This window comes from Cricetulus griseus, assembly GCF_003668045.3.
Source record: "Cricetulus griseus strain 17A/GY chromosome 1 unlocalized genomic scaffold, alternate assembly CriGri-PICRH-1.0 chr1_0, whole genome shotgun sequence".
NCBI lineage: Eukaryota > Metazoa > Chordata > Mammalia > Rodentia > Cricetidae > Cricetulus > Cricetulus griseus.
The window spans coordinates 167626367-167698455 of record NW_023276806.1 but is presented as its reverse complement, the minus strand read 5'-3'; the positions used below and the strand labels follow the sequence as shown (position 1 = coordinate 167698455).

General features: G+C 33.7%; 1 protein-coding gene across 1 annotated transcript; it reads right to left on the bottom strand.

Moving 5' to 3' along the window:
• Nucleotides 1–33680: 33680 nt before the first annotated feature.
• Nucleotides 33681–71066, bottom strand: Mgat4c (MGAT4 family member C). The gene is made up of 4 exons (XM_027394165.2): nt 70929–71066; nt 43646–43798; nt 36934–37081; nt 33681–34822 (listed from the first exon to the last, which is right to left on the bottom strand). The coding sequence occupies exons 1-4, from the start codon at nt 71064–71066 to the stop codon at nt 33681–33683; spliced, it is 1581 nt and encodes a 526-aa protein (XP_027249966.1).
• Between the last annotated feature and the right edge of the window lie 1023 nt (nt 71067–72089).

The window sequence follows — 72089 nt, the reverse complement described above, 5'->3', positions numbered from 1 at the left end:
AATAAACTTGCGACTTTATGAATTCTAAACAAATACACCAATCCAGTCTTCTGAATTTTTTAAAACATAATGACAACAATAAATCAACTAGGGAAATGTTACAAGGATTGATATGAGAAGCACAGACAACAAAAAGCAGCCCTCAGCAGACTCTGATAATGCAGCTGTTATAGCAACTTTAAAATAAATGTGTTGTACGCATTGGGGAAAATAACAGCATAGCCTGAGAATTTCAGCTCAGGTCAGTAAAATTAAAATGGAAACATAAAAGGTTTGCACTTAACAAAACCCAGAATACAAATAAATGAAATACTGCAATGGTAATTTTAAAAGTAGGCTAGCAGCAACTCTAGGCAATATTATCACATTGTGATAGGTCTAGAAAGACATTTAAGTGGAAGTAGTGAGAAACACAGGAATGGAAATTGATAAAAAGAACAAAAACACATTGGTAAAATGCCTCAACTGGCAAAGTCACTTTCAGCCAAACCCAACAACCTGGGTTTTATCTGTTTGGACAAACCTGGTGGAACAGCATACCAGGCTTCAGCATGTTTTGGTTTATCTCCATACATGTGCCTTGGTATGTGTGACAAAAATTAAAACAAAAATACATGTAGTATCTTAAAATATTTCTGCTTTTATGAGATTAAGCGGTTTAATAAAATCTTAAATTTGGGCTATGACTATGACTTGTAGGTAAGAGTTCTCTGTGCTAGCCTTAACTGGGTGTTAGGATGAGGATAAGCAAAGATGTGACCTCTCTACTTCCTTTGCAGGACTTTCTTTTTGGAATTAGAAACAGGATTGTTTTACATGTCATTCACAGTTCCCACTCCCTTCCCTCCTCCCCTACCACCCTCCCCCAACTAAAACACTTCCTATCACATATCCTTTTCTTTGCAGGACTTTAATGTATGATGTTTAAATGTCTCTCTTATAATTCTTGGCTTAGTTTGCATATAACCTATGGTTCTCATCCCAACACTTTGCTTTTCTCTACTCAATTTGATTTTCTAAATTTAATTACTAATCTTCATTGATTAATCTAGATGGCTATTTATTTGGTTACTTGCTAAGTCAAATTCTGTAGGCGCATGTGTTGAAATTATAAAACAGAATTATGAATTTTATTTATTCACAATTATACTTCACTAATTAATTTTAATAAATATAGCTTGATGAGTTTCAGTTTTTAAATTTAATGAGTAGGTCTTATGGAAATTATCACTTACTAGAAAAATACTAAGAATCTTATTACTATAATAAAGGATTAGTTATTTAACATGATGATAATGAAAGTGAATTTAATAAGTTTTCTTTGTAGGACAAGAAAAGAACATTTGAATATGCTCTTTACTTGATGCAAAAATAATGGAATATGAGTGTATAATTTACATGTCATATCCTCTTGTAATGAATTTTTCTTTTGTTTAAAACTGCAAAGGAGGTTTTCAGAGAGGGTAGAATAGAAACAGTGGTAATCATTCAAATAAAAATGTATTTCATATTCAATTATCTAAATTTTCATGGAAAATATAAAGGGATGGGCTCTTTAATTTCACGTGAAACGGAATGTTATATTCTCACAAAGGTTTATGGAGTGTTGCACAAAGGTAAGCTATGATGTTCACACTCAAATATTTACCAGGGTAGAATTCTTTTCCTGTATCAGAATCACACCCCAAAATTCCATTTGATGATTGTTTGTCTCATTGGAATTTTGCCAATTAATACTAAATATAGCAGTAATAATTATAAAGGGGACATATAGTTTCTAGGGTGGCTCTGCTTTGGTCAGGGAAAAATTACGTTTTGTCTTATTGTCAGCCTACTGATAATTAAGTGAGTGTCCTACTACTTTAAAAAGGCTTGTTTTGTTTTTGTTACTAGGAATTTGTACGTTGAAATACATTTTTTATTTGATTGTGTTTGTTTGTGTGTATATTTATCACACGTGTGCTGCGAGCACATGCAGGTCAGAAGAAGTCAGATCCCCTGTATCTGAAGTTGCACTTCTGAGCCACCATGTGACTGCTGGCAGCCAAATGCCGGTCCTCTGCTAAAGGAACTTATTCTTAGCCATTGAGCTATCTCCCAAGGCCTGTTATTAATAACTTCATTAATATAATTCTAAGTCAACAATGACAATGTTCCAGTAAGTTTCCTGTCACTGATTAAAATGCACAAATACAACATCATGTGTCATTCTACAAGAAGCAACCGTCTGGTTCACATCTGTATACAGCATTACTAGATTTATTAGATTATTCAGACAAGGATTTAATGGATGGGAAAGAAATTTTAATCTGTATTTTGATGTATTTTTCACATCAATAAGGGACTTACACTTAAATACTTGAAATATTTTTTTTTCACTCAATTAAGGGAATACACTTAAATACTTAAATATTTTTCTAAATTTTCCATCAAAATGTTTGAAAACAGCTTTAGATTTGATAGGAATCCATCTAATTAAGTCTTGATATTTACGTCATCACACACACACACACACACACACACACACACACACACACACACACACACACGGCACATATATTTTAGTATATACACTAAATGCTTTTATACAGCAAAGGACACCGTCATTTGGATGAAGTGGCAGGCTACATAAAGGGGAAATACACAACCAGTAGACAAAGCAGTATGTATATATGTATGTATATATACAATAATGAAAATAGAGTGTAAACTGTGGAGAAGATACATGTGAGAGGTTGGAGGAACCAGAAAGCGTGGGAGGGTGATGTAGATAGTAGGGATCATATACAAATTTCTCAATTTTTTATTGAGATTATGATATGTTTACACCATTTCACCCTTTCCTTTCCCCCATCTGAACCCCTCTGTGTATATATATGTTATATATCATAACTATATCACACACACACACACACTCCACAGAAACTTGAATGTGTTGAAAATTTAGGTTATGTTCATTACAATTACCACTTTATTCCTCTATTTAGGTTGTCTAAAGTCATTATGTTCAATAAAATGATTATGATATGGGGCATTGAATTGTTTGGAGTGACTGGTTATTCAAATTGAAGAAGAACCTCCTTCTTCATTGTTGTATAGTAGTCTCCTCTGAGATTGAAACATTCCATTCTGCAGGAATGTAAATAACTCAAAATATGCTTAAGGAAGTCCCTGAAACTGACCAGATTCAATAGGCCCCTTTCTGCCATCTAATCAATAGGAACAGAGCAGCCAAGAAGACTCAGGTGAACCTAAGCTTCAAAGAAGACTCTGAGAAAAGTTTCAAAGGAGACTCTGATACCAAACCAGCTGCCTGGAAGAGACAGAAACTGACTGTGCTACCCAGAAAGAGGTATAGACCAGAGGCATCTGGCTTGGACACTCTCCAACCTGTTGAGGTGCCTGCAGGCTGTGTAGAAAGGTCCAGATTCCCAGCTTTTGTGAGTTGTCACCTTTTCTGGGATGGGCTTCACTGATGAGCTGCCGGTGCATCATTTCTTCTTCTTTAGGTAACTATTCATCCATATTCCTATAAGTAACTCCAATAAAACTAATTGATTCTACCTACAAGGATACCTTCCAGAGCTGCATCACCTCCACCAGGGAAGCATTTTCCCTGAGTTACAACACCTGCATTGGGGAAGCCTTTTCCCTCAGAGCCATGAAACTCACAGGAGGTCCACTAATTCTGGAGCCTTGGAGATTTTCTGTTAATTAACTCAGCTTGAATCATTGTCTGTCCTGAGCTCCAAACCTGATCTTGCAGTGCTTGTATTCTTGCAAGTGTCTTTGGAGTCAGCAAATTGTAGTCACATTAAGTAGAATTTATGGAAATATTATACTTTTGGTCTGTGATGATATATTATTTATGATTTAATAAAGCTCACCTGAAGATCAGAATGCATAGTCAGCCACACTAGTTAGCCATAGAAGCTGTGCATTGGTGGCACACATTTTTAACCCTAGGACTCAGGAGACAGAGACAGAAGGATCTCTGTGAGTTCAAGACCATCCATGGATGCATGAGAGTGAATCAGTCAGTGAGTAACAGAGCCCACACCTTTAATCCCAACACTAGAGTGTTATATAAGGAAGAAGCAAAGGGTCTCACGTGAGATTCAGTTTCCTGTCACAGGGAAGAACAGGATCTCTATTTCAGCCTTGTTAGAGGTAAGAGCTACTGACTAGATGCTTTGCTTTTCTAATCTTCAGTAGCTTTATTAGATCATAAAAATATATCATCACAATGGTCCATTTACTACTTCTCAAAAGTATTTCACATGTTTGGAGAAATAATTCAGTTGTTAAGACCATGTATTGCTATTGTAGAGGACCTGAGTTTGGTTCCTAGCACCTGTGTTACATCATTCACAAAGGCATATAACTCCAGTCTCAAGGCATCTAGTGCACTCTTCTAGACTCCACTGGTACCTGCACATACATAGCATACACCCCCTCCATACATATATCATTAACAATGTTTCTAAAAATCTAAAAAATGAGTTTTCTTACTCTAAGAAATAGTATAATCCTGAAAATTATCTAATATCTACAATTTTAACAAAATATACATTTTATGCTATCAGGATAATAATTACAACACTGAATTTTAAATTGCAAAATGCATATTCTTGTTTTGATCAAATGTCTAGAAAACAATAACCGGTATGCAAGCAAGGAACATTTTCAAGCATTTTCTTAAACTAATACTCATAAAGACTTAATGATAAGAGGCTGATAATCAAATAACAAGGTCAAGTGTGCTAAAATATGAAAAATAAAACAAAACTGAGACTGGAACAAAGAAGAAATCCTTACATATAAAACAAGAGAGCTCCAAGCAGTGAGTGACCTGTCCGTCCAGTCAGTCTATAGGGTGTTGATTCTTTCTAAGCCCTGGCAGTTACTATTTATTCACAACCTTGTTCTCCTTGCTTGAAAATGTGACAGAGGAATTTTGGATATTTCGTCTACATTTAAAATACAATTTTAATCAAACTAATTATTCAATTTTCGTGAGTGTTACACATTTGAATATTATAGTTCTACAATAGCCATGAACAACATAAAATATATTGGGGTAATGCTAACCAATGAAGTGAAAGACCTGTATTACAAGAACTTTGAGTCTTTGAAGAAAGAAATTAAAGATGATACCAGAAAATTGAAAGATATCCAATGCTCTTGGATAGGTATGATCAACATAGTAAAAATGGCAATCTTGCCAAAAGCAATCTACAGATTCAATGCAGTCCCTATCAAAATATCAGCAAAATTCTTCATAGACCTTGAAAGAACAATACTCAACTTTATATGGAGAAACAAAAGACTCAGGATAACCTTAACAACCCTGTACAATAAAGGAACGTCTGGAGGCACCACCATCCCTGACTTCAAGCTCTATTATAGAGCTATAGTCCTGAAAACATCCTGGTATCAACACAAAACTGTTCCTGCCTGCAGGATGTCAACCTGGGGCAAGAGAGTCAGGGATAGGGAATGAGGACAAGAGCCGCAGAAGAATGACCACAAGACAGGATTCTGATCAAGTGGCAAACTTTACTTTTCTCAGGCTAGCTTATATAGTCAGGATATGGGGAGGTGCAAAATGAGTTGTTTGTTCACCAGGTGTTGGTATAGGCAGGATATTAGGAAGCCACAAAGAGGATGTTTGGCAAGGTAATGAGTTCATGAGTAAGATGTCCAGGAAGGGGTTGCCTAGGTGACTGAGACTATGGGTGGAGGACTGGGTCAAGTTGTTTCTTTTCTTGAGCTTAGGTTCTAAGGAGCTGCTATGTAAAGTTTAACTATGTGGCCTGCCAAGCATGACCTAGGATCTTATGCCAAGCCCTGAAATTTGGCTCCCAACACAAAAATAGACAGGTAGACCATTGCAAACAAATTGAAAACACTGATATTGACCCACACACCTATGAATTCCTGATTTTTGACAAAGAAAGTGAAATTATACAATGGAAGAAAGAAAGCATCTTCAACAAAGTGTGCTGCATAATTGGATGATGGCATGTAGAAGATTGCAGATAGATCCATGTCTATCACCATGCACAAAACTTAATCCAAATGGATCAAAGACCTCAACATAAATACAGCTACAGTGAACTTCTTGGAAGAGAAAGTGGGAGGTACTCTTGAACAAATTGGCACAGCAGGCAGCTTCCTGAACATAACACCAGTAGCACAGATACTGAGATCAACAATTAATAAATAGAACCTACTGAAACTGAGAAGCTTCTCTAAGGCCAAGGGCACAGTCAGCAAGAGAAAAGGGCAGCTCACAGAATGGGAAAAGATCTTCACCAACTCCAAATCCCACATGGCTGATTTCCAAAATATACAATGATCTCAACAAACTAGCCACTAAAATACTAAACAATCCTATTAAAAAGTGGGATGCAGAACTAATTAGAGAATTCTCAATAGATGAATCAAAATTGCTGAAATACACTTAAGAAAATGCTCAACATCCTTAGCTACTAGGGAAAAACAAATAAAAAACCTCTGAGATACCATCTTGCACTGTCAGAATGGCTAAAATCAAAAACACCAATGAGAATTTATGTTGGAAAAGATGTGGAGAAAGAGGTACACTCCATTGCTAGTGGGAGTGCAAACTTGCACAGCTGCTTTGGAAATCAGTATGGTGGTTCCTCAGGAAAATGGGAATCAGTCTACTTCAAGATTCAACAATTCCACTCTTAGGCATATATCCAAAGGATACACATTCATACAACAAGGACATCTGTCCAACTATGTTCATAGCAGCATTATTTGTAATAGCCAAAACCTGGAAGCAACCTAGATCCCCCTCAACTGAAGAATGGATAAAGAAAATGTGGTACATTTACACAATGGACTACTATTCAGTAGGAAGGTGGGTTTGGGGGGGGAAGACAACAATTGAATCTTGAAATTTGAAGGCAAGTGGATGGAACTAGAAGAAACCATCCTGAGTGAGGTAACTCAGCCGCAAAAGTATAAACATGGTATGTACTCACTCTTATGATTTTAGACATAGTGCAAAGGATTACCAGCCTACAATCCACACCACCAGGGACTCTGTTAAACAAGGAGGACCCTAAGTGAGACATACATGGTCCACTGGAAAATTACAAAGGGACAAGACTCTTGAGCAATTTGGGAGCACAAGGCAAGGAGAGAGGGAATTAGGAAAAAGTGAAGGGGAGAAGAGGATGGGGGAGGAAGACATGAGCTACCAGGAAGGTTGAGTCAGTAGAAGAATAGAGGAGAGCAAGGAAAGAGATATCATAATAGGGGGAGCCATAATACGTTTAAAGAGAAACATGGTCCAAGGGAAATTTCAAGAGATATACTAGGATGACCCCAACTAAGGATATAAGCAATAGGGGATAGGCTATCTTAAATGCCTTTCCCCTATAATGAGAATGATGGCTACTTTAAATGCCATCATAGAGTGTTCATTCAGTAGCTGATGGAAACAGAAGCAGAGACCCCCAGCTAAGCACTGAGCCAATTCTGGAATCCAGTTGTAGAAAAGGAAGAGTGATGAGCAAAGATGTCAACACCATGCTGGGGAAACACAGAGATACAGCTGACCTGAACAATGCAGAGCTCATGGACTGGAGACTGACAGCTTGGATACCAGCCTAGGACAGAATAGGCTCCCTGCATATGTGTGTCAGATAGGAGGCCTGGGCAGTCTATAGGACCCATCACATTAGAACAGCATTTATCCCTAGTGTATGAATGGACATTGGGAACCCAACCCCAAATTATTTGACAGATTTACATAATCCCCATAGAAGTCCTCACCCTTTCTATGGAGCAGAAGAGGGATGGAATGGGCGCTGGTGAGGGGCATGGGAGAATGGGAGGGAGAGGCAACTGGGATAGATATATAAAATAAGATTGTTTCTAATTTAAATAAAAATGAATATTATAGTTCATAAAAAATTGTTTGCATGACTCGAGAGTATTTGCATTAAAGGTATTAAATATATTTTGTAACAATATTTGAATATCAGATAAGTGAGAACTCAATTTTATATTTACTTTTAGTCATTTATAAGAAAGAGTATTAAATATAAAAATACTAGCCATTCATGTTTTGTCAAATATTTTTATTATTTACTTAAATGCTTTCTCCTTTTTAAGAATATATTTTTTCCCCAAACCATATTTGTTGCTGGTTTTTATTATGGCAAAAAGGTGATTTTTGACATTTCATTAATGGCATTTCTACCAGTAAATGTATGTTTCCTTGTAGTTCTTTGATGTTACCTAATTATTTATTCACAGTTATAATAAAGATTTTATTCTTTTTATTGGAAAGATATAATCAAAGAAAATAACTTTGTGAACTGTATGAACATCATTTTCTTTACTCTGTTGTAGAAATTGTATGCCATAAAATAAAACAACTTTTTGTTTGTATTTCTTATTGAATTCTTTTTCACAGTTCTTTATTTCCTTCTTAACGAGCCATGATAACACATGCTCCTCTAGTTTCTCATCTCAATCCAAATTCTCCCAAATTGATGTCATGAGAAACTTCTGGGTTTTGTTAAACTTCTGAGTGAATGGAAGTCAGTCAGCATTGGCTTGCAGGTAACTTAAGTGTGTTCTGACCTTGCCTCCACTGTCTCACACCTACTTGGTATGTCAGTTTGGATTGCTTAATATTAGTTTACATGTGCAGGAGAGAATTCTTCATTCAAAGTAGGTGTTATAATTAATAATCCTTAAAATGACAAGCGCTTTTATTTCTATTTTGTGGATTGTTAACTGTAAAGGGTTTGCAAATCTCCACATAAGCTATGTATAACAATTAATATTTTTCTTTTAATGAAAATAATAACAGGGGAGACAGAAGACCAATTGGATGTCGCTCATCGAAAGATAATGGTTCAGTACTGGGAATAACATGGATATATGTTTTGTATTTTACTTGCAATTTAGTATAAATATTGTCTGTCATATTTGCTGTACTTCTGAGTTATTTTTCTTTACTGATACTGTTGTCCAGCAAAATGATAAAATGGAAATAAAAATGTTATGCAAGGTTAGTTATTGGCTTCCTTACATTTGCTTTTTATTTGTAAGCAAATATTTTCCCAAATATGTAATATTGTTCATATAAAATGATAAAAAAAAGTTGAGTTGATTAACTGAAAATAAAGTGTATTGGACATTCAGGCTGGTGATTGTTGAGTTTGAACACTAGATGGTGCACCAAGTCTAGAAATCTGCAACCCAATAATCCTTAGGAAGATTTCAGTTTCTGAGAAGTCTAGTCTTACTGTTTTGAAACAACTTTTAATTTATTATAACATTTTTATTTTTGACAAGGTAGACATTTCTCACTGTGCACTTCCATTACTTTTACTCTGATACAGGAATGGTTTGATTTATAGAACATTACACATTTAAAAACACACAAAGTATCAGAAGTTCTTACAAGTTTTACACATGAACACCTTAATAACAAACCTAGTCATCTGACCAGAAAGGTTACACTCTTCATACACAGTAAACATTCCTGTTTGTTATGAAATCACATCTACAAGCAGATCCAATAAAAGTCTCTATTTTTCAACTAGCATATCAGAAGTCATCTATTTAGGAAACTAAATTAAAGATTCATTTAAATTACCATTCAAATTACTCCTCTAAATGACAAATGATAAATATAAATGGGAGGCAGTTGTTATTAATTGGCTCTGTTTTTCTTCCATAAATTTGAATACAAAGTCTGTTTTGTCGGGAAACAATAAGAGTTACAATATTTTCTCAGGAAAACTATTGATTACCCTTTGCTATGTAACCATGTAAGCAACAAATTTTATATCAATTCAAATGTCTGCCATTAGAAACATTGCAGAAAGTGTTTGCAAAAAAAATAGATGAACCATTAATCCTAACAGAATCTTTTCTCTGCCACTTTGATGTTTACTTTTCTTTCAAATAACACAGATTGTATATGGATGTTCTCATTTTAGCTACTTTAAAGTAATAACATATATTGTTAAAGCAATAGATAAATCCGCTAACACAGGGCTTGAGCAAACCATTTCAGTGTTTGAGAAGATTGACAGAACATACTTGGATATTTTTATTTCTTTGAAAAGACTGGATATAACAGGGTCATATATAATACAAACTTGTTTTGATAACCTTCAATTCCTAACTTTTTGTGAGTCTGGTACAATGAAGACAGGAAATAGGTGAAAGCCTTTGCAAGGCAAAACCTTAAAATTTTTCTGTCTGAGACAGATCTCACAGTAACTCAATTCAAACTCCTGGTGATCCTCCTGCTTCATTATCATTATTTAGTCACTAACCAATATGCTTGGCCTCTTAAATTGTTATTTGTTTTTCCTTGTATTTCCTCAATGCACCTCCTCATAAATAACTCAACCAGAACTCAATTTCCCCAGAAAACTATTTACTATTGGAATAACCTATAGGATGGAGGGTCAGTAGCAGATCTATATTCCTATTTTAGTAATTGTCTATAAATAAAGGCTGTTCATTTGTAAAAGAACTGAAAAGTGGAAGTAGAAGCAGGCACCCACACCTAATCACTGAACTGAACTGGAACCCAGATGCAGAGAAGGAAGAGTGAAGAGCACAGGGATCCAGACCAGGCTGGTGAAACCCACAGAAACAGCTGACCTTTACATCTGGGAACTCTTGCTCCCCAGACTGATAGCTGGAACACCACCATGGGACTGATCCAGACCCCAGGAACATGGGTTTCAGTGAGGAAACCTCAGAAATCTACTGGATCTCCTGTAGAAGTTCAATACTTATCCCTAGCATAGGTGTAGACTTTGGGAGACCATTCCATATAGAGGAATAATCCATGAGCCAAGACACACGGGGATGGGCCCTATCCCAAAGGATACAATAGACACTGATGACACCCTATGGAAGGCCTCACTATCCAGGGGGAGCAGAAAGGATATGTGATAGATAGGGTTTTAGTTGGGGTTTTAGGGGAGGACGGGTGGGAGAAGGGAACAGGGATTGTCATGTAAAAAATACTGTTTCTAATTCAAATAAAAAAGTTGAAAAACAAAACAAAACAAAATAACATGGTAGGTACTCACTCATATATGATTTCTAGACATAGAGCAAAGGATTACCAATCTACAATCCACACAGCCAGAGGAAATATATGTATCTTGGAAGAAAAACAATGTTCAAGTAGGTGAGGATGAAAGATCTTGTGTCTTCTTGTGTAAGGAGGCCATGCCACTTCGGTCATTATAAGAATCACCATATACTTCTACTTAGATCTGCTTGAGATCTTAGGAATGGGATATGTTGAGCCTTCATCTCAACATTTCCATGATCTCTCTTGGCACATAGAAAATAACGTTTTGGGGGTTTGTACAGCAGCTTTAGTATATTTTTCTTTTTTCTTTAAATTAGAAACAATCGTGTTTTACATGTCAATCCCAGTTCCCTCTCGCTGTCCTCCACCCCTGACCTCCAATGACCCCCTATCCAATCCCCTTTCTGCTCTAGTGTCAACTAGATATCAGTTGGCTTTGAAGCGAGTGACTAATAGACATTGATTCTAGTATACTAATTATAAAACTAGCTGTTTTATCTTAGGAGACCATGAATTTTGCTTTCACTGTGGAGTGGAAGAAGAAAGCAAAACTTACACCAGTGTGAAATGAATGAATGATTCTAGACAAACATGGCATAGATACCAACTGATATTCTACATGGTTTGTTGCCTCAGTCAGTGGCATCAGTCTAGACTATGATGAGCTTGTTATATGATTAGAGAATGAAGTGTGGTAGGTGCTGTTTCACCCTGAAAACTGGAAACATTTTTATCTGAATCAAATTGTTTCCCCTGGGTTATGTGATTCTCAAAGAAGTGGTTGCCATTAACCTATAACAAAATGTGTAACTTACTATTCTTCTAAAACAATGATGAATTCCTTAACTTCTAAAATATCTTTTATTCAATACAAGTTCAAATAGTCATATCTCAAATTCATATATATTCATCTCTGAAATTCATTTAATTATCTGTGGATCAATATTATCTCCTCAGAAGTAGAATTTATAATATTGCTTTTTATTTTGATTGTACAATTGATCATATATCATGGAGAACATAAGTATATGAAAGAGAAGCACTGGAAGTTTTATGAAAAACAAACATTAGAATAATGATAATCTTTTCTATTTATTCTATGATTGTTGGAAAGTATAAATTGATCATTGGAAAATGCACTTAGAGCAGGAAATTTCAAAGATTCACAATATTAAATTGAGCCTTCAAAGCTACTGATTATTTTATTCAATTATTATGTATGACTATAGGTTATGGTGATACAGTAAAATAGATTTTAAAGTCAGATAAGGTCCATCAATGAATCAAAGAAACCATCAGATTGTTACATAGTATTATATCTGTTTTAATATATATTAATATATATAGTGCTTTATATATATTATATTTCTTGTTTATTTTTTTCTTGTATGTTTTCTGTTTGAAACAAGAAAAACAGATATTGAGGCACAATATTTATGACTTTCATCAAGGTCTTCAGTATCTGCCACCCATTTTGCAACACAACAGAAAACAACACAATCAAAATCACCTTCCTACCTCCAAATTCCACCTAAGTTCATGATGAATTAAAGAGGAAATTCTCTTTAACTTTGTTTATTTACAATTACATATTTCAAGCCCAAGCAATGAGACAGTGTTAAGTAGTAGAAATTTCAAAGTAGAGGACAGGAAATCCAAAAAATATTAGGAGGACCAGGTTTCCATCTTAACAAATCATTTAAATTCCCTAGTTATTCTAAAACTGGGAATATGAATTTAAAGTTTGGTGAATCATTTCTCATTATTTATTTATTTATTTATTTATTTATAGCTTCCTCTCAGTTTTGTCATTTTTTAAAGAACTACTGAAATTTCAAATAATCAGATTGCTTTAAATTTGAGGAAGATAACTTTTTCTCTATAGTTTATTATTTTACATAAAGGGAGAAAGTTATTTATAAGAGTATTGAAATCATCTCTAAGTCTGATACTGGAACTTGTACATGTACTGCACCTTGCATCATAGAGTCTTAGAGTAGCCTATGTCTCTTTCTCATTCACTAAGTTTAAGCATTTCTCATGGATTTCCACTCTCCTCCCTATTTTCTTCTTGGAAATTTTAGATCACTACTTATCATTTTCTGCTAGGTTAACTTTTCTTAGAGTTAAAGGATTCAATTTGTGTTTAGTTGTTTCATATACAACTTTTAAAGAGAGTACTGATACCCTCTATTATTTAACCAGATTTTTTTCTTATCTAGATGTCAAAAATTCCCATTACAATCCCTTTAAATCATGCCAACATTTCTACCACTAGTTTCTATTCTTCCATCTTATATAATGGGTCTTGGTGCACAAATGTTTTACAAAATGCAACTAATATCAAAGAAAATTATTGTATTGATTCTACTGTTCTGTGTCCTGTGTTAGTGTTTTCCACTTGCTGTACTTTGCCCATTCTGGTGGCTACAGTATGACTTTTCACTTTTAGGGAACACTCCATTAGAGAAAACAAATTGGCTTCAGGAATAAATTTTGTAAATCATCCTTATCCTATGTTTTTATACCTCATCAAGAATACTAGGGTGGTGAGTACAAGAAAAAAGAAATGAAGTCTTCATTGAGCAACAAAATGAGGATAACAATCCAGATTTGTTAAGAAAGTAGAATCATAAGTTGGACTCTTATTCCAGTGTTAAATATTTTTCTCTTATTGGTAAAATAAAATAAATAATACATGACACATATGTTAATGGCTTGAAATATGTTAGCCACCACAATAAAGCCAATGTAAGTTTGAAATAAATGATTATAATAAGATGACATGCAACTGTTGTATTGAGGGAATACCCATCTCATTGTCAAAAATCCTTATCCTACATTGAATCAGAGCAGGAAGATGTGAGCTGCATCTTGCTTTATTAACAATTTTGTATTCTTGAAATGTTTAGAAAACCATCATACCGACTGTTACCGAACATTTAAATATTAATTTATGGCATGTGTGCAACTTTGTTTTATTAAACTATACTTAAAACATTTTACCCCATTCTTTCTGGACATTATGAATTGTTGAATAAGATAATATTCACTATTTATTTAAATAATAGAAGCATAGCCCCTTCAATGATTTTCTGATGCAAACATACAAACAATATTCTGGCTGTATTGTATGGACCATCTATACAATACAGGATTGTCTATGGGCCCTGTCTCATTGATCATAGCATTATGATACTGCCAGGATTGCCCAATGAGGGCAGGTAAGGAAATGGTTGTTGACTGTCATTAGCATTCTACTTCTTCTTCAGCCAGATTTACTAAGTGTGACCTATAGCATTCAACTCCATCACTTAGTAATCATTGAGATTGTCAACTGTGTGGGTATTGTTTAGCAGCCACACTTTTTGTAGCATGATTACACAGAAGAACAAATTAAATGTTAAAATAAGATTTTATGTGCTCAACTGAAAATGCCCAGCATTAACATTAAGACATTTCCCCCTTTCCCTATAATATTCATTTCAGGGAGTGCACAGAATTAGTAAGTGGAACAGAATGTTTTGAGATGAAACTTACGGACAATCAGACCACAGGATTTCAATTATAATCCTGAGAATTAAATCTATAGGTAGGTTATTTATGAAAGTTTTCTCATCAATGGGATTTATACACTGTGGCCAGTACTTACAAGAGAATGCATTCAATATATCCCGGTCTGTAAACTCTTAGCTCAAGACCAGTGCTGAAATCTTGTTAAACATAGCATTATCATATATTTTCTCTTCTATTGCACCATATTATTAATTGTGAGAACTGTAGAATAAATCCACTATCAACCATATGACTTAAATATGTAATTACTAAACCAGTGATAACTAAGGTGGTATAAATCATAAAACCTGATTGCAACAAATGTGGTAAAACTTCACCAGATAATTATATAATTATCATATTGATAACTGAACAAAATGACTTTAATGTTTGATCCTCAAAAATATCAACATATTCAGTTAGCAAATCATCCTCATCAGGAAGTTATGGCTAAAGTAAATGATGGCATGTATGAAAATAGAAGACAATAAACTGTACAAATACTATATTCACTATAGTATAAATTCTAAATAGTTGACATAGTTACTCATACCAAGTAAAACTTGTAAAACATTTAATTCTCTTATTTTTATTACATGTTTTACTTGGCATTAGTAGATAAGAGAATAATAAATGTATTTACCTCAAGACATTATATTTAGATAATTCAACAATATCCATCATAGATTCATTTGCTTATATCAGATAGTGAAAAATGTGGTTACACTATTGTGCAACTAACTGATCAATAAATTATGTTAATGTTATAGCATTTGTTAACAAAATTGATGTTCTCTAATTTAAAGGAGCATGATATACTAAGTTAAAATATCGATCCTTTTCAATACAAGTGTGGATAAGAATTTTATTAATACAGATTTGATACACCCATTAAAGCTGATGTTCATAAGTTAAACTGATGTTATTTTATATTTAATATTGAGAAAATGATTTGCTTTCTTTAAACAATGATTATTTTGTTATTTCTAGATTTTGGAGATTGTTACATAATATTAACCTTAAATTTCAAATTGTAAGATTAGTAAATTATAAGAATAAATTTATGATTCTTGGCAATTATTTTAAAAGTATCATTAGACTATTTCATTACTTTTATCTGTATCATAGATGCAATTTTGTGGATATAATTTTGTAACATGAATGGCATATATCTGTTCAGAGGCCTAAAATGTGTTGAAGGCATGATGAAATACAGATGTAGGTTATCCAGAAATCCTGCATACCAAGATACCTCATCAGCTTAAAAGATATAAAGTTCTACTAAAGTAGAACTTTCAGTGTATCATGAAAACTATTCTTTGATTCCCTGCATATTTTTTGTTGTGCCTGAGAAGATAGTTACTATCACTCCTGGCAGTATCATAATGCTATGATCAATGAGACAGGGCCCATAGATAAAAATCTGATAAAACTGGGGTGGAAGGCTCTTTGATGATATGTCAGATGGTAATGGAAGAGCCAGATTTCACGTGTAGATAGGGTGACTGATAGAAAGAAAATACAAAGGAAATGAGTGTTAAATCTTCATACTACATGAACAGCAAACAGTAGAATAAATAAAATATTACAAAATGTAATAGTGGGGAGAGAATCTATTTCAAGGTATGCAAAGACAAGTTCACTGGGTGAACCAAGAAGGAATTGCAAAGAATGTGCATTAAAGTATGTACATTTTGTTGTCAGTCAAACAAGAAAAGAAGAAACAAAAATTGTAGGGAAAAGTGAATGTACTGTACAAAAATTGCTGCTGTTGCTATACAAGAAAATTATCACTCATATTCTATGATTATATACTTAAGAAATATTTCTTGTGGAATCCCTTTCATCTCTTGTTCTATGGGTACAATTTCTTCAAGATAATTATTATGATTCAATATTCTTCTAATTAAAGTTGTGGTTTGATATGGATGCAGTTGTCATTTTGGTTAGAGATCACATAGAGTGGAGGTTAGCAGGTAAGGTGGAGATTTTTAAAACCGTTTGAACTAGTAAATCAGAACCATAACCAGCACCATTAGGAGAGATGTCTTGAATGCTCTTTAAGCAGAATGTAATTGGCATGAAGATAATTGGGAGTTTTATAGCAAACATACTCTGCTTGCGACAAACACAACATAAAATATGAAGCTCATCCAATTTGATTAATACAATTTGATACAAGTTCTCTATTCTCAAATAAATATCTAATCTTTAGCTGGATGATTCAAATACCTGCTTCTAGAACCCACTGCCCACCCTTTTTGAAGGTCTAAAAATTATTGAAGAAATGTAGATAAGTTTTCCTTTTTTATTATGATACCTTGGAATTATTCCTCTTGATCAACCAAGGGAGCAAAGAAACCTGTATTTTACAGTGTTAAAGTTCATGCAGATATTTATGCTTTTAAATGAAAGTGAGGTATAGAATATTAAGAATTATTTAGGAGATAATTGTCTCCAAGGTTTCTCATTATTTCTTAAATTTTATGAAAACTTTTCCTCTACCTATGTTATTACTTAATTAAAAAGTAGACAAGATTTTATGACATAACTCTTCTCTAAAAATAAAGAGACCCACTTGTAAGGCAATGGCTAGGAGGAGTTATACCTAGGAAATGGAAGACACTAAATAGCTTGCAAATAATTGGCTGACAAAATCAAGAAAGTGTTGTGAAAAGGTTTCACGTAAAAAAAAGTTCAATTTATTGTTACAATGAAGGGCGTATATTTGTTATGATGTGATTGTAGCCTAATTAATAAAATGTATACTTTTGTAAAAAACAGACAAAAAAAGCCTAAACATCAATAATGATAGGTAGAAAAGAACTGCCTGTCATTTCATCATTAATTAAAAGACTTGTCTGTAGCTAATTGACCATATTATCTTCTACTTATTTTGATTACTTTTACTTATTTTCTCCTATTTTCCAATGTTATGGATGACATTGTACATAATGGATGACATTGTACATAATCCCAAGAGTATTTGAGTAGAATTAGTGAAGCACCCTATTGGAGTTGTGTGTGAATATAGATCATGTATGGACATGTGGATTCGATCCAGACATATGGATTATAAGTGAACATGAAAAAGATTTGCTTTCACTTCTTGTTATTATTATTTTTGTTGAAGTACTCTTGCTATGGCTTCTGGCATTTTGTAGGTTTTTATATGTAAATATAATTATTTTATTTCTAGGAGTAAAGCAAGCAACTTCTAACCCTCTAAACTACTGGAAAATACCAGAATGTTTGTTCTGTGTCTCAAGAATCTGAAATTTGAAAACGTGACAAATACACTGTAAAGGCTGCGGTTCCTAAACAAAAATACATACTAACAAGTTGGGAATTTTGGAGGTCATTCTCATGAAGAATAAAGACATAAATCCTGACATTTTCTTTCATGTGTTATGTGTTTTATATACCAAATAATCCCCTCTCGAAAAATGGTTGTTTTCTCGGTTGTTAATGAATATAATTAAATTTATAGTGAAATGAGTAAGGCAGTTTATAAAATACTGGGCTGAATATATTGTTATTTATATTCTTGGGTTTTTAACTAACATCTGCAACTACAAATGATGCAATGTTAGATTGAATCTGATAAAATATATATTTATAGCTTACTTAATATATTTGTGTGTAAAACTCATATGTATGCATGAGAATATCACAATAAAATCCACTTTCCTAAGTCATTAAAATTCATTAATTTTTAAAGCTGGGAAAGTAAATGAAGAACCATATATATGTGAAGGGATTGTTGAAGATCAGAGAGAAGGGACTTGGGAGAGGCTGGAGGAAGATAATGGAAGGTGTAAAAATAATTTTAATTAAAGGACAATGGCATCACTAAATTTGTTGAAATGGTTGTCTCCTGGTAACCCATAACTTTTCAAATTGGAAAAAGGAAAACAACTCAATTTTGTCTTGGTATGATCTTTCTGAAACACTCTTTGGTCCACAATTCTTGATAAAAATCATCGATTCTTAACAGGGATTAAATACTTTCATGGCTGGAAACTTCAGATTTACTATGACATAGTCCCAGAATGTGAGGATCAGAAATGGGTAGAGTACTTCCATGGAGCATGCCCACTAGAGCACTAGAAGAGTGAAAAGGGGTCAGAACAAGATAAAGTTAAAAAGAACCAGGCCTAAGATTTCCTTAGTCAGAACTGGGTTTGGATTCATCCTAACTGCAATTTTTAAAATGAATCCTGATATTCCTAATCTATTATTTGTGATGACAGGAATTCCTCCTCAATGGGCTGCTGTAGAGACTTTGTATAGCAGTTCTCAAAGGACTCCAGACACCACTAAAACATGAAGTATATTGAAAATACTAAAATAAATTAAAATACCATGTCTTGGACACAGCTCTACAGGAATCAATTGTAGTCTATAAAATGCATTTTCAATAAATTTTACATGTGATGTCTGTATTTTTTGCTAGTAGATTGATAGGTAGTTTCATTAGGAATTGATCACAGAGTGGTCTTTTTTGCACAATGAGTTTCAATAATTATTATTTTAATGGTTAAATAACTGAAAAATTAAAGAATGAAATCATTAAAGTAACACATTGGAAGAATATCAAGAATGTGCTAAAGATTCAATAATATTAGCTTAACTGATATATTCTACCTTAGAGTCCATTGATGTTTTCCAAATCTCTACATTAGCAGCTCAAATTAAAGTATTCATTAGTGAATCAAATGGTTCTCTTTATTGCCAAAGCAACACATTAGCAGATTTGGAACTGGTGACCTTAATGACTATCATATAATAAATTCATTACCATTTACAACTTTTGCAGTCTTTGGAGTGCCTTTATCCATGAATTGTTTTACTTTTATTTCTTGATAGTTGAATTACAGAAAATAGTGTTGAGTTGAGTCAAATAAATTATGTAAATAGGTGTATTAGATGATCAGGCTTTTAAATGAAATGATTCACTTGAATGAATTATTTAATTTCACTTCAGCTTTCTATGTTACTTTAATATAGTTATATATTCCAGAAAATTTTAACATGGTCATATAGATTTTAAATAAATTTGCATTCTTAGGAGGTGATTTATATAAAATAATAATCAGTAGCATACATTTTAATTATGCAAACTTGGAAGGGAATCCCACCTGTATCCATGATTGTTCATGTGATCATTGAAAAGTCACTATAGCACAGTTTCTATTTTTCGTTTTTGGTGGTGGTGGTGGTGGTGGTGGTGTGTGTGTGTGTGTGTGTGTGTGTGTGTGTGTGTGTGTTGTGTTGTGTGTGTTGGCATGTATGCTACTGCACACATTTGGAGAAAGCAGCAGTTAACTCTTGAGAGTTTATTCATTCTTTTCTTCTACCAGTGGGGTCCAAAATTGAACTCTAGTCTTCAGGTCTAGTGCTGTTTCATTCATCTGCTGAGCCATGTCTGTCTCTAGGAACTTCTATGTTCTTGGCTTTTGTTTTTTGTTTTGTTTTTGAGATACCATTGTAGTCCTGGATGACCTTGAACTCCTGACCCTCCTGCCATCACCACCTGAGTGCTGAGGTTACAGACATGTGTCACCATGCCCAGGTAAGAGAGTAGTGGGGATCAATTCCAGTGATTTGTGCATGCTAGATTAGATTACACTCTCAACTGAGGCACATCTGTAGCATTTTTAAAATGCTTTCCATACTTTCTCAAAATCTGTGCTTCAGATGGTTGCTTCTTCTATAAAATAAGATGACAAGATGCTTTTGAAGTCTCAATTGATCTCACAATTAGTTGACTATATAAATTTACATGTTAAATATCATTTATTTTTTGTTCTTACTGAGTCTATAATGAATTGGTCTGTAAATTACATAAATTACATATTTGATATATTTGTTTCTTGTTTTTTTTTCACTCCCAGATCCCTTTTCTTTGAAACTAGACAACTTAGTTTCACTCTATAATTCTTGGTTCTAATTGAATATGCATTATTAATATCATGCTTTAATTACTCTATTTCTGAAGAAAAACATTAACTCATTAAGTCTAAGTGACAGATGAAGTTGAATGTCTTTCCTAGGGCACTCAAATTGATTAAACACAATTAAATAATTGGAATAGCTTTATACACATAACATGTAGTATCTAATTTTATAATTTTAGAACTGTCCCTTTGATTGATAGGCATTTTCATTAAGGAATAATGCAAATGATAAATTTGGAATCATCTTATACATTTAATATTCAACCCATTACAAAGTGACAAAATTGGCATTTCTTTTGATTTGGAAATAAACCTGCATTGTCAGTTAAAGTTAGTAAACACTTTCTAAACTATTGTGAATACACATATATTACCTAAAAATTATCCTTTATTATTTGAAATCATGGTCATAGAATGTTATTTTTAATATGGAATCCTATCATAGATTCTCTGTATAGTTTTAAAATTATCTTGGAGAAACTACTTTTTATGTATGCAGTCATTCAAATAATTCATTTCTATTCTGAATACTCAGAGAACAAGGTGGTAAGGGTTTTCACTATTTTGGGGCTGTATCAAACTACAATTTTGACTCACTGGTAGAGTTAGTTTATTGACCTCCTGCAAAGATATTTTTGTAACTGCACAGTCTCTATCTCTGCATTCTTAGTATACCATCATTTAAAAAGCAAAACTGATCACATATTCCTACAAATATTTCATTTCAAATAAAATTTAATATTAAGTTCTGTCTTGAGGTTTGTGACTTGTGTAGAACAGCACCTTATAAAACTTCCATTTCTTTACAATTTTATTATTAATTTTGCTGCTTTAAGTCAGAAGTACTTTGAAAACTTGCATATCATTTGTAATCTTTGTAACATAATACATTTATAGTGATATGCTAATTATAGTCACATGAGTGAAATCAATATTATAAATATTGACATCTGGACATGACATGACTTTTGCACACCTGAACACACAGCAGTTGTCTTTATCTGCACAAGATCAAGTCAGTCAAAAAACTATAGAATAGGGAACTCAACAAACTGGTACACACCTTTAATCCTAGCACTCATAAGCAGAGGCAGGTGGCTCTCTCATCAGTATAGCCAGTTCTGAGCTAGCAAGAGTTATATAGACACTATAGCGAAAACAAAACAAACAAAACAAAAGAGTCCAGCACTGAGGAGGGCAAATTCCAAGATCTCATCTCAGTCTAGGCTTTTGCAATTGATGACACTGGAGGAGAGATAGCCACTTTTCTCTGTTGTGTAGCCACAAACTGTGAACATAATGCAGAACTAACTTTGTTCAGTGGAATATGCATATTTTAAGATGGACATGAATTTAGGAGAAAGATACATTGGTCAGGGCAAGGGGAGGTTGGAAAGAAAGTAGAGAGGTGGGTCTGATCATGATACATTGTATATATACATGTATGATGTTCTGAAAAATTACATTAAAAAGAAAATTAAGGAGTGCCTTGGTCAACCACCTTCAGCAGTTGGGAATAAATACAGAGACCTAGAGGCAGGCATTATGCAGACAGTGAGACATTGTAATACCCAGATTTAAATGGGCTACCTCCATCAAATCCCTCTCTTTGTGGCTCAGGGTGTCTTGGGGAAGAGGAGGCAGAAGTAAGAGCCAGATGGATGAAGAAAACAAGGGACTCTAAGTCAATATGAAAAGCTAGTATAAAATAATTTAAAGACTAAAGCAGTATTCAGAAGGACTGCATGGTTCTCCACCAGACCTTAGAGCTAAAAGGAGATTTGGCCTCCATCCCTATCTCAAAAACATCCTCAGTGGACAAATTAAAATTTAGTTTTGTCCAAGGAAGTTTCACTGGGGAAACAAACTACTCTTTAAGGGCAGCATGCATGGCCAGCATTAGAAGGCTTAGAGGAGATGAATGCAATGCCATCTTTGGAGGAATGCAGGACAATGACCTTCAGGGATGCCCCTATCTCCATTCTCTCCCTATACCGAGCAAGAACTTGGGTATAGAAGATGGTGGCTATTTTGCTGGGATGTTGGAGAACCAAACTCAAGTCCGCATTGTTGAGAAACAGACACATTCATCAACTGAGTAATTATTTCCACCTGCAATAATCTGATTTGATATTTCAGTGCACAGAATATATGCTTTAATTAAAATACAATCTCAAAAATAAACAGAAATAAAAGAGACATTGGCTACTCTAAACCAGTAGAATACTATATAGCAAGTGTACTTGATTGATGGAGTTAACAGACCTTATGCCCATTTATTGTAGACCAAATGCTTTGGATACAAACTTAAGCCTCAGAAATATTTTTCACAGTCATTCTTGGCAGAAATAATTGTTGTTTTCTAGGTATTTTAAAAGATATTTGTGGTAGCAACTCACTAGTAACTTAGTAGGTAAAAATATGCGTGCTTTTCCCCATTATATATGTTTTTGAAATTATAAATGTTAAAAGGAAATAAATTTGGGGAACTAGTGTTATAACTCAGTAATTAAGTGGGAAGGTTTCCCGGTTCAGTTCAAATGGTGGGGAAATGGGGGGAGGAGAGGAGGAGGAGGAGGAAGGGAAAGGGGAGAGAAAAGGAGGGGGAAAGAAGGAGAAATATTAAACAGGCAAGGGAAGAAAAATGAAGATTGCAATTCTTAACTGAAATTGATGTTTCATTTTGAATAATATATTTCTTATATTAGCAGAGATCATTTGGTTTTTCTAAAATAACTGCTTTTGGCTAATTTACAAGTCAAAGAAATTGCACTGAAGGGATGTGAGTCTTTTGTACAGGTTATCACTTTTCTAATTCTATATCAAATTATAGACAAGAGATTCAAATTCAAGAATATTTCTCATGCGATATGAAATAACAAATGATGGGAACCTTATGGACATAGCTATAATCTTGTTTAAGTTTCACTTTCACTTTTTAATTTATTTCATAACAGTAGTGAATAATTTTTGATATCTTTTATTAGCATGTGATGTGGTTCTGTAATGAATGGTAAAATACAAGCGTAAGATGATGGGTATGACTTGCAGACAAGACTAGACTAAGGATAGATGTTGATAAAGGAACTGGTAAATTATTTTAATGAATGGAAACATGTTTGACATAAGAAAGGACATATTGTTGAGGATAGTATGTCATGGTGGAGTGAGGAAATTGATTTGAATGAAGTTGCAGGGGAATGTATTTAATGGGATGGTTTGTCATATAATATAAAAGCTTGTTTTTTAAAATTATTTTTGAGACAGAGTTTCTCTGTAGCTTTGGAGCCTGTCCTAAAACTTGCTCTGTAGACCATTGTGGCCTTGAACTTACAGAGATCTGCCTGCCTCTGCCTCCTGAGTGCTAAAATTATAGTGCCACCAGTGCATGGCAAATTTTTTTTCCAACTCCATTGCTACCCTTACTACATGGCTGTTTCCATATGGATTATAGTTATCTTGATTGTGGTAGAATTTTAATGTTTATGTGCATGTATGTCTGCATGTATAAATGTATACCGATACATATACAGATTAACTCTTGCCAATAAAGCAGAAATAACACAGTGTATGTGGTTTTATAGAGTAAATTTCAAAATTGTACATAGTCACTATAAGTTTTACACACAGATACCATTAAATAAAGTGGTGGTGATTACATTTAATGAGTGTACACTCATTAAAATACTAATGATCTCACCATTATATCTTCATCTTGTATATTTTGCCCACACGGCTACTTAGCTTAGTTTTGGGTACATTATTTAATTCAAAATCTAATGATAACTTGAATATGCTGTCTTCTTAATGTGATTGTAATTGTCTTACAAGCCTGAAATTTAATCATCATTTTCTTTTATAATGAACTTAACTTTGGGGTGATTCTTCCAAATAAGTATCTTAAAGTGAAATGAGAAGCTGATGTAATAAAATAAGCCATTTTGATTTCAGATATGAATGTGTTTCAGAAAAGATTCTAATCTAATTATCTAGAACACAGTCTGAAATGCACATTTAAGCATCAATGTTAAACATCAAATGCAAAAGAAATTTGTAGGGTTTTAAGTCTAGTGAAGTGAGGCCCATTACGATCTTATAATGACCAAAATAAAATTATTAGTCAGGGAGGGACAATGTGACTTATTATTTTACTATATTTATATTTTAGAAAATGAACACCTGAACATCTTACAATTCATATCTTTACCTATAAATTTTAAGAAAAATAAATAATATAAATGTAATATTTACATTGTGATAATCTCATGCTTTTTGTGAGATATGATTCTTGAATAATGCTAATAAAAATCAAGATTTAGAAGGACATAAAAATCCAAAAAGAGGAAACAATATGTTTTTAGTTTTTAAACAATTGTGGTGTGTAAAGTATAGTGGTAATAATATAACTAAAGTTGAGAAAACAGACACCACACAAAAACAGTCTTCAAAGAAAGAAGAAAGTGTTAGCCTTATAAAATAATTGATGTTTAATTCTCTTCTCTTTTCTCTATGTCTGTCTGTCTGTCTGTCTCTCTCTCTCTCTCTACACACACACACACACACACACACACACACACACACACACACATATATATATATATATATATATATATATATATATCATAACAAGGCTCAGAAGACATTGTAGGATAAGAGGCAGAAAGGATTTAACAGCTAGATCATGGAGAGGGTACTATGCCATGCTAACAAGAATATTGCAATCATGAATCACCATGTTATGTTTATCTGATCAAGACCTCCACAAGATCAAGCCAGCTAAAATCTGGATGTAGATGAGTTAGATCATCTCCAGGACATACCATATACTGAAGAACTATTGGCAGTAGGGTAGTTATTGGAGGAGACAGAATCATTACTTGATAATTTTGGGTCCAATTATAGGCCCTCCCAGCTGGCCACTAACCCATGCATACCTGAACAACATTAACTGGACTGAGAGTATGATAGGCAGAGAGAGACACACAGAGAAAGGGAGAGAGATGAACTTGGAAGAGGCATGTTAGGCTGAGTTGGAATGTGAAAATAAGAAGGACCTGTGATCATATTTCATAGTATACAAGTATGAAATTCTCAAAGATTAAGAAACTTACAAAATGACATTAAAGGTATATAATTTTAGTGGGGGCAAGCTGGCAAATGCCTGTGATAGAAGCACTTGGTAGGTGGAGGCAGGAAGCTCAAGACTTTGAGGTCATCTTCAACTTTGTAAGAAGTAGGAGATAAGCTGTCTGAGACCCTGTTTCAAAACAAAGCAAAAATCAACCAAAGACATGCAATCTTGGAACAGATAAAAAAATTATAAGCCAGCAATTAAGATGAAACACTAAGGTGTATTTTAGTTTGGCCATTTTTCTCTTCTAACAATCCCAAAACAAACAAGGAAAGCCTTCCAGAAGTAGTAATCTAAACACCAAACATCATGTAGACCATGGAATCTGCTGTTCTAAAGGTCGCTCATCACTGGCTATACTCAATTAGCCAGGGCATCCATAATGCACTCAGTGTTAGAAAAGTTGCCAGACAACGGCAGTCAAAATCATTTCTTAAAGTAAAATTATTCTGAAAATCATGTGGAATCTACACCAAATTTTAGAAATTACAATTTTTTATTTTCTTTTTAATTTCAAAATTAAAATTTAGATTTATACTAAAAGGGATGATCATTAATATTTAAATGGAGAATTGAGGACAACTGATATTTTTATATGGTTTTTAAACTAAAAGATCAGATTGAGCCAGATATAATATACTTTGATTTTAAGAAGTTGTTTACATGATTCTGCATGACACTGTTTTGGACAAAATAGCAAAAGATAAGTGATGACACTTTTACTGGACAGTTATTTTTATACTTTTTTCAAATTTTTATAGATTAAAATGAAAACTTTTGGTAGCATATAGTAAATTCAGATCTATTTGTATCATCAAGAAAGGGTAAATTATTTTTTGTTTGGATTATTTCAGCCTTACTGGGAACTATAAAGTAAAATTGCTATTTACAAATACCCTACAAGGTACAATTTTTTCTAGTTTAGCAGAAATACAAACTGAATTTCAACAAGGTTACGTAGACTTCTTCCTGTCTTGTGGCTAGTCACTGATGCATTCAGTTTCAAACTCACATAAACATGAAACTTCTGCAGTGTTTATATCTTCTAGGAAGAGAAAGGAGGGTTCTCCAATATGGGGAGGATGTGACAAAACACAGGGTCTAGATCTACAATGGATGCATGGGTCAGAGAACACCTGAAATTAATATTGCTTTAAAAATTGCAAAACTAAATAAAAAACAGAGTGGAAAAATATTAACAAATAACATGGTTATAAAATTGTGCTGTTGGTATTATTCAACTGTATTAAAGTAAATGAAATGACTTTTAAATTAAACAGTGGCAAAACAAAGATTGGAAATTACAGTTTTATTCATTAAAGGGTGCTAAGAACCATTTGTTAACTCCATCCAATCATACTTTAAAGAGAGTATTTACTATATGACACATTTTGAGTGGAGGATGTAATGGGTATATCTATAACAGTAGGTTTTTTTGTACTAAGTAATTTATAAATTTTGCTTTATTTGTATCATTATTATATGACATATTTTTCTAGATTGGCACACTATAAGTTGAACACTGGTCCAATAAATCGAGTGTACAAATCTCATAATTGTATCTCTATGAAGGGAAATATATCTAAATGAAACACTAGTTTTGAAATTATATTGTCATACCTGGGCAATATGTATTTTATAAAAGTATGGCTTGTAAAGATGTGTTTTTAGCAACTCTTGTTATGGATGTTTTATAGCCAACATTTTTATTGCTGTTAAAGTGTATATTTTGTCAGAACTATATTTTCAACATTTTACTGTGGTTTATTACATGTTTTTATTTCCATAAATGTTAGAAGAGTTTACTAGGAGAACTTTAGTGGTAAGTTGTAGGGAATAGATGAAGTTCTGAGTGAATGTGTATTGTTTACCTGAAGATGTTCAAGTCAGTGTCAAGGACCTCAATGCCTCAGACCAATGGAAATGGCAAAGCTTTCCCAGAGGAATGCCAAAGCTTACCTTTCATCCAAGAACAGATGTTAAGAAGATTAACCTTTAGCTAATACCAATGTGTACAGAATCTATCAACCAAAGCCAAAAGATTTCTCTAAATAACTGCAAGCTGAATCTGTTCTACTGCAGACACCTCCTACCAAGATTTGTTAACAACATGTCTCTCCCTCTTTCACTGTCTATCAGAAACTTGCCTCCTTGATTCAATGATAGAAATAAGTTGTCTGAGTTTGTGACTGTTGGTATATTTCCACCAGAAGACATGGCCTACTGCATCCCAGATTTTCTATGTATGTGTCTGTGAAACTGTCCTTCCTTCATTCCCTAGCCACCTTGGTCAGACTTTCAGGACCCAGACACAGCCTTAAGCAAACATTTACACAATGTTAGATTTCTATAAAATTTCTGGATGTATTCAAATTTATGCTTGAAATCTGTTGGCATCTTGTTCTCATAACATTTAAAAATCAAGCTATTCTATTCTCATTGTGATTATTTTTAATGACTATTTTGGCAAAGACAGTAATCTGTGTGTGTCTGTATGCATATACACTAAATATACACACACCATCTACACATGCAAGCACTTATCACTATGAAGGAAAACAACCACATAAAGCTTAACAAATCCAGAATTGATAAACCCAGGAACTATTTTTGGATCTATGCCTCATGATAAAGTCCATGCTTCATGGACTTTATTCATCACTTCCTAACACAGAGAACACAGTTTTTAGCTGTATCGGGAACATTTGTGAGATTTTTTTTTATCTTAAAAGAGATTAGAAATGACTGTATATTCTGCTTCAGAGAAACTTGTACATCAATGCTAATTGTTGCTTTGTTCACATTATCCAAGAAATATAAAATATCTGGATGTTGATCAGCTGATCAACTGATGAATGAATGATGAAAACCTATTATATATATTCAATAGAATATTATTTTGCTATGAAAAACCTGAAAATTTCACATAAACATATGAGGGGGAAAATGACCTGTTTTTGGTTTTTCAAGACAGGTTTTCTCTGTGTAGCTTTGGAAACTATCCTGGCACTCATTCTGTAGAACAGGCTGGCCTTGAACTCACAGAGATCCACCTGCCTCTGCCTCTTGAGTGCTGGGATTAAAGGCTTGTGCCACCAATGCCCGGCAAAATAACTATTCTTAACAAAGCAGTCCAGATTTAAAGACTAGAAAGACAGACACTACATATTGTATTTCATACATAGATGTTTTTAATACACACACACACACACACACACACACACACACACACGTGTTACATTAGAGTTAGAAACTAGTAAGTAGGTGTATTTACAGGAGATTTCAAAAGAACGGGAATGGAATAATGGAATATAGGCTGTATGAAGGGATAAAGGAAATAATGAAACAGATTAATTCATTGAGGAAAATGGGAGGTCAAGTTTTTCATGAAAGATTTTGAAAATAACATATCAAATCTGCTCTTGTGAAAGCCTCCACCAAAATAGATAGATGGAAATAAAAGGAGTTTAAATGAAGTTGTCCTATAATAGGGGGAAATAGTCTCTACCAAGCATCATAGATTATCAAATAAAAAACTCAGTTTGAGATAGGGCTTACCCCTTTTCAAATTGTTGTTAAGTGCTTTCTTAGAGACATCCCAAACATTACAGGTTCCTCCATACCCCTCCAGAGCTTTGTTGTAAAACCCAATTCTGAAGATACAACGTACTTTGGTTATAAGACATAGGGAACCCAATATGTTACTGATCTGAAAGCCTTCTCTGCATTGGCTATCTTTCGTAGTTCTACTAGATTTCTATACAGTACCAGGATAGAAAATTTGTCAGGTATGAACACAGTGAACTACAATAGCAACCAGACAGGCAAGATATGACTACCAGAGGATTAGTGGCAAGAATTTCAGTTTATGACTGAATTGAAATCCTCTCCACAGACTGAATCCATGCCTGATCTGGTAAATTCTACCAAAACCCATGGCTGGCTTCACAGTCTATTTTCACTGGGCTCACAGTGACTATGACTGCTTGCACAAGACTTGCACTAGATCAGGCCAACCAAAATTCCAGCATGAATAGATCTATTAATGAAGCCCTATTACTTGATGAGCAGTTACTGGCAACTGATGTCTGGTGGGGAAGAGAGAAAGCAGTTTTCTTTAGGAATTTGGCCCAGGAGAGCATATTCTCCTGTATATTGTCCTACATCACACAAATACAGGCAGTAAACAGTGGGACCAGTGGGTTTAAAGAAAGAGTACATAAAGAGTGGAGGGGAAAATGTTCGTTAATAGAGCAAGAATTTGAGAAGAGGATGTGGAGGGTAAAGTTGATAAAGCATGTGATATGTATAGATGAAAGTCTCAAACAATGAATATTAAATGAAAGATATAATGCATTTTAAAAACTGAAAAATAAAATGAAGTGAAATGTGGTTCTTCGTGCATCCTTCTCTTCCTTGAAGAAGCTTTCTTTTTCAAGGCTATTGTTTTACATAGAAAGTTAACAGGGTGTTTTCTTCTCCCCCAACTCAGATGTTAACCTACTGATCTCTTCTTGTGGTAGTCTAGCTGGTTTTGCACCCCTTTATTAACATACATAAATAATAAATTAGCATATGTATATAAGACATACAATGCGACTTTTGTTTGAGTCACCTCACCAAGTATTGTTTTCCACAAACACCCATTTTCCTACAGATTTCACAATTGCATATTTTTCTATAGTTGATTGAAATTCCATTGTGTATAAATGCTACACTGGGAAGGAAAACAGCTTAAAATATTTGGAAAGGTCATAATGAATAATACTACTTTGCATACTGAAAGAAAGTTAAAAATCAATGTTCAAGGATGAAGGAAAGAAACTGGTAGGCTGGAGAGATGTCTCTGTTAAGAGCACTGGATGCTTTTATAGATAGTGTTTAGTGACCAGTACCCACATGATGGCTCTTAAGCATCTCTACCTCTAGTTCCAGAGAATCTGATTCCTTTTTCTGTATTCCACAGACACTGTGCACACACATGGTACACAGAAGACATACACCAGTACACTTAAAACACCAGTACACATAAAATAATAATAATTAAAATACATGAATAGAATAAGAACAAGAAAGTGGTTAACCCAGGGACAGCTTGTAAAGAAAACATACATACGTTGCTGGGTGATATAGCTTATTCAATGACAGTTTTAGTAATAAAAGGAATTTAAGATAATATGTGACTTATTTGGGTCACATTCACACTTATAATTTTCCAGCAGGCCTCAACCCAACCTCTTAGCCTCCTCATTCCATACTAAACCATTTTCCAGAAATTTAACTAGAACTGTAGATGGTCTTTGGAATCTCACTTGCAGGTCATTTTGTACAAGCACAGAAAACAATCATTCCTGATTTTAATATTCCAAAGAATTGAAATAGAAATATGTCCCCCCCCCTTTTTTTTGAGATAGGGTTTCGCTGTGTAGCTCTGGAGCCTATCCTGGCACTCGATCTGGAGATCAGCCCGACGTCGAACTCACAGAGATCAGATCTGCCTTTCTGCCTCCCTAGTGCTGGGATTAAAGGTGTGTGTCACAAACGCCCGGCCAAATATGTACTTTTAGTCATCAGAAATGCAGAGAAATGTCACTGTGAGTTCTAAGGTACATGTGGAATACTATGCAGCCAGCCAGCTAAAAACAAAACAAAACAAAACAGGAAAGTAGAATTTTTTAAGTGTATGGCAATTATCGTGCAACCAAAAATTCAGATGTTTTGGAGGTGTTTATGTTTTTTTATAAGTTTAAAATTCAAACATATCACAGATCATTAGTATTTGCATATTCAAGAAAAGATAACATCTTCTCTAACATTCTAGGACAAGTGGACAACAGTGTGTGCAATACTGGGTATGTCAAGAAAACTACAAAAATTTTGACTCATTCTGATTTTCTAATTTAATTGATCTTGACAAATAAACAAATAAAATAAAAACAACCTAATTGCTTTTGGACTATATAAGTGTCAGTATTGTATTTTAGGATAGAAATAATAGAAGACACAATTCTTTTTCTTTTTTCTTTGTTTTTTTTTTTAGTATCATAAATACATCTTTAAACAACACACACACAGACACACACATTATACACACATACACAGAGAGAGATACACACACATATGGATGTGTGTGTGAGAGAGTGTCACTATATATGTATATATGTGTATATTTATATATACTATCTTGTATTTGATTTTTTTCATAAGCACATAATATGAAGCATCCTATATTTCTGTTCATTATAAACCACTTAGTTTGCTTACTTGTCAAACTGTGAAAAGGATGTGTCCACCGAATACATTCTGAGACACTAATGTGCTTAGAACACACTGTGGCATATTGAATTTCTTTAATGGCAAGATAGAGACAATTTACCAACCCTTATCCAAGTTTGATTACTATTTTTATGCAGGTAGCACAAAAGTATTGATTAAAACACTTCACAATCCACCACACAGCATGGTAATATGCTTTATGGACCAATTTTGTTCTCTAATTCAAGGTAATCTAGTAAATTACTGGAAACCTTATAAGACACAGAACCAAAGGTGTTTGAGTGAAGGCTCAGTGGTTAAGAGCACTTACTGCTCTTGTAGAGGACACTGGTTTCGTTTTCAGTACCCACATAAGATATTTCACAGTTGCCTGTAACTTGAGTTTCATGGCATCTAATACCCTCTTCTAGTTTCTGCAGGCACCGCAAACATGTGGCATAGATAAACAAATAGGCAAAATCAAATAGCCATTAAACAAATAAATGCATACATACATGAAAAAAGAAAGAAAACAAAAATAAAGAAAGGAATGAATGAAGGGAGGGAGGAAGAAAGGAATAAAGAAAACAGAAGGCTTAAGTTCTTTGAGGAGAGATTTCCATAGATTGTAGAGTATTTTCTGTCAATCAGAACAAACCAACAAAATAATCCCTTCATTTGGTTTTTGAAGAAATAGCTCACTGACTATGGGAAAACAAAACAAAGCAAAACTAGTTTCTACAGATTTTACCATTCTCCCACATCAGAGGGCTTTTTTAATCTCTTCAAAATATGATAAATTACAACAATTTCAATCACACGAATTTTAATACAAAAAATATAAAATCAATTTTAATTTTTTCTGCATATCCTGAAATTGTTTAGCCAAATGGACTAACTATAGGCCATCTTGCTTTGTCTATAAATTGCAGGTATCCAATGTGACTTTAAAATAGTGATCTTAAATTTTTTCAAAGGGTAGTTAGAAATGAAATTCTTTCCACAGAAAATTTATTAATAACTGCTCAATTAAATGTTTTTAAACAGTGAGCAGTATTCTTTTTTATAGAAATAACTAGAGGAATGATGATTTTTTAAGTATGTTTTTCCATAGTCCTATTTACACAAAACAGTCTGTTTGTTGTAAAGACATCACTTCTATGAGGAGGTATTAATTGTAGAAATATAGCAATCAGTGAAAGCCTAAATTTTCAAGAAAAATATTCCAGTTTATGATTGAAACCCAATGCATATTCACAGAGATTCTTAATGAGAAATTGTTCATATAATGAATTAACAATTCATGAATAAATGTGTATAGCTGGCAACTGTGTTTTAGTTATCATCCAACAAAAGAATTTTCTCATTTTAAATCTTTCATCACTTTTGGCTATTGGTGGAAATTGTGGAGCTATGAACATTTAAATATATGAATTACAGCAGCTTTAACTACAGAATGATATTTGACCTCAAAAGTGAAAACAAAAATACAAGGGTGATTTCATTAAACTACAATCAAAACTGCTGAGACCATAAACTTTTCCTGTGACACATCACATCCATTGGTTCCTTCCAAAAGACAAAAGTAGCAAAAGAGGAGGATAGGAATAATTGAAACAGGAAGGCCTGCTTCAGAGACTCAGTATACTGATTTAATTGGCTAGGAAGTCCAAATGCTGATACTCCGAATTATCAGCCATTCTTTTTGTGTTTTGGTAACACATATCCTTATGCATTGTATGTCAAATGAAATTTTTTGATTCACCTGTGACATTTCAAAGTTTCCATTTTTGAATTCCCCCAGTCTTGAGTAAGTATCACATTGTTTTGCTTTTTTGCTGAGCATAAGTATTTTCCCAACATCTAAAGCTCCATGATGCAAAATGTCATTCTGTCGATCTTCTGTTCCAGTATTCACTTTAATTTTTTTAATTACAATTGGCTTTTCAAATACAATAACAAATGTATCTCCTATTGAAGGTGGTTTTCCCCAGAAGTACTCATCAACACTACTATAAGCCTTGCTGGCCTCATAGTTTTCAAATACGTTCATATTAGTGTAGAGACTTGCTGGGGGGTTATCAGGAATGTCAAATGACTCCTCTTCAAAGTCATCATCCTTCAGTTTATTCTCAGTTCCTTTATAGGATGAATAATAGCCCATGTGCTGAAAGAGAGAAGGTTTAAATCGGATCACATTTTTCTGAGCCAGCAGACCTCGGAAATGAGTTAATAGCCAATCACAAGGCATTTCTTGATAAAACATTAATAAAAAATGGGCTAGACGTGGGAGATCATGGGAATGATACAGTTTACCAATGTAGCCAAGCTTTGAAAACTCAAGAGTTACCCAGTATGTTCCTTCTAAGGATGCAATGACTTTCTTGATGGCAGTTAAGAAATTTTTGGAACACCGAACATCATCTTCGAGCATTACATAATAGTCTGAAGTATTGGCACAAAAATTAAGGAGAAAAGCATAGTCTACATTTTGCTTGGAGCGAAATCTGACTCTATCCTCTGGATCATTGTAATTTCTTTTAAGACCATCCAGAACTGGATAATATTCTTCTGGAGCATGTATAACCATTAATCTTCCTGCAATAATGTGATGGGCAAATTTCTGTGTAATATCTTGGACCATGACATCGCGCCAAGATGAATTAAAGTCTGCTAGATGCACCACTACTGAAATTTCTTTTAGTTCTTCATAGCTGGACTGTTCAAAGATTGACTTAATTGTCTCAAGTAAATAGCTTCCTTTTTTCCGTTTCACCGATGAAAGTCCAATTGTGAGGTACCCTGAGCAAAACAACAACAACAACAAAAAGAGGAAGACTAATTAAATGGTAACAGGTTTTGAATAATGTAACAATAGGAACCAAATAGCCAATATTGCATTATTTAGGCCTGTAATTATAATAAGTTGTTGTGATATACTATTTATGATTTATTAAAGCTTGCCTGAGGATTCAGAAATCAAAATCATGCAGAAGTCATAGAAGCCAGGAACACACCTTTAATCTCTAGCAGCCAGAAGCTAGGAAGTGGTGGGTGGTACACACCTTTAATCCTAGTACTCAGGTTAAGAGGTAGATGGATCTCTATGAGTCCAAGGTGACCCAGATATACACAAGAATGAATGAGTCTAAAAGAGAATTATAGCTCAGATCTTTAATTCCCATATTAAGGAAGTACATAATACAGAAGCAAGGTCTCAGAGAGGCATTCATTCTCCAGGAACTCTAAGGAGAGGCTATAGTCTGAGGCTTGGTGAGAGCTCTTGGAGACAGGATCAGTCCATTTAGCTAGAGGTAGAAATAAGAAGCATCTGATTTGCTTCCCTGATCTTCAGCTTGAACTCCAATATCTGACTCTGGGGTATTTATATTTTCATGTTACAATAAGTAAATCTATGAAATGATTCTGTATTGAACACATTATTTTTAGAGTATTAAACTCATTACACAAGGGTTATAGTGTTTTATGCACATTTGATATCTTATAGGGAAAACAAATTATATCTCATGAGCAATCTAATATGGATTCTATGTTACAAATATTGTTTAAGAACTGTGAAAATGAAAGTGTCCTAAAATATTTTAATGAGGGCAAAAAAGACTAAACAATTATTTAAATCATCTATAAAATTTCCAAAGAATGTATTGTGTATTTCAGTTTTCATTATCTTATCACTATCTTTGTTAAAGGAATAGGTAGACTTCCTAGTCATATATAGAAATTTGTCTGATATGTTTTATAGAAAATAAAGTTTCATAGAATGTATTTAAAAAATCTTATCATTGCTTAAATATATGGTTCCATGAATTTACTCTTTCATCTGTTTGGAAAGATATTTTGTGCCAATATTCTCTGGAGAAAATTTTCTTAGATTTAAGTAAAAAAGTAAAAAAAAAAATGGATTTTTCCAGGGTAAAAATAACAGTAAATACATATTATTTACATCTCACAAGCATTATGGGACTTCCTAAAATCTAATTTCTTATCATGAAGACTAAATAAAACTTCTTAATAACTATTGTGTTAAAGTGAGTATGTTTATGTGTTTCAGACCTAGTGAGTTATTATAGGCCTTTCCTTGATACCATAGGTGTGTTTAAGAAGTGCAGCCAAAGTTCTTCCTTTCTTCTGCCATTTCTATCTGGAATATATTACATAAGTCACTGACTACCAGTCAATGATCTGTGATGTTCTTGTCAGTTAATTTAGTGGTAAGCACATGTTGGATGGAAGTTCATTCTCTGGCTTTTAATTTTGCTCTTTGCAAATCTAGACCACATAGAAGCCACTCAAAGGATCGCTAAATTTTGAATGGCTATTACATTTTTCCTACCAGAAAATGTTCTTCAAATTGGCGTGAGTAAACTTTGTCATCTTACTGAATGCACCTCAACTTGAATTTTAAGTTGGCAAATCTTCTTTGGAACAATCATAATGATTATCAGAGTGCCAGTACTTAAATCTCAACTTCTGGCTACCAGAACCATGAGACAATAAAGTAAAATATACTAATTTTTGTAGTCTATGATAACAATTTATATAGTAGAATGCTACCAAGACCACATTCAACACTGGACAGAAATTATAAATCTAAACTCTGAAAGACTGGAAATACAGCAACATGAAAATATTTTCAAGTCAATGGATAATTATTTATATCTTTAATGTCCCTATAACAAATTTCTAAAGGGTATTTATTGAAATTTGCTATCTTTATAGTTACTGGGTCAGAAAGTATTTTCAAAGATGAAGAATGTTGCATCCTTCTTAAAATATAGATATAAAAACCTATCTCTTAATCTTGTATTGCTACACAATAGCAAATTATCATTATTTTTATGCAAATTTCTATTTTTAATTCATTTTTAATTAAAAATGTTAAAGATACTTACGCTTTCTCTGCAAAGGTGTGGCAGCTAGGTAGCGATAGGTGACATTTATGGTTCCTGAGAAGTTAGATAAATCCTTGAAAGTGTGAACATAGCGTTCAGAATTAAGTTGATGTGTGGATGTTTCCCTTATGAGTTGCTTGTCACCTTCCTAAATGTGAAAATATACACATACAAAATTAATAAATAATATGTGGCCACAGATTAGGTAACTAAGTCCTTATAAAATGGAGATATGGGAAGTGTGAATATGTAGAAAGTTACAAAAATCTCAATTACTAGCCCATAACTACAATTACATCAATTTAGACCTTATTTTTATCTTTAGCTTCTGCTTTAAACTTTCTCTCTTCTAATCTTCATTCTGTAACACATTTGCTTTTCTATAGCATGGACTATTATTCCATTTTTCAGTGATTCAATTCTTACTTGAAAATCCCCACTGCCAATACATCAAAATTCTAAGAATTTCAAAACAAAAGGGCTTTATGGTTTGATGATGATCAATTTGGAGTTTTCACTTGAGGTTATTTCTTTCTAGATCCCCAAATTTTGGGCCATATAAATCTATGTACTTGTAAATGCTTACAAATGAAAAAAGATATGATTGTGATATGATTGTGATATCTAAAGAATGAATAGGAAGTTTTAACTACAAACTATTTAGAATTAGAAAAAATTCTTACTAAGTTTTATTGATTCATATAGATGACCTTATAAGGTCCTTGTGGTGAACTGAATAAAAATAGGCCCCATTGGCACTATTAGGAGGTGTGGTCTTATAGGAAAAGGTGTGGCCTTGTTGGACTAAGTGTATCACTTGGGGTGGCCTTTGAGTCTTCAAATTCGCAAGCCAGACCCATTGTCACTTTCTCTGTCTGCTGCCTGCAGATAGGGATATAGAACTCTTAGCTGCTTCTACTGCACCATGCCAGCCTGCATCCAACCATGCTTCCTGTTCTGGTAGCAATGAACTAAACTCCTGAGCCTGCAAGCCAGATCCAACTAAATACTTTCCTTTACAAGAATTGCTGTGGTCATGTTGCCTTTTCACAGCATAAAACATTGACTAAGACAGTCATATAAATTAAAATTGTTGAGAGAAGCTAGGCACCATTTTTTTGACATGAAATTGCTTATCTGAAAATGTTCTTCAGTAACATCAATTAGAACCCATTTGTTTCTTATTGTAGTCTTTATCTCTGTGTGTATAGATGTATATGTGAACATTTTTTTGTTTGGTTTTCTGGCAAAGATAATTCGGATCATTTGTATTCATTACAATTTGTTTTTTGGTAGTGGAATTTCGTGTCATTTATCAACAGAAGCACTTAACATTTAAGCAAATTTTCAAATTCAGTTTAAATATGTCCTGTTAGCCATTATTTGCTTTCCTTTTCTCTAAGCTTTGATGCAACTTCAATGGTAGATTTTGATAATCTGACAAAGTTATTATTGGCCATACATTATTAGATTATTTTTGGTCATATATTTTAGGAGGATCTGATTGGGAAGCAGTGTAGCTTTTATCTAAGTTGTCCATTTGCCTGTGTGTTCCTATGTAGATGTATTTCTAGTACTTGCGGTAGGAGCATAAATGAGTCAAGTGCAAGCCACTAGGACTGTAGAAAAAGTAAATTCTTTAAAAGAATTTTGCCTTGAGTTCTTAACTTTGGTCATTAAAGCTTTCATTAAATCTTTTCTAAAACATTGGGTAAGATTCATACACAAGTTTTACCTTGATTAGAACACTGGATACTTAGTTACTGACTCAAAGGCAAAACACATAATCAAACTTCAAAATGTCCATGGGTAGGATTTTTAAGAGGATAAAAAAAATAGTACTACTTGAATTTAACAGGAGAGCTAAGAATATTTAACTGTGGGCTACACAATTAAGTTAAGAAAATTCAATTCTTCAATTTTTCAAATATTAAATTTTCTCATTAGTTTTATTCTGTGCAACATGTTTCTAAGTTTTATATCACTTTAATAATTTGAACAAAGGCATGTTAACAAGGTTTATAGGCTATCCATCACATTTCAATGTTGTATACATCTGGAATATCTGCAATGCAAGATTAAATGAAATTTCTTTTAAGTATAGTAGCTGAAATTCCCTGAATTCTGACCATCCCATCTTATGCATAAGTAGTTTAATCTATTCTATGGATCAAGTATACAAATATTATATGTATTTAATGTATTTAACAAAAAATTTAAGATTGTTACAAAGTAAATGCAGACTAATCCCATAAACTAGTTCAAAGATAATGCAATAGTGTACAACATCAATAGAAGCCATTTCTATAAAGTCCACAGTAGTCTCTATGCTGTATACATTTTTATATACTGTTATTAGATGAGTCTACATGCTAAAGAAACCATACATTATTGAGTATTTTTAAGGATTCTTTCCTGAGCATGTAAAAGTCTAGACCTTTTCTGTGATAAAATGGAATACATTAATTTTGGCTGAAGGACGTGGGAGAATATAAAATGAAACAGAACAGATATGAAAGTACTTAATTCAGTTCTCAAGAACAAGCTTCTTAATACTTTCAGCATCAATAAAAATGTAACTTTCACCTGAGCCTGTCTGGTTGGCTGCTTTTAAAGATGACTGACTGAACATCCAGACTCCCTGGATGCCTCCTTTTCTGCAGTAGCTATACTAAAGTCTGTGTCTCAGTAATAAGGCAAAGCTTTATGACAATCATTTTCTGGATGGTAATGCAATTCAATGGACTCACTACAGTCTGAATATATACCCTTGTGGCTACTTTGAAGATGCTCACAGCTGAGAGGCTAAGTTGATTGGGCATGCAATGTCTCTGCCACTTAGTTTGCTTTGTAAAGTATTTGTCTCTTCAACTGAATTCTGCTTCCCTTCCAACTGAAATTCACTTATCTTTCTAAAACAAAAGCAAATATACCAAGACATTAATATGCCTATAGTTTCAAATGACAAATAAAATTTCTATCAAAAAGATAATAGAAATGTGGGAAATAACTCCAGAGACTACTAATTCTGTTCGTCTGATTTCTCAGAATTATAAGAACTGTTTCAATAATACAAGAGAAAGATATTTCAGTTTATGCTTAGAAAATTGTATTCACTATGACATTATGGACTAATAAAGTCAAAACCCAAGAGTGGTAAGCTTATGAAAAATAAAATGAAAGATGAAAGAGGAAAATTGTTAAGCAGAAACTATATTGTATTTTATTACCAGAGACAATTTTTAAAAATTTTCACACTTTTAGAAGTACACATGAAAAAAAAAACAAGATTTATTTGTGTAGAAGTTACATTCATTGGGTTCCACAACTCTGCAGTTTGATTGGTTGTGGTTTTCTGTAATGATCTCTGTCTGTTGCAAAGAGAAGTTTTGTTGATGAGGGGTGAGAAACATACTTATTTCTAGATATAAAGAGAAATGTTTAGAATGTAGTTGGGGATAATGCTAGTTTACAACAGTGGTGTTTCTCCTCCAAGATCCACTATTACACTGGCCTTGGGCATTTGGCTAGGTTTCCAGTAGCAGGCATGATTTCCCTGTTGTCAAGTGCGTCTTGGAAGTTCAATTATAGATCTGTTGTTAGCCACAGAGCTATGCATGACACTATTGTACAGTTTGGGTTTCTCCCCTATGCCTGCCATTTCTGTGGTTCATAGACATCATAGCCGGGTAGGGACACAATTCCTTTATCCAAGTCTCAGGGATTGTTGTGGAAGATGGGGAGGAAGGACTTTAAGATCCAGAGGAACTTGGAGTTTGCTCTAATATTCTGTCTTCTAGGATTATCACAAACTATCCTTATACAGTCTCATCAACATGACTGCTGAAACATGTGTTGAATAAGGACAATAACGATAGATATGCTGGGTCTCAATTAGATGCAAAGAGCTATAGACTAAGTAATGCAGAGAACAGGAGAAATAGTCTTCTCTGGGAACACTTATTAGTTTTCCATTACCATATGGGGTATGTGTGTCTGTGTATTTCTGTGTGTGAGTGTGTGTGTGTGTGTGTGTGTGTGTGTGTGTGTGTGTGTGCGTGCGTGCGTGCGTGCGTGCGTGCGTGCGTGTGTGTGTGTGTGTGTGTGTGTGTGTGTGTGCATGTGTGTGCATGTGTGTGCATATGCATGTATGTAACAGTAATTAAAGAGAACACAGTACTAGATCTTGAAAGTGAGCTAGAATGGGCATTTGGGAAGGCTTGGAGGAGAGGAAGGAAAGAGGGCAATGATGTATCTGTATGACATAAAAATTAAAAAAAAAGATTAAATGATTTTTATTTACTTTTATTTTATATGTGTGTGTCAATATAAATGTATATGCAGTGCATGTGTGCAAATGGCATTGAAGAACAGAAGAGGAAGATGAATCCCAAGAAACAGGAATCAAAGGTTTGTGAGCCACAGTGTGGGTGCTGGAAATGTAATTCTGAGTCCTCTGAATTATCATTAGGAACTCTTAAACACTGCACCATGTTTTCAGTCTTCTAGAAATATAGTTTTAACAAATTTAATATTATTGATTGACAGAATATGGTAACTTCATATAAGAAATTATGGGCTGAATTTCAGCATGCCATACAATTTTACATACAAATCTACTAAAAGGATAAAAAATTAAATAAAAACACCACTAGTGAATTTACAATAACCATGTATTTATCATTCTCAGTAATTTGCTTTTTTCAAATTTAATATTAATATTTAAACCCTAAGTAATACCTTTCTTCTTTGCCTAGATTGGTTTTCAAATTTGATTAGTAATATGTTTAATATTAATAGAAAAATTTTAGCCAAACAATAGTCTTTAGTACATAACTATATAATTAAATCATACTTTTAAAATTTCAGAATTATGACCAGTATTTAAAGGACTTCAAAAAAATTCTCAAATCAGGGTACCAACTTCATATTTTTCTTACTGACTTATGCATCTAGTATATTTAATTTAACTTAAATAATTTTAATGTAATAACTTTTATGTAACTCTATGTCTGTTGCTTATGATAGTTTTTTGATTTATTGTACATGAAATATTAACATTTAATTTGATAATATCTCTTATCTTTTTCACATGACTGAATCATTTTTATGACAATCTCTATTTCATCCCATTTCTTTCCATCAAAGTTAACTAGTATCTACACTGTGAGGATCTTGTTCCACTATCTGATATCACATAAACATCAATAAAGACCAAGTTAAAAATATTCCCAAATTCATACCAATAGTAATTCTCTGATTTGTTGTTTACCTAGGTCATATCTAGGTAAAACCTGTTGATGTATGTCACATTCAACTGTTATGATCTGATTTTAGATGATAGAATTACAAGTCTTTAAAATTAGTATTTACTTGGAGACAAAATCTGTAAAAATTCAGGACCTATGATTCTAGCAAATTTTCATTAAAGTATGGAGCTGTAGAAAGCAAGCATGTCTACAAAATATTTCGTAGGATAATCTGTGGCAATTAAGATCCTAAGGCTGACTTGTAAGATACAGCTGCAAATAGTAGGACACTGATAATCATATATAACAAAATATAAAATTATATTTGGTACATTCCATGAGGTTATTGTCATAATCACTCATGAAAACAACATCCATTATCTCATCCTGCTGCGTGTGGGGAAGACTTCTATTGTCTGTGATGCTATATGTTTTACTATTTTAAGTGTATGAATAGTAATAATAATATGAAAATTGGGATGTGTCTTTGGCCTCTTTCAAATAAAATAATGAGGACATCAAAATTGCATTTTCATCATCAGACATGAAATAATGAAACAGAAATCAATAGTAACTAATGCACTAATGCCTCTTAAGTAGATATAAATATTCACTTGTTCTACCTCTATATTTTGTACCTTATACTTATTTATTAATTTTTATTGTGTCTTTTGAATGTCTGCACTGCTCCATGTCATTATCTTTACCTCTTGCTGTGTTTCAGTGAAAAGTAATATATTATATGTTGGAATTTTGGTTTGATCAAAATACAAAGGTGTATTACACATCGTGACAAGATAATCATGTATAACACAACATGGTTAATATGTATTATTTTGAGGTTGTCAATAATATTTTGAAAATTATTTGTTTTTTTAAGAACTTTAACTTGGGTATGTAGGAAGGTGGGCATGATTTTGAAGGATTCAGAGGAGGGGAAGAATATTCTAAAATATATTTATGTGTAATATTTTAGAATATTAAGAAATATAAGAAAAGAAATTTCAGTACTAATATAAATAAATGGCAAAATATGGGGGTAACACAGGAAATTTTCAATAATAACGTGAAATATGGAGGGTGGAAATATGAATAAAGAAAAATTTATTTAGTCTATATGTTTCACATTACAGACCAAAGTTCTTAATATTTTAATATATTTGAAATAATATATGCAGTCTGTGTTATATGATATATATTATATTATTATATAATATTGACATGTTTAAAATGTAATATATTACTGTGTGTGTATGTTAATCAGCCAACATAAAGTACTTAAGAAACAAAAATAAAACAGAATAATCAAGTAGAGTGTTGACAATATATGGCTAAAAGTATACATATAGGATACATGAATAAATAATTCTGCTCAAACAAATACTATACTGCTTGTTATATCAAGGTTGGCATACAACTAGACTGGCACTAATTGAAATAAAAATAATGTCTCTAACACTTACCAGAACATAGCTATCTTCAATGTACAAGTTCATGAATAGAAGGAAAACGACAAGAACTCCCAAGAAAGACACTGTAGAACGTTTTCTCAAGCATCTCATTTTATCCAGTATTTGAAAAATATATTTCATTTTATAAAACTTAAACGTTTTCTCCTGTGAAAAAGAGGAAAATAGTTACTAACAATTAAGTTTGGAGTATGAATAGTATAATCTCATCAGTCACATGTATGAACTAGATTTTCATTTTAAATATTCATACATAATATTGAAATTTTTATGTATAATCAACTGAGGGCAAATTTTAAAGAGAGCAAGTGAATTAATAATAGGAGAAATGAAACAACATATTTTTGAATAATTTCTCTCCTTAAAGTAGTAAATTACAACCTTTAGTTGAATATATTTTTTTCAAATCTAATTTAATTTAATTCTTGCATTTATAATAAAATGTGAGGGATGGAGGAAGATAGAGATTTACAACAAGGGAAGGGATAAATCTATAACTCAAAGCTAAGGTAAAGTTTTGCCAAAATGTAAATTCCTTAATTCTCACCTTTAGGCTATCTAATGATTTGTTAGGATGGGCATTTGTTTCTCAAGATATTTTCTAGCTTTTCTTTCTCCTAAACTGACATTTCTTGCTAGTTTCAATTTCTCAATTGTTGAGTATGTTACATGCAATTAAAACCAAAATTATAAAGAAGCCCCCTTTAATTCATAATATAAGAAGACAAGTTGAATAGAAGGGCTGTGGTTTTGGTTGTGTTATATTGTATGGTATTGCATTGCACCATATAAATAAAAGCCTAAGAATGTGTAAATAAAAACCTTAAAATCAAACAAATACCTAATGATTTTGGTGTGTTAGGGTAGAATTCTAACTCTGAAACAGCATTGAATGAAAACATTGTTTGGAAATGAATGCAATCAAGGACCTTGGAAAGAAAGTTTATAGGAACAGTCTGATGACAATTGAAACATTAAAGTCTAAGTTGAATATGTCTTACTGTTCTAGATGTAGTCTTCCCACACCCAACAGGACCTGCTTTCCCACCCTCACTATTAAGACAGGGAATTATGGATTGGAAATAGTAGTAAAGGCTCATGGGAGGCAGTTGCCAAGTATGATGCTATGTGAATCACCCTCAAAATTTGTCCCTACCAATCATCGTTAGTAGACATTTAACTATTCTCAAAACCCGCAGCTCCCTAAAAAATGTTCAAAGTGTGACCCAAGAAGAAGAATACGAGATTCTTATTTTCCAGTTAATACAGGCAGAAATCTAATAACATATGTGTGAGAAGAAATTTAAAGAATGTAGGAAAATAGTTGAAGTATGTGAAGTTTGATCAAACAAAAATTTCTTAATGTGGCCTACCTAGGTCCAAATATTAACTTAATTTTGCAGAACAAGGAGTTGGAAAGGGAGCTAAGAGTTTTGATACTTTGTTGCTTGACTACAAGAGAGATCAAATGAGTCATCATGAATGAGGTGGATATACTTTATCTCACTTTGTTAATATAAAAGGAAGGAAAACAAGGCTTAGGGAAACTGGATTGCTAATGTAGATATATCATGCAAAGTATACCCTGGAAGAGTACAGAAGGTACATTTTTTCACTGATTCATTGAGAAATATATTTGTAGATGATTTGATTATTGAGGAAAATGCCATCCATATTTCTTTTTTAGTGTTCTAAAGTTTCACTGGTGACTTTAGCCATTCTTAAAAGGCAAAAAAAGTAATTGAAACTTGAGGTTTAAGTGAAAACAATCATCAAAATAAAGGTAGGGCTAATGTCTTAAAGGCAGCCACAGTTTGAGACATAATTTTAATGTTTAAGAAAATGTATCTATCTCCTAGAACTTAATAAGGAAGTTTGATCTGACTAATGACTTCTCTATACCTAGCTATAAGGACATTATGCAGCCATTCACTGTTGACTGGTCAGATCAAATTCACATTGTTAATAGCAAACATCTCTAGTATTTTCAGCAACATGTGATAAAGTGTATTCAGGAAAGGTAATCACCTTTTACATCCCAAGGATATGACACTGCTGGTATCAGATTTACTGGCCACATGATTGCCTGACTTACACCAGACATCAGATTTGGAATGACTTATCCAGGCAAACATAAATTTTTCTTGTTATTGTTATATTCTAGAAAAAAACTTAACTGTTACTTTATTGTGATTAATAGCCTATTTCCCCTTCAGTTTCTTCACACGTAGGAACTGTTAAATTATTAGGTTAAAACTAGAAGGAATCTCATTTCTATCCCCCAAGGCTTTCTTTCTGTGTCTCTTGGAAGTGAAGCTCTCAGTGTGGCTTTCCTTTCTCTTGTATCTGCTAGTAAATTCTTCTCCACCTAGTCAGCTCAAGAAGTCCACACTTGTGTCTTCTTTCCTTCAGTCGTAGCTTAGAAACACTTGGTGGGAAACTAATATAGTCACCATCTTTGTTTCCTTTTATCACAGTTCATCACTCAAGTCTGCTTGCGACCAATGTCTGAGACCATTGCTTCATGTAACATGAATAAATAAAAGGACCCAGAGAGAGGTACTGGGGTTCAAGCTTCAAGCAGAAAACCTGAAAAGCAAAGCAGTCTGCCACTAGCTCTCACCTCAACCTCAGGCCGAATGGGTTGGTCCTTTTTCCAAGAGCTCTCACCAAGCCTCAGACTGTAAATTTTCCTCAGTGTGCCTGGAGAATAATGCCTCTCTGAGACCTTGCTTCTGTCTTATATATGTCCCTAATGTTGGGACTAAAGGTGTGAGCTATAATAATTCTCTTTTAAACTGATTCACTCTTGTGTAGATCTGGATGGCTTGGAGTCACAGAGATTCATCTATCTCTTAATCCTTAGTCCTAGGATTAAAGATGAGTATCACTACCTCCTAGCTTCTGGGATTAAAGGTGTGTGCCTAGCTTCTAGAGCTTGTGGCTGACTTTGCTTTATGAATCCTCAGGAAAGCTTTAATAAATTATAAATAACATATCACTACAGATTCATATATGCTACTCTAGTGTTTTGGTTGTTTTCAGAATTATGAATCTAGTGTTTATTTCTTACGGTGGTCAGAGGCGGCTTTCTGACAGAGTCTCGGTAAAATTTCCTCTATTTTCTTGAAAAGGGCTGCTTTATTATTTTCTTTCTTCACTTATTGCTTATCAAATTCAACCTGTTTTTCTTCCTATATAAATGAAATAGTAAGTAAGAAAATGGACTGTTTGACTTACAGGCTTATTAAATATTTCTTTATCTTTCAATTTGAATCAATTTGAAACATCTCTTAAAGTTTTCTATTCTTACTCAAATACCCAGAGATTAGTTGGAATGTTTATCAACAAGCAGACTCCAGTTGATCCCCTGTAGTGAATTATAGGTTTCATTTTTAAATAAATGTGAGGAACATAGTATAAGAATTGTGTATGAAAGTTGTATGCTATGAAAATGCAAAAACTATCAATTAAAATTGGGTTGTGTGGAGGAGTTTGGAGAAGTGTGTTAGGAGAGTATCAGAACACTGTGAGCTGAGCTTGGTGGACTACACTGGTGGGAGAACAAAACAGCAGATACCAACTAAAGATGAGTAGGACCACTATCTGGTCCTGTCTGTGCTCTGCTTCCTGAACAGACAAAATACAATAGAGGATTCTACAGGCCTCTACAAATATGTATTGAACTATTTCAGTTATCATGCCTTTCCTGCCATGATGAATTGTATCTCCTCAACTGTAAGCAAAGGACACCTTACTTTTTATATACATTGACACTTTATAGAGAATAGGTGTGATTTAAGGAACAAACATTAAAGGAAACATAATAGGTGTAGAAATAAAGAGACAAAAATGACACTAATGGCAAAATTAAAAACATAGAAAAAAAGCTAAAGACCAAAACAAAAAGCTAAGGCTTCTAAATACCAACTAAGTAAATTAAATATCTTTAAAAAAAAACAAGCACTTAGGAAAATATATTTCTTATTTTTTAAATCACAGAAAACTGTTTAGATAATAATTTTGGAACAATACATAAGTAGTATTAATAAATGCAAATAGACAGTTTATATTTTAAAACAAAGATTCATGCATATGTATATACACTCATTTATACATGTGCATAAGAGCATTGATGTCCTCCCACAGACATACACAGTTTCAACCCTAAGTTTAAATTTCACAACAAAACATACAAAAATGAAGTCACTCACAAAGGCAAGTGACAATAAGATGAACAAAATATAATAATCAAGAAAGACAAGGAACCATGGTTTGGTGGGTAGAGTTAAAATATAGTTGAATATAAGCAACCATCAAAATAAATTGTGTAATCATCACTTTCTAATACCAAATGCTACAATTATGAACAAGATATTGTCAAATTATATAGTGAACAACTTTCTTACAATAGCACAACTAACAAAACTAACAAGTAAAATCTTGTTAGTTTTTTCATCTGACAAAAGTTAAAATAGCCAAATAAAACATCAGCAAAATTTACAAATAAAAAATTCCTAGAAATACAAGTATTGGTGTGAGAATTTACACACATGGGATGAAATTTATATATTCTCAACACATCACTTGTTAAATAGTTTTTGCTTAAAAGAAGAGAACTTAGAAGACTCAAAGTAGTTATTTCTGTTAGAAATATTTATGTGCTTTGGTTAACAAAATATATACAATACATAATTATTTTAAAATATTTTGTAATGGGATCCTAAACAAGAATAATTGAAAATGATCCATCAAAAGAGGAGTAAGCACATCTGTTGATATATTAGTGGATATAAAGATATGGTGGAAATATGATGAAAAGAAATAAAGAGATAAAAGCAAGTCGAGTTCTATGTAACAGAATAGTGACTTCTGGTGACCTGAGATGCACTCTGAACTCAGACTTTAAATCTGAGTAGACACCAAAAGACCATTAGTCATGGAGAAGCTAGCTGAGTATTAAATAGACAGCAAGTTGATATAATCCACCCCTAATATATTACTAGGAAAATATGCTGCACTAAATGAAACCAACTTAAGCCCTGATCCCACACATTCTGGTTGTGCTAAACTAAACTTTTGATCTAGAATTGTAAATAAATGAACATGAATTGGTAATATAAATTTTTATGTATCATACTACCTAAGAGCATTAGTCATAATAATGTTTTTGTGTCTTAAGCAGTATTTTGGCTCAATGTACAACACTCTTTTACTAAAATTTATTTCCACAGGATGTTGGTGGTGCACATCTTTAATCACAGTTAGATCTCTGTGAGTTCAAAGCCAGCCTGGTCTACAGAGTGAGTTCCAGAATAGCCTCTACACAAATACAAGAGAAACCCTGTCTTGAAAAATAAAATAAAATAAAATTTATTTCCTAGTGTAGGGACCATACTTGAAAGAAAACAATAACTCATATTTTCTCTTTTATTTTTAAATTATACTTCTTAAATTGAAATATAATCACATTACTTCCCCTTTTCTACCTTTTGCCCGACCCATGTCCCTTCCTTCTAGCTCCTCCCACATATTAAAAATCATGTATTTGGTTTATGTAGAAGAATGTAATTAGTATTAACATGATTTGAATTATCTTTTGAAGGTGATGAAACATCTTTGCATGCTTGCTCCTAAACTTGAAATGACATCACAGGTACCCAAGGAGCACTCTATATTTGGATGTTACCTGGGGTGTATGCTGATGTCTGTTGGTTGACCCTAAGGGGAATGAACTATAACTGTCTCTGATTTATCATTGGGAATCAATCAAAACATCTCTTTGCAAATGATCTCAGTTAAAAATAACAAGGCAGAAGCAGGAAAACCATCAGCCCTGACAAAGCCCAGAGATCAGCTTCCTGGCCTATGCAGGTCCACGATCCATGGATCGAAAACATACTCGCTAAAACCAGGGTTCACCTTTTAGTCCTTTTCTGCATGGAGTGGAATTAGGTATCTAAAGCCTCTTCAGAGAGTTTTATTTATCTTTCATTTCTAGTTAATTTGTACTTTCTATTTCAGAAAGACTTCTGACTCTGAAGGGGAGTGTGGAGAATTTGGGTTTCAGGGAATGCAGATTTTGAAATCCAAATTACAGTTTTCCAGTCCAGTGTTCTAATAGTGCTTTCTTTAAGGAGAAACAGCCAGATTGGCCTGTGTTTTAAATTTTTCACTTATTTTACATTTAGTAATAGCAATGATAATAATGAATCATTTTCATGTTAAAATAATAACATGGATTAAGGTAAACCAGGCTCAAAATGAGAATGCTGTGGTGTTTTCCAGAGGATTTGGCTGCATCTCTGCCTGCTGTGTCTGCCACGGTCATGTCTATCAGGAACATGCAGAGAATCCGGAGACTCAGTAGAGCGAGGTGCAGTGGGATTGAGCTTTTTACCCTTGGATGAATCAGGGTGTGCCAATTCGACACATACAATATTTGAGACCATTGATGACTATGAAGATCAGATAAGTTTACCCTGAGTGCAGAGGGTGGAAGCACATTTTAGTGTTCCCAGCACAGCGACTCTTAGACTGTAAACAGAAAAGCTTCAGTAGTTGCTGCAATGTTTGCGGTGAAGTAATGAAGCCTACAGTGCTGCATCAGTTTCTAGGCAGCTACTGAGGCGATCTGAGCAACCAACCCAAAAGATGGCTCTCTAATTCCTACAAGATATCAAATTGCTTCCTCCTAGGGCCTGTCTTGCTGAACCCTACATGTGACCATCCAGTGGTCACATGGGAGGACGACTGTCAAACTGACTCACTTTGAACTTCTGAAAGCTTGACTCTTAATATTTTGCTAATAGCACACTGTATGTGGCAGTAAACATAAATTCTGCAGGTGTGGAGAGTAACCCCTTTCATATACCCAGCTTTTAAACTGCTGTAACCTCACAATGAGAACTTGTGACATGATTGACATTTTCTGAAAACCTGCATGAAATAGTTAAGTAATTAAATGTATTAGTACAAGTGGTATTAAAAAGGGGGGAGGAGGAATGAAGGACAATTTAAAAATAATTACTCTTTCTGGATAGTATTCAAAATCCTTTAAAAGGATATTTGCTGAATGCAGAATATCTAGTTAATTAGGACTCCTATGCACATATATACATATAATTGTAATCACACATATTATCACCATTATAGACAATACGTATGTATATACATGATATATGTGTATCAGCATGTAATTATCTTAAAGTTTTGGGGAATGCTCTGTTCAATAAATCAATGCTATTTTATTGAGTCATTAATTTCTTCTTCCTTGTTTTCTTTTTAATTTTAATTTTTTCCTCATAGAATACACCTGGAACTCAGCCTTCCCTCCCTCTTCTCTTCCCAGTTCCCTCCAACTCCTCTCTCCTCCAGATCTAATACACTTCCATTTCCCTTCAGAAAAGAGCAGACCTCCTAGGATATCAACAGCATAACAAGGTGCACTATGACTGGGCGCATACCCTCATTATGAGATTGGATGAGGCCACCCAGTAAGAAGAAAAGGATCCTTTGTTCAGGCAAAAGTGTTAGAGATACCCAGACTCCCATTATTAACAGTTCCACAATAACCCAGACTCATCAATTTTTGTTAAAGTGTTTTAGTCACCTATCTTGGACCAATTTATGTCCCAGAAGGTTTTCAAAAACCTGAATGGCAGGAAAATGTAATTTTCCAGAACACAGACTCATGAAGCAAAGCTTTGGTTGAAGTCAAACTGTAGCATTGGAAATTAACACTGTGAAATGAAGATAGTTTGAGGGGATCTGTGCATGCTTCCCGGTGGACCTGAAATAAATTCCCAGGAAATTTCATCAGATCACCATGAGAAGTATGTTGGACTGTCTTTGGCAAATTAACATGGAGTAGTTGATGGAAGTCATACTATTTAACATGGAGGCAGAATCAGTGTGTTCTTGGTTTAGCATACCTGACCATGGTCAGGAATATGTAGGACTTTAATAATGAATACAGGGAGTCAAGAAATCAGGTTTTTTTTTTTTTTTTTTGGTTTGTTTTCAAACAACCTGTGAATTATTTTGTAAGCAGACATGTTTGCCTTAACATTTTCCTCTTAGCACTGACACCATATCCTTTAGGACTGACATGCTGAGTGTATTTTTAAAAACCACTCTTCTCTATCTTTGCCTCTTACCATGAACTGCATGCATTTGTTCCCTTACTTTCCCAATTTCACATATTTCAACCATCAGTAATTAAGTCATCCAGATGAATTCCAACTTCAGTTAGAAGGTGGTTTTCCCATTTTGAGCCCTCTTAAGACTTCCCTCTGCTTTCAGAGATTTCTCAGTATCACCTGCTTCTTTCTTAATATTGGAACATGTGTATAATCTTTCTTTAAGACTCTGACCATTTTCAGTGTATGGTATTTGTTTAAAAATCCTTTAGCCATATCACCAGCATTTCAAGTATGAAGTTAATTGATGCTAACAAAGTTGGTTTAAATATGTATGTGTGCTTATAAGTAGGAGTAAGCTTTTCACATCTTGTAAAATCTTTGAACTTAAGAGGTGCAAATAAAGTAGGAGCCTATGAAAATTGTAATTTCCTTTCTATAGAACAGCAGTTGCTTTTCAGCTTTCTGATTTTAAGAAAGAGTCCTACCATACTGCCTAAGCCTTACACAAGCTTGCCATCATTCTGTCTTCATCTTCTGAGAACTTCAATTACATATTTGTGCCACCATGCCCAATTTAGCATTCTTCAAACCTTGCCTAAGGACTTCTTTTTGTTTCAGGCCTGTTATGGTACCTCTGTGCTCTTTAAACTCAAAAGTGCACATGGATATATCAGCTTTACTTCAACCATTCACAAAGCACCCATAAACTTTCTTTCATTAATTATAATGTATTCATATGAAAAGTAATAATAGTGCCAATAATAATTATATGGTGAACTGAATTTTTTGTTTGTTTTTGTTTTTTGAAACAGGGTTCCTCTGTAACAACTATGGCTATCCTGAAACTCTCTTCTTAGATCAGGCTGGCTTCCAACTCACAGAGTTCCATCTGCTGCTGCCTCCCAGGTCCTGAGATTAAAATTGTGTATCATCATGCCTAACTCAGGATTGAAATATTTTATAATTACCATAGACCCATTTTAAGAATCTTTAAGAACTGAGTCTAGAAAAAAAGTGTTGAAATTTTGGGCAGTGAAAAGACCAATAGCATAATTCCTTGTACTTGGGAACTCCCAAACATGTTATTTCATTTTTTTTTAAATATCAAAATCCATATACTACAGAAAGTTCTAGAAGATACACAGTAAGGACAGAAATTCCAAAATTTATTCTACTTTCCTTCATTAATTCAGACATATACATATAGAAGTACTCATTGTGTTATTAGAATCCTTTGTTTCTATACTGTTTACTTAATATTATTGTTCATGGAAGCAAATAAGCTCTCTGAAAAACTGTCAAAGTTTTTTTCCCATGAGAAGCTACCAGTATAGTAATTTATTTGCTAGTTTTCAGCAATGCAGTGAAGATACTCACTTACTAAAGAGCTGATGCTGATAGGAAGTGACAGATAAACTAGTATACGGCACAGGTGTATGCTTCAACACAGATGCTTATGTGTGTACTGACAACACCTTTATGTTTGGGGCTACATGAAGCAAAGTGGTCTGTTTTAACAAGTCCTGTGCTCACTCTCCAAGTCTTCAAGGCAAATAGAAAAGAAATTATGTATATCCCCCTCCTTCCCAGTAAAAAGATTATGGCCATATGAGGATTTTGGGGGAGAAAAACAAAAACAAACAAACAAAAAAAAAAACAAATCCTTACACCTATAAATCAATGTTGCTTTGTTAATCTACCCCAAGGCACCAACTGGTTATATAATCTTTGATTAGTATGTGTTAAAATTAACAGGATCCTGAAGTGAACTACATTTTTATTAAAAGAGATTTATATATAACATTTAAACTTACATCAATGAAAACATGCAAAGAAAAAAAAAGTATTACAGTCAACTGTTCATCTCTCTGACATGTGCTACCCTGTGTATCAGACTTGCTTGGCTTGCATTTTTTAATGCTTGCCCAATTTGTTTTTCTCTTTTGCTTTGTGGAAGGCTGAACATGCCCTCAGGGCAGCAGTCAATACTTTCTGATGAATAGAAAGAATGTTGCTGACATAGCGAAAGCTTCAGAAAGCTTTCAAAAAAAAAAAAAAAAAGAAAGAAAGAAAAAACCACGATTATCATTATATTTGCTACAAAAGTCTCAGATATTGATAGCAGCAAATGTAATTGTTTTTTCTCCTCAGAGTTTTTCTGTCATCCCACGTTGTGCCATTCATTCCTAGCTGCAAGTGGCAGTAAAGGGAAAAATGATGGCAGCTGGACCATTCCATAGGGTTCATAGCAATGCCCAGCAAGATTTATTTTTTTGTGGCTCACATTAAGTTACAACATATACAGAAATAGTAACACTGACAGGGTAAGGGTTTCCTTGTCACCTATTATAAAAACAGCAAATGTGAGAGTAGGATTGGAAAGACAAGGCAATCTTTTTCAGGATTGAAGTTAACTAAACGAAGAAAAGCTGCACTTATTTCACCCATTCAGGATGGCATTTCCCACCAATGGTTTCTGCTTTATATCATCAAGATTTGAAAGAAAAAGAAATATTTTCTGACTAGAAGTTAAGTCATAGTAGGGATATAAATCTTTCTTAGCACAAATCTTTGTTCTAAGGGTCATTATAACCATGAAACCTATTCTGAGTTGAGGTAGACACTAAAGCAATAATTTTGCTGGCAATAACAGCTACCTTAAAGGGAGGAGGCATCATGATCATTGTTAAGCCCTTGATAAATTAATATGGTATTATATTATTATACTATATTTGCATTATTCTATTTTCTGTTGAGATAATGAGTTACTCTAGGCTGTCTACTATAAAAAATTAAAGAAAGATGTATTCAATTCAATGGAGACTGAAGAATTGAAATCAAGCAAATCCATCTCCATTTGCAGTTAATGAGACCCACCTGGTTCATGACATTACAAGTCCAGTAGTGGCTGGGTAGCAAGGCAGGCAGAAAAATGACTGAAGAGCCAGGTTTGCTTATTTATTTATTTATTTATTTATTTATTTATTTATTTATTTATTTATTTATTTATTTTTTATGAGTGCTTTGCCCAATTGTATGTATGTGCATCATGTTTTGGTCTGGCGCCAAGGCTACAGTACACTAGAGACTAGGCTTCCAGCATATGAATCCTATAACAGCAAACTGCATCTGAATAACAGAAATATTTATGGTTACTATAACACACAAGTTCAGTTTCAGTGTTAAGAGCAGTATGCAAAAGAGTGAATATGCTGTAGGGGTATGATAGGGAACTAGTTATAACCACAAGAATTTGACAGACTTTGATGATCCCCATAGAAGGCCTCACTCTCCCTGGGGAGTTGATGGGGGTGTGGGACTGGGGGTGGTTGATGGGGGGCTTGGGAGGATGGGAAGGAGAGGGAACTGGGATTGATATGTAAAATAAGATTGTTTCTAATTTAACTAAAAATATATAAAAAATTTCTTATCTACCACCATCTACAAAAGTAGATTAATGCTTCAAGTCAAAGTAAAATTTGTTAAGACACATGGGATTATTCCAATTTTTTTGTGCCTGTTGAGGTTTGCTATGTTGCCGAGTATGTGATCAATTTTTGAGATTCCATGTGATGCTGAAAAGAAGGTATAATCTTTTGTGTTTGGATGGAAAGTTCTATAGATGTCTGTTAATCCCAATTGGGTCATAACTTCTGTTAATTCCTTTGTCTCTTTGTTAAGTTTTTGTCTGGTGGTCCTGTCCAGTTTGTGAGAGTGGGGTATTGAGGACTCCCACCATAACTGTGTGAGGCCTTATTTGTAATTTGAGTTTTAATAATATTTCTTAAATGATGGTTGGTGCCTTTGTATTTGGGGCATAGATGTTTAGAATTGAGACTTCCTTATGATGGATTTTTTTGTGTGATGAATATGAAATGACCTTCTTCATATCTTTGGATTGATTTTAGTTTGAAGTCTAACTTGTTAGATACTAGGATAGCTACCCCAACTTGTTTCTTTGGTCCATTTGATTGCAATATCTTATCCCAACCCTTTACTCTGAGGTAATGTCTGTCTTTCAATTCGAGGTGTGTTTCTTGTATGCAGCACAAGGATGGATTCTGTCTTCATATCCAATCTGTTAGCCTGTGTCTTTTTATAGGCAAGTTAAGACCATTAATAGTGAGGAAAATTAAGGTCCATTGAATGTTTATTCTTGTTTGTTTTTGATTTGTTGTTAGAAGTGGTATTTTATGTGGATTTACCCTGCCTTTTATTTGGGGTTTTTGTAAAGTGGGATTATCTATTGCCTATGTTTATGTGAGAGTAGTTAATTTCCTTAGGCTGGAGTTTTCCTTCCAGTACTTTCTGTAGGGCTGGATTAGTGGTAACATACTGTTTGAATCTGGTTTTATTGTGGAATATCTTGTTTTCTCCATTTACAGTGACTGAAAACTTTGCTGGGTATGGTAGTCTGGGCTAGCATCAGTGTTCTCTCAGAGTTGGTAGAATATCTATCCAGATGCTTCTGGCTTTCAGAGTTTCCATGGAGAAGTCCGGTGTAATTCTGATAGGTTTGCCTTTATATGTTACTCGGCCTTTTCCCCTTGCTGCTCTTAATATTCTTTCTTTATTCTGTACATTTTGTGCTTTAATTATTATGTGAACAGGGGACTTTCTTTTGTGGTCCACTCTATTTGGCATTTTGTAGGCTTCTTGTACTTTCATTGGCATGTCATTCTTTAGGTTGGGAAAGTTTTCTTCTATGATTTTGTTGAATATGTTTTCTGCACCTTTTATTTGGGTTTCTTCACCTTCTTCTGTACCTATTATCCTTAGGCTTGGTCTTTTCATTGTGTTACATATTTCCTGGATATTTTGTGTTAAGGATTTTTTGGACTTAAGATTTTCTTTGCTTGATGATTTTATTTCTTCTAGTTTATCTTCAGCATCTGAGAATCTGTCTTCCATCTCCTGTATTCTGTTGGTTATGCTTGTATCTGTGGTTCCTGATTGTTTACTCAGCTTTTCCACTTCCAGCATTCCCTCAGTTTGTGTTTGTTTTATTGTCTCTATTTCAGTTTTCAGGTCCTCAATTGTTTCCTTCAGCTGTTTAATTGTATTTTCTTGGCTTTTTTTTTTTTTGGCTTTCCTTGATTTCTTGCATCTTTTGGTTCGTCTTTTCTTCCATTTCTCTGAAGGATTTTCTGATTTCTTCTCTTAGGTTCTGTATCATCTGCATGAAGTTGTTTTTAAGGTTGCTCTCTTCTGCTTCATCTGTGTTGGGATGTTTGTGTCTTGCTGGTGTAGAGTCTGTAGACTCTGGTGGTGTTATATTGGTTTTCCTGTTGTTGGTTGTGTTCTTATATTGTCATCTCCCCATCCCTTCTTCCAGTGGGTACAGGTGGTGTCAGTTCCCTGGTGTGTATGGGTTGGGTGTTCTCTTCAGGTGGATGCAATTGGCTTTGATAATCTGATGGGTATCAAGGTGGGTGCAGGCAGGTCTGAGACACTTGCTTTCCAGGTGGGCTAGAGCAGGACTGGCACAGAGATGTCAGCAGACTCTGGTTTGCTTTTTCCTCAGGGGTCAAGTCTTCCTGTCTGCAGACCCTTGGGCAGAAGTTCCCAGAGTGGTCAGGCAGAAGTTGGGCCCAAGTTGGGGTGGGGTGTGTGGCAAAGCAGCTCACCTCTGCACTCCACACTCTGCACTGCCTCTGAACTCTGTGGGGTCATGAATAGCCCAGGGATCTCAGCAGAGTTAGGGTCACAGGGTTGTCAGGGACTGATTCAGTTTGCCTGCAGACCCCGGGGTGGGATTTCCCAGGGTCGGCAGGTGGAAGTTAGGTCCAAGGCAGGGGCCTAAGCAGCTAACCTCTGCACTGTGTGGGGGCCGAAATACCTCAGTGATCTCAGCGAGTCAGGGTACCAAGGTTATTGTAGCCTCCTAAAAAGAGTTTGGCAATATCCCTTCTGCTTCTCTGGTGTGGAACAATTTGAGGAATACTGGTATTAGCTCTTCTTTGGATTTCTGAAGCCAACTGGCCCCGGGCTTTTTTTGTTTGGGACACTTTTGATGACTGCTTCTATTTCATTAGGGGTTATAGGTCTGCTTAAGTTGCTTATCTGTTTTTGATTCAATTTTGATAAGTGATATCTGTCCAGAAAATTGTCCATTTCCTCTAAAATTTCGAATTTTGTGGAGTACAGGTTTTCAAAGCATGACCTGAAATTTCTCTGGATTTCATCATTGTCCTATATCCCCATTTTCATTTCTGATATTGTTAATTTGCATGTTCTCTTTCTTCCTTTTGGTTAGTTTGGATAAAGGTTTATCTATCTTGTTGATTTTCTCCAAGAGAAGTTGGTTCCTCCTCTGTTGTTAATTTCATACTACTATCCAACAAATAGAATACAAGTTAATGTACTCCAGAAATCATGACAAATCATGAAAAAACTGATTTTGGGTGTTCTGTTATGCAATAATTTAATTTAATTTTATATTTATTCTTTGTTACAGTATGAGCATGTGCATATGTTTGGTGGCTCACATGTGGAATTCTAACAACTGGTTGTGGGAGTCAGCTTTTTCCTTCCGTGATGTGTGTTCTAGTGATCAAATTCAGGGTTTTCAGGCTTGGAGGCAAGCACTTTTACACACTGATCCATTTTGCCAGATCAATTATGTAAAACTTGAATTATCAAACACTGTCATGATGATTCAGTGCACACAGCACTTTGTCAGTCCTGAAAAACCTGAATTCATATCCCCAGTACCCACTAAATGCTTGACACCATAACGTGCCCTATGTAAGAGCTTAACTGAGTTAAAGAAATAGTCAGTAATCCCAGGACCACAGCAAGGATCGAGATTGCTAATGCTGAGACAAGACTCTTACTGGACTGGCAAGGGACAACTAGGTGAAGGTCAGGATTGACAACCACACTCTTCTTAGGATATATGCCACAGCATATATGTACCCACCACACTCAACATGCATACAAACAGATATATACAACCACCACATACAGACATTGCACACACATACACACAAAGAATGAAATATCATGAGTAATTACTTTGGAATATTTGAAGACAAATGTTATGGTTCTGTAACTGTAGTTTGAGGCCAGCCTTCTTGTGTAGCAAATGCTACTAATAAATTGTTCCTCCTCTATGTTCTTTCATATTGTGTAAAATTACTATTTTATGGAACATATGCTTACAAGTGTAATTTAAAATAAACCACACACACACACACACACACACACACACACACAATCCCTCTATATAAGGAGCCTAATATAGGCTCCTTATATAGAAGCGCATAAGAAATGATATTCATTGCCTTCAGCTTGTTTATAGTGAATTGAGATACTAATTTCCATTCTTAGTTGAATAATTAGAAGCAAGAGGCATCTGTAGTCTAGAAATATCAGCAACAATACCATATTCACATTTTAAGTATTTTTAGGTTAAAATCCCTGTCTATTAAATTTGGAAACTATGTAAATTTGCTTATTCTTTTAAGTTGACAAAGTTATTATCAAGATTAAGCCCAGCTAAAGTAATGGATGTACAACAGTTTTAATTCAATTATTTTATCCTCACACAGAAACAGAATCATGATTTCATCTTTTTCTCCTAATCACATTTTTAGAGGGATTATCAAGTGGTTTCAATATAGAAAAATGAATTTTAATGTAGAAATATTAACATAGATTTATTGTCAGTCCCTTAAACTTAATTTCTATGTCAACTTTTCAGTAATCATTTTCATTTCTCATGTTATGAATTGCTTTATTTATTACAAAGCTATGGTCTCAATGAATAATGAGAACCTGTATTGAAAAACTAAATTTAGAAAAAAGTAGTATTCTCAGCAGTGATAACCAACTTTCTATATTCATCATTTTAGTCTATCTAACACCATTTCCCACGTGAAATCGAATCATCCCTGAATCATGATATTATGAAGATAATCAATTATATTGAAAGAATTACATGAAATATATATTTCAAAGGCCAATATCTAATGGGTTCAAACTGAAATACTAATATTACTATTGTCAATAGTTAAGTTCCTGACTGGGGAGTGGAGGGTGGATGGTGTGGGGGGTAGGTTGGGGTGGGGTAGAAGGGGTGAGGGTGAGGGGAGGGAGAGGGAGAAAGGATCGACATGTGAAACAAACTTGTTCCTAATTTGAACTAATTAAAAAAGTATACCATTGGAGAATTAAAGACTTTCGTATCTCATCATGAGCAATTCATAGAATAGTATTTATATGTGTTTGGAGACTGACATGTAAATTATGAGCAAAAGTACCTATTAAAGCTATAAAATCACTGATATATTTTAAAATTTATGGAAATTTCTCACAGGAAGCCACTGTATTATAGGACTTCATATTGCATGGCCTTTTTAAATCTTCCTGGTACTCAAATAAGTAACAGTGATATGTTTATTTTTATTAAGAACAAAGAACAATGTACATTTCACCCTAAAGGAAATGAAGATAAAGCCCAATAATGGAGGAGGAAAGAGTTAAGTGGGGATGTGTGGCACTATATGTATGAATATTTACCTGGGTGCTGACTGCTTTCATCTCTTTCACATTAAAAAAGAGCTCATAATAGCTATATTGAATTATCTAATTATAAGACCATATTTTTAAAAAGTTACCTTTCATATATATAAAGTATTCTTCACTTTTAGTTTATGATTAAAACCCTAGTTTCCTGTTCATGATTTGTTTTTCATTGCGTTTAATGATTAAATAATTTTCTACACAATTTAGGACAAGTTGGAACACTGCTGTGCTGTACCTGGCTTTTATCTGAGTCCAGGAGATCAGACTCACTGCTCAGACTGGTAATTCTCCTCTAAGCCATCTCCACCCCATTCCAAAGGAGCTCTTCAACTAACATTGGAGAAACTTTTGGGACTTTAAGAAATAGTTTGCAATTATAATGCAACATTTTGTTTATTATGTGGTATGTGCATTAAATTTTGGTCCTTTTGTATGTAGATTTGAGAAACTGAGAATAGAATATTTCTATTAAAGCAAATGCTTTGGGGAAAATCATGTTATTATCTTTAAGTTCACTCATTTTACTATCTCATTTATCTGAAAATTTCACTCCATGTGCAGTGGAAATTTGATTCTTCTTTAACTAGTTTATGGTTAACTGGAATCCCAAGTACTGTATCTTTAATTTCCTAGTGGGTTGCACTGTTAAACATTGTGATGGCCATATTACTGACCTTTGTGAATGACATTGAAATGTAAGTAAAGATGATATGTAGCTTTTTAAAGGACAGATGAGTAGTTTCAGATAGACGTTTTCCCAATCATACATTACTAGTACATGGATATTTTTGGTGGTGTTTGCTGCATTCTAGGAACTCCATAACTTTTAATTTGTCCAAACTTCATAAAAAAAACTAGCTATGGGTATCATTACTAACATAGCCATTTACACATGCAAACACAGGTAACAACATTAAATTATTAACACACACACACAAACACACACACACACACACACACACACACACACACACACACACACATACACACAAACACACAGGTTTTCCAAAACAAGGTCTCTCTAGGTAATGGCTCTGGATATGCTAGACCTCACTCTATACACCAGGATGTCTGCAAACTCCCAGAGATCTGTGATACAGAGGCCAATATCTTTGACTAAGTGGCTCAAATATGAATAATTGCTAATTACACATCAAAATGACATAAAATCAAACATAACCTGAACAGGCAAACTGGAAAGACAGGTGAAGATCATTTATTCACTCTTATGCCAAGAGGAAATAAATGAATGCCAAAGAGTGCACTAACTAACTCCATTTGATAAGGATGGGACTGAGCCTAGCTAAAGAGTTCCCAGCTTTCATTGTACTATATTTGAAAGGATGCAAAATTGTTTGAAGGGTATAAAATTATAGTTTTTCATGTAGCCATTAAATCCAGTTACCAACAAAAGCACCAACCATATCCATTCCAACATAGGAATAATAATACTCCTATATACCATCTAAAATTGATACTGTGCCTGAAATTGAATTTGTAGTGGTCAGTGATTATTTCTGCCTCATACATGGTTGTGCATTTTCTATTGAATGCCAGCTTGGTTTCAACATCATGTACAAAATTCATTCATTGTGAACACCACAATCACATTCAATGCATTAATAAGTTTACTCCAAGGGTAATGATAACTGAGAAAACAGGTCCACATCTGTTTCATTCTCAGGATCCCAGTGAGGTGCGCAAAATGAAACTGCAGGAATAGCCTGCACACTTCTGTACACATTGTTTCTAACACATTCTCACTCTGATATAGACAAGCTTATATAGTAATATTCCTTTGACTTGAATATGTTTAAGTTATTTCTATACAATAATGTATGGCAATTAAGGAATCAACTTTTAAAGAGGGATGAGGGAAGAAAAGGAGAAGAGAATAATTCATGACTATGTAAAAATTTATTAGCATCAATAACAAACCAGCACAGAGTCGACTAAAGTTTATAAAAAGTGCCTACAACATTAGCATTATTACAGCATCCGCTATGTTCAGATGCTGTAAATTTCATGAAGTATCCACTTTAAGAGAATTCACTTGTCCATTGCCAGCATTTAAAGGAAGAATAGCTGGGGGGTAGTTCAATGATGGCATTCACATACTGTAGGTTCAATCATCTAGTTCCACAAAGAAAGATGAATATCAATATAAATATCTAGTAATAGAAATTAGAATACATAGTCATATCTCACTCCCACATTGTAATAATAAGTTAGATCCAATTTAAAAATAATCTTCAACTTGTAGGGGAAGATTCCTAATTGCAATAATTTTCCCTTTTCAGATTTCTTGACATTTTGTTAATTTCACTAATTACTCATTGAACTTATGTCTATGATTCTATAGTTAATTCTTCAACACTAATACAGATATTAAAGGGAATGAAGGTTGCAAAATTTTTCATATTTCTGCTCTTAATCTTATGATACTCTTTGAGTTATAGAGTTATATAGTACATACCCTAAAATTTTTCTAGCTCTTTGAAGGAAAACATCAATGTAAAAACTATAACAATTGATCATCATATTTAAAGTTTTCTTATCTTGTGTCCAGTTGATAACTTTGATGGTTGAAGCAACAGTCTGATTTCTGTTTGTCTAGTTATAAAGATAAAAATGTGCTCAAATATGTATTTCATATTTATCAGACAAAACTCAGGTCTTGTTTTGTGTGTGTCCATGTTGGTGTAAGCTGTGCTTTTACTTGTGGATTCATACGTTGGGGGCCAAAGAACAACTTCAGTTCTTCAGGCTCCAGTTTCTGTGACAGTGTCTCAAAAGCCTGAAGTTCACCAAGGAGGCTAGGATGGCTGCCAGCAAGCCTCATGATTCCCCTGTCTCTACCTTATGAGCATTATAAGTACAATGATAAAGCATCATGCTTGACTTTTAAAATATTGATTCTGAGGATGTAACTTAGGTCCTCATAATTACAAAGCTGACCCAACCCCCAACTTGAAAGTTAATTGCTGATGCATATCCTTGCTTTCTTGAGTATAAAGAGATTTTGCCAAATCTGGCTATGCATGTACTTTCAGCTCAATTCATATTTGTACTATAGTTAATAAAAATACTTGCCATTAATTTAACACTTGCATTCATTATACTCATTTGGTACATCTAGGAAAAGTTTTCCACCTGATGCTCTGGATATAGACAACATTTATCAGGTTATGTCAAAACTAGCATGTTTTAAATGTCATTACTATTTTCTCTATTCAAATCCCTATGGATTTCTATCATATAAAGTAAATTTAAATTGACCAAAGACAATTCAAATAAAAACTTATATTGTGCCTATGCTGTAGTGCTGTGGAGAGTTACGTTGAAGACTCACACATTCCTTTGATTACATGTATTTTGTTTGCGATATACCTTTGTAGTTTATCCTTTCAAGAGTATGAATTTAGGACCTGATAAGGGCACTGACCCTGTTGGTTGAGAAAGTGTTTGCCTTATAATGTGAGGACTTGTGTTTGATCTGTAGAACTCACATGAGAAGGCCACATATGGTGACCATATACAGCTGCAATGCTGGACAGATGGAGACAGTAGGATTTCTGGATCCCACTGTCTAGGTAGTGTAGCCCAGTGGTTCTCAACTTGTGAGTCATGGACACCTTTGGGGATTGTATATCAGATATCCTGCATATCAGATATTTATATTGTTATTCATAGCAATAGCAAAATTACACTCAAGAATCAGCAATTAAATAATTTTATGGTTTTATATATTTAGGGGTCATCACACATGAAGAACTATCTTAAAGTGCTGCAGCATTAGGAAGGTTGAGAACCACTATAGCCTAATTGGTGAGATTCAAGTGACAAGAGAAACTATTATTATAAAGTTGGTTGATAGATATTATGAGAAATGAAGCTTGAAGATGATCTCTGGCCTGCACACACTGGGAGATAAATGTGTGAATGTACCTGTACACATATGTGCTCTTGCACAAATTGTCCTCCATCTTCCCCATGTGTGCATTGGCAAATGTACTCCTTGCACACATCATCACACACACACATACAAACAAGTACTCAATGCACAATGGGAAGTTCAGAACTACGTGAACCTCCTGGGAACTATAGGGATTTCCATTCTGCAGTATTTTATTTCTTCTGTAACAAGACGCTCTCACAGACTGTTGTCTTTTTTGCAGTGACTTCTCTAGCAGACCATGAAGGAGAGGTCAACATCTGGGAACCTGAAGCCATCCATCATTGTTCTTCCCATGCTTGAGCTCATTTTCTGTCATTTTTAAACTGACTATTTTATAACTAAAATGGGGATTATGTAATTTCCAAAGTATTGATTGGTATTTATTTCTTCTGTCTGTGAGCCAAAGAAATTTATAACAAGCAATGGTTTCCTTGAAACAGACACTTAAGCCAAAATGTAAACATTTTGAACTTGAATTGTAGAATTTTATCACTACTCTAAAAACAGTGCTATAAAGATCTAAGATTTTCTATGGGCTCATAGTGAATACTGAAATGCAAATAGCTTATGAAAAATTCTTCTATCAACCTATGAATTCCAGCCCAGGTCATACAGTTTCTTTTGTTGGATATTTTTGCTATTAACTTCTATACTGAGAGTTGGCTAGTTAGAGTAGTGCAAAGGCAAGAAGCCTGTGATATAATCATAGATCTCTGCTCAATGATACAATAAGAAGAAAAATGAATCCTAATTACTTTAAATATTTTGGAATTATCATATGTACTGGAACTATTGGGAAATAATATAATTTCAAAACCAAATAGTTTGTGAAAATGAACTCAGTATTTATGGGCTAACACTTAGCCACTTAAAGATTTATGATGTCATATTATTTTTCATTACTTTTTTTGGCAAAAACCTGACATGCATTAAGTAACATTTTAGTGCAAAACTGGGCTGTCTATTAACTAAGTCATTTATAATAAAGTATAGAACCATTAAAATGACATTTTCTTAATGAGAATAAGGCTGTTTTAAACCATTGGGAATGGTTTAAATTTGTTCAACATTTTTTTTAAATGTTTATATCATAGGGGTGACAGTGACAGCTGCATTATTTTATACCCAATGAAACTGAGTGTATTAGTTACTTTTTTGTCACTATGATAAAATATCCTGACCAAAAATAATTTAAGGACAAAAAGATAAATTTTAGATGACAGTACTAGAAGGGTAGAATGCATCTTGGATAGAAAAGATATGGTAACAGGAGCAGAAAGGAAAGTGATCACATTTTATTCACATACAGAACGAGGAATGTGCTTATGAACACTCACAGAGCACAGAAAGAAGAATGTGCTTATGAACACTCACAGAACATATATTGCCTCACAAAAGAAACAGTAGAGAACTGGGTGACATTATTTACAAAAGCTCTAAGACACTTAGATACTAGTAGTTATTGGCATAAGGAGAATAAACATAATTTTGGAGATATATTGTTTATGATCTAACAAAGCTTGTCTGGAGATCAGATGCAAAGCAAGCCACAGCCATAGAGGTCAAACAGTGGAGGCACACAACTTTAATCCCAGTAGTTACACTAGTTAGCCATGGAATCTGGGTGGTGGTGGTGCAGGCCTTTAATCCCAGCCCTAGAGAGGTATACAAGACAGGAGCTCAGAGTATTCAGGTTTCAGGATTTGGCATTCAGTCTCCAGCCACACTGAGGACAGGATGGCTTCAGGCTTGGGAGTGACAAGAACTCTCTTTTGGTTGGCTACTTTGCTTTTCTGATCTTCATCTTGAACTCCAACATTTGTCTCTGAGATTTTATTATTCTTGCTACAGTCTCTAATGATATACTTCCTCCAGCAAGGCTTCTCATATATTTAAAATATTTTTAATACAGTGCTTTTTGTAGATAATAATGATAATTACACAAATCTCAAAAGTATTACAAGTCATATTATTTGAAGAGTATAAAAGATTAGAAGAGAAACACCAATTACTTCTTTTTCTTCAAATTGCTCACACAAAGTTCATACCCATTTTCTCTGTTGACAAGACTTAATAGTTTGCAGAGATTAATGGGCTAAAAAGTCCTTGCTTTAGGGAAGGGAAAGAAATCATAGAAGCATAACAGAATTATGGAAGGAAAAGATTGAAAATTTGTAGTAGTCATAAATTAGTTTGAAATAAAGGGTTAGGAGAGGTTAGTTATTGAATTTAAGTCAAAAAAGAAAAATATTTCTATTTACACTTATCTGAAAAACATGAAGCTTCAAGTGTTGGCATCTTTATAATTAAAATTCCTTGCTTTTCTAACCTTGCCAGGTTTTTGGGTATGGATAGCCAAACTCTGACTAACAAAGCAGATAGAGCAAAACTACCATGAAATTAGCAGAAGCATCTAGAGGTTCATGAAAATTAATATCCAATGTGTTTGTGTTTTTAGGAGAATTTAAGATATTAATATATCTGTGAAAGGCTCACTAGGAGACAGCTTACTTATATTAGCATGTTTTATTACTTGTCTTACAACATTATATTTTTATCCCATTACTCTATTTTAATGGTTCCCACATTTCTGTTTTAATTAAAACACCAAGCTACATATATTCTACTCAGTAGCTATCTTAGAAACATCCTTAGAATTATTGTGGAAGTGATTCAGTTGAACAAAAGGATTATGATCAGAAAACTAATGATAAGATCACTAAACTGAAACAAATGTAGCCATTACCAGCAAAATTTATGGAATATTTCTTGTTAATAAAATGTAAAGTCCCTCAGAACATAACTGTGTCACCCATCTTACCTTAAGAAAGAAGCTGTCATAATCTGTTCTGTATAAAATTTTTGTCACCCTGGAATAAAGAAAACTCAGTATTACTACTGTAGTTCAATAATTCTTCATTAATAAAAAAAAAAGAACAAGAGTCAGAAATAGCTCCTTCTCACATTGTTAAGAGTCCCACAAAAAGACTTAACTGTCAGATATATTTAGAGGATCTAGGTCAGTCCCACACTATTACTGACTCTGTTACTTGCTTTTGGGACCATATTCCTCATACTGGGTTGCATTGCCCAGCCTCAATAAAAGGCAATGTGCTTGGTTTTACTACAAATTCATATAATATGTTTTGTTGATATCCATGGAAGGCCTGCCTTCTTCTGAATAGAAACAGCTAGGATTGAATGGTGGTAGAGGGTATAAGGGGCATGGTGGGGTGTGGGCAGGGAATGGAGAAGGGAGGTGAAGCTGCAGTCAGGGTGTTAAATAAATAAGATATGAAAAAGATTTTATAAAATTTGCTATTTTCATGAAACTGTAATATCCTTATATTTACTATGAATAGACATAAAATACAGAATGCATTTAGCATAATTTATTATGATTATCACAAGATATTTTGTTGAATTAAACTATGCATTAAAAGTAATTAAGTAAATATTTAATTTTTCAGTAATATAACACACTACAATGGTTAACATAATTGATTTTATACTAATCAATGAATTATACATTACAATGTTTCACTTATGTCCTTGGCTATTTTCTCTTTCTCTATGAAAATAATTTTAGTCTATAGTACTGAATTTTTCTTCACCTAAAAATACATAGGGTAATTTGCTACAAATTTATCCATGTTATTGATTTTTCCATCATCTATAAGGGCTTACAACATTCACAAGATCGTTCCTGCTACAACATTATAAATTCATTGCCTGGAACATAGTTTGCTATTGAATGTCTGCCAGACTGTGTTAACAAGGGTATTCACAAGAAAACCAAAGCTGTAATAAACACAATGAAAATGTGAAACAAATCCTGTAAAGATTGCTTCCTTTAAAGTCATTTACATTTACCTAACCAAAGGAAGAAATAAACATTCTATTACTTATCACTAATGCTTGATTATATACATAAAGGTACCTTTTATATTACTAAAAAGTTCACTACTATCCTGATGCTACCCTGGATTTCTAATGTATTTCTGAAGAGGAGCAATGATGCTGTTTCCTTGAATACAACCCCAAGTAAAAATTAATTTCTGATGATCACAGTCATTTGTAGAAAGCCACAAGTTATTAGCTCAAATTTCTTGAATGACTAAATTATTACTAAGTATTGCCAAATTTTATTAAGAATGTTAATATTTAGAACATCTTCACTTTTTGATTTTTGATATTTAGAAATGTTTTTACTTTGTAAATATTTTATTTGGGCAAATGTGTGTAGAGTTGTGTGTACACAAGTGTGGATATTTCAGAACTGAATTTATATGCATTTATGAGCCGTCCCACAAGATGCTGGGAACTACACTTAAATCCTTTGTAGGATCAGCAATTATTCTTAACCACTGAGCCATCTCTTTGAATATTGAGTGATTGTCTGGATTTCATGTGTTTGGGAGGTATTATTAAATACCAGTTATGGAACTTATATTATTCAGCATGCAAAACCTTTTTTCAACATTTTAATTTGGATAGTGTGAAAGCTCAATACATTCATTATGTATTACATAATGATTAGATTAGGATACATAATACAAGCATGTCAAATATTTTCATTTTTTATGCATAGTTGGCATTTAAGACCCAATTTCAATTCCTGATGTTTTTATTATAAATCAGTTTGCTATGAATATACAGTTTCATTTCTTGTTTTTGTATCCTATTTTATTGTTCTAACTGTCCATTTTTATGCAATATATATATATATATATATATATATATATGTGTGTGTTGTGTGTGTTGTGTGTGTGTGTGTGGTGGCGTGCGTGCGTGGGTGCGTGCGTGTGTGCATGCGTGTGTGTGTGTGTGTGTGTGTGTGTGTGTGTAATTATAGACAGGTGTGATAGGGTTACCACCTTTGATCTTAGGGCTCAGGAACAAGCAAAAGAACCGGAGACACCCCCGCACCTACTGTTAGGAAACCCACAAACCAGTGACTTACAATTCATAATAGAGTTCATTCACTCCTTGTTAAATTTATTCTCAATCATTATTTCTTTTTTACTTTGGTAAATGTTTCTTTCTGGGTTTCTTGTTAGTTACTTCATTGCTAGTGTATAGAACCAGCGATGATTTTGATGTGTTGATTTTTTTAAAACTAACTTTGTTTGCCAACTCTAAAAGCATTTAGAGATGTCTTTAGAGCTTTACCTACAATGGATAATGTCTTCTGAAAAAGGATCAGTTTGAGACTATTATCAGTCTAAGCATCTTTTTGTTTCTTTTGCTTAATTGATTTGACCAGAACTTCCACTAACATGTTGACTAACTACATCAAAATATACATATTCATATTATTTCAGAAATAAACATTATTTTATAAGTAATAGTTTTAAAATAACTTAGTTTAGAAACAAAATTCAAAGTTTTACACATTTTAATATATATTCTAAAATATATATTTGTAACGGAAGTCACATATAGTCATGATCCAGTGCTCTTAATGGCTAAGAAATCTCTTTAGTCAACAGAGAAACAATTTTAGGATTTAGCTGCTCAGTATGATTTTTGCTGTATGATTGATATTATGAAATGAATGATTCATCTTAACTTTGTATGTTTGTATGTATTTTATTCAGGGTTTTTATTTCTTCTTTTAAAATTAGATTATTATTAAATTTTACTAAATTATTTTTTGCTGATATTGAAATGATTTTGAGAGTCTGTCATTTATTATTTGTCTTTATTTATGTTTATTGCTTTTCTTCTATTGAAAAATCCTTGCATCTCTCTCTGGACAAGACTCATTATTGACATGACATTTTATCTTTGTGATGTGCTATTGGATTTCATTTGTTATTATTTTTTGAGAATATTTGCTTCTATATTTATTTATTCTAGAATTTTTTGTGAGGTTGTGTAATGATAACTCTTTCTGCAACTTCCTGGGTTCTGAAGCTACATTAGGACCCCCAAATAACACACAGAGTCTTATATTACTTACAATGCTGCTGGCCAATGACTAGGATTTCTCATTTGCTAGCTCAGTCAACCATAACCATTAATCTACATATTTTATAAAGACTTATCTTACCAAGGATGCTGGCCTCCTCTCATCACATGGCAAGTCTGTCTCTTTCCCTACCGTTCCCGGAATCCTTCTTGACTCCCAGCCCCACCTATATCCCTTTCCTATTGGCCAACAGTGTTTTATTTATCAACCAATAAGACAATAATATACACATAAGGACATCCCCATCAAGGTTGTGGTCTTTTGACTAGTCTTATCAATGGGTAGCATAAACAAATAGAACATAACTTTGCCCAGTTAAAATAATATTCCACAACAAAAGAGCACAAACGCTGTACCTGCTTCAGAATTTCATGCCTCTTTCAAGAATTTGGAAGATTTTTTATATAAAAGTTTGGATTTGTCTATCTGTATTTTTCACCATCTACTTTGAAACTTTAACAACATGATCATTCATTTTCTTAATGGATTCTCATAGCTCAGTTGTTAAATTAGCTAAAGTTGGTTCTTGCTCAAGACAAATGCCTCTGGGAAAGTCTGGAAGTATATTTACTGAGAGCATTAAATGAAGAAGGCTCTCTAACAGAGTGGATGGCATTCAGGGAGTAGGCAATATATAAAGAATCCAACTTTGTTCCTTATGGATGAATTTACCCATCCTGTACTCTCACTTAAGATGCCATCATTTGTGATGACATTGAAACACATATTCCTTGGTCTTCCAGTGTCAACCAAAGACTTGAGGCTTTCAAGTCTTTGGGCTTTCAAGATGAGGTCTATTGAGGCACCCATGTTCACAAACAGATTGCCTTCGAAGTTTTAGTTTTTCTATCCTTAACCCAACCTTGGTTAGACTCCCTAGGCGATATTGTACAAGCCAGTCTAATCAAGTTATTTTATTGTAAATATTTATTCCAACAGTTCTGTTCATTTGAAAAACATTGACTAATATAGGTTGCATAAACCTTTGCTTTTTTCTGATTTGTTACTTTTTATAGAATTTTTGCTTGTCTATTAATTTGTGTCTGTTCATGCAAGTGTGGTGAGAAGAGGGTGTTGCATCCCCAGAAAAAGATATTACAGACACTGGTGAGATACTCAGTATTGATGCTGGGAACTGAACCCAAGTCCCTTGCAAGTGTAGTGTGTGGTCTTAACCATAGAACCCTCACTCCAGCCTTCTTTATTCCTTTCTTTCCCCATATCATTTAATTTGAAATATCTGCATTCAAGTTGAAAAGTTTTTCATGTAATTAATTTACCCTTTGATTATGATTGTAATAATATATGCAATAGCATTAATTAAATCATTTACCAGTAAAATCTCCATTTTTATGATATGTACCTTTGTTAGATTTCTCATTTATTTCAGGAGTTACTTTTCTGAGAGCATTATATTATATATATATATATATATATATATATATATATATATATTTGATTTGTTTTTGTTGGGTACACATTTTATAATTAGTATGCTTTCATTTTTATTTATTTATTTTTCTATTAAATTCATTCCATTGTAAAGATAATCATCAGGAAGTATTTCCTATTAAGTTTTCCATGTCAGAATTCACACAAAAATATCATAAAACTTTAGTTACAGATAATATATCATACAGAATCTTCCAACTCTTATTTTGGTGTTTTTATGTCATTATGTTTTTCTTATGTATTTATTATAGTTTAAAGTTCCTGAAGTGTTTTCCTTAATGCATTTAGTTTTCTTGATAATTCATATAATTGTTCTGTATTCCTTCTCTTTCCACTCCACAACATTCACATATTGGCCAACATTTTATCTTGTCCCTCTCA

What these genes read in the sequence shown, in the direction of transcription:
- Mgat4c (XM_027394165.2), bottom strand. Translation starts at nt 71,066, where the DNA reads ATGGGTGCCTCAATAGACCTCATCTTGAAAGCCCAAAGACTTGAAAGC. An exon ending in TAAGTGAGAGTACAGGATGG is followed by an intron (nt 43,799 to 70,928) that starts GTAAATTCATCC and finishes TCTTTTTCACAG; the next exon opens with GAGAAAACGTTTAAGTTTTA. An exon ending in CACACCTTTGCAGAGAAAGC is followed by an intron (nt 34,823 to 36,933) that starts GTAAGTATCTTT and finishes TGTTTTGCTCAG; the next exon opens with GGTACCTCACAATTGGACTT.